General features: G+C 45.8%; 1 protein-coding gene across 1 annotated transcript; it reads left to right on the plus strand.

The window, feature by feature from the left end:
• The first annotated feature begins 25054 nt into the window (after positions 1–25054).
• On the plus strand, positions 25055–26433 carry LOC124647224. Its single transcript, XM_047187193.1, has 3 exons — positions 25055–25352; positions 25471–25709; positions 25876–26433. The coding sequence occupies exons 1-3, from the start codon at positions 25055–25057 to the stop codon at positions 26431–26433; spliced, it is 1095 nt and encodes a 364-aa protein (XP_047043149.1).
• The last annotated feature ends 34014 nt before the right edge of the window (positions 26434–60447 follow it).

Below are 60447 nucleotides of genomic sequence, written 5' to 3' on the forward strand. Positions count from 1 at the left end.
TATTTTTAGCTCATAATTTATCAACCTCTATGTTCGTTATTTAGCAATGGCAAATGTGAAGAGTTATCAACCCGAAAAGCTAATTTTATTTATAATATTTTAGAAACATTTTTTGCTCTCAAATTTATCAACCCCTCCGCTCGTTATTTATCAACGGTAAATATGAAAAGTTATCGATCCGAAAAGTTAACGTAATTTAGAATATATTGCGAACATTTTTGACTTACAATTTATCAACCTCTGGTTATATTATTTATCAAAGGTAAATGTGAAAACTTATCGACCGGAAAAATTAAATTTATTTAGAATAGTTTTGGGAATATTTTTAGCTCCTAATTTATCAACCCCTATGTTCGTTATTTAGCAATGGCGAATGTGAAGAGTTATCGACCCGAAAAGTTAATTTTATTTAGAATATTTTAGAAATATTTTAGCTTAAAATTTATCAACCCATCCGCCCATTATTTATCAACGCTAAATGTGAAGCTTACCTACCCCAAAATCTAATTAAGTTGAAAGTGATATTTACTTGCAAGTGTACTTATTTGAGTTGCAAGTGGTAGTTCATTTGAGTTGCAAGTAGTTCTCCCACCCGTTATTTTTTCCCTCTTAAAACCACAAGCCCAACAAAGGGAATTGAAAAAATAGTCCAAATAACATGATTTTTTTATACAAAAGTAACAACAATATAAAAAAGAAAAATGATATTGAATTTCTAAAAGGGAATTGTACAAAGGGAATTGAAAAAAATTGCATAGCTAGGTTAAATTCGGAATAAGTTCACGCAATCAAAAATAACTGATACAAATGAAAATATCACAAAAAGGAATTCGCGAAAAAAGAAGTTCATATTTTTACGTTTATAACATGTACATTCGATAGTACAAAAACTATCTGTCTCTCTGTTGAACGAAAAAGACTAGTGGCTCTGATGGTTAGCCCATCAGCTGCGCGTGGGGGTGGGGAAAAGAGGTCGCAGGTTCGAAACCTCGCGGAGCACTTAATTTTTTCTGGCGCGGGCTCCCGTTAGAGTGGGTGAGAGTGAGTCGAATACGACAAACCAGATATGCGTGGACGGTTTCGCGGAAAGAAAGTGATCGCTCAGGCGGGCGATCGCGATAAAGGGAATTCGCATAGTAGTTACATTAGATTTGTCACTAGCTGCAGCTGTATATCACCGTGATTTTTCCAGAGTAAATGTGTAGTAAACGATGCCCATATCCCTAGACTAATGGTACAAATAATGGTCTTGTTTATAAACAATATCTTCCGATTATTTTTAATTAACAATAACTCTCTGATAACGAAATGGTCCATATACCAATTTACAATGATCACGATTCGATGTTTTTCTTCTTCTTCATAAAGAAGAGAATGCAAAATGTATTATTGGTGCAGGTATAATTATTTTAGGTGTTCATTCCAATTACTTTATCCAACTATGTTTAATCATCCAAAAACGGAGCATATAAATTTCAATAGTTGGATTTTGCAGTTGCTAAAGTAGAGTCTCTTACCTGAATTGTTGTGCTCCTCCGTGCGTACATTTTAGGTCAGGAAATTGGTGATGAATTCGAATGCAGTATGGTGGAGTTCACGCTGCTTTTGTTCCAATGAGGTATATTTCTTCTCTCTCTTGACATGTTGTTTTTGATAATTAAAAATCGCGTCGACTCTTGCTCTCCTTATTCCAAATAATCCTGCTATAAAGTCTGAGCGGGCATGAAGTTCCATATCAGTAAGTTGGACTGGTAGTACGTGTGCTTGTTCCAAAGGATGTTAGACGCCTACGTCCATTCGTGCTCAGATATTAAGGTTGATCCATCTTGTGAGATTTGGTTCGTCTGCAAGGAGGAATTAAATGGATGCAGAGTTACAAAAAAAATCTGGCTCAGTTTTTCCCTTATGAATTTTACGTCGGCAAACTGGCTCAGTTTTTCTATCTTCTAGCTGTAGCATCAGGTGTGACCATAGGGTGTACTTAGAGGAGAGATTGGGAAATTGAATACATGCTCATGACAGCTGTTATCAGGGGCGGAGACGAGGGCGACCCCCCCCCCCCCCCAATGTTTGGCCCCCCCCTCAATAAATCTACGTAGTTCTAAGCCTGGTATGAAGCGATAATTGGGGATATTCTTCAGCAATTAGGCAAGAAAATAGGAGCGTAACTCTATGCACTACGTTAGAGGAAGCCCAATACACCGACATCAGCCCATATCGATTACTATTTAGCCCATATCTGTAACTGTAGTATAGTGAGGCCTCAATGGACGCACTACAAACAACCACACTTGCAACATATTTGTGTGTCATCTATTGAGTAAAATTATCATTGACCCCATTTACATATATAATTGTGCGGCTTGTGAATTTTTTTCTTCGCCCCCCTATGTTCAAATCTGGCTCCGCCCCTGGCTGTTATGTCTTAACAAGTATCACTTCATTATAAAGCTTGCTGCCATTGATGACCCACAAGTATAGGGGATCGCAACAGTCTTCGAGGGAAGTAAAACCCAATTTATTGATTCGACACAAGGGGAGACAAAGAACACTTGGAAGTCTTAACAACGGAGTTGTCAATTCAGTTGCACTGGAAACGAGACTTGCTCGCAAGGGTTTATCGATAGTAACAGGTTTATAGCGATAGCAGTAGTGAAATAACAGCAGCAGAGTAACGAGAGACAGCGGTAGTGATTTTAGTAAACAGCAGGATTAAAATACTGTAGGCACGGGGACGGATGACGGGCGTTGCATGGATGAGAGAAACTCATGTAACAATCATAGCGGGGCATTTGCGGATAATAATAAAACGGTGTCCAAGTACAAAGCAATCAATAGGTATGTGTTCCATATATAGTCGTGCGCGCTCGCAATGAGAAACTTGCACAACATCTTTTGTCCTACCAGCCCGGTGGCAGCCGGGCCTCAAGGGAAACTACTCGGATATTAAGGTACTCCTTTTAATAGAGTACCGGAGCAAAGCATTAACACTCCGTGAACACATGTGATCCTCACATCGCTACCATTCCCTCCGGTTGTCCCAATTCTTGTCACTTCGGGGCCATTGGTTCCGGACAGCGACATGTGTATACAACTTATAGGTAAGACCATAAACAATGAATATCATGATGAAACAATAACATGTTCAGATCTGAGATCATGGCACTCGGGCCCTAGTGACAAGCATTAAGCATAACAAGTTGCAACAATATCATCAAAGTACCAACTACGGACACTAGGCACTATGCCCTAACAATCTTATGCTATTACATGACCAATCTCATCCAATCCCTACCATCCCCTTCGGCCTACAGCGGGGGAATTACTCACACATGGATGGGGGAAACATGGCTGGTTGATGTAGAGGCGTTGGCGGTGATGGCGGCGATGATCTCCTCCAATTCCCCGTCCCGGCGGAGTGCCGGAACGGAGACTTCGGCTCCCGCGACGGAGTTTCGCGATGTGGCGGCGTTCTGGAGGGTTTCTGGCGACTTCGACTTCTCCCCGTGCGTTTTTAGGTCGAGGCCGATAAATAGTCCGAAGGAGGGCGTTGGAGGCCGGCCGAGGGGGCCACACCACAGGGCCGCGCGGGCCCCCCCTGGGCCGCGCCGCCCTATGGTGTGGGGCCCTCGGGCCTCCACTTCAATTGCCCTTCTGGCTCCATTAGTTTCCTGGGAAAATAGGGCCTTCTGCATAAATTCCGAGGTTTTTCCCGAAAGTTGGATTTCCGCACAAAAACGAGACACCGTAGCAGTTCTGCTCGAAAACAGCGTTAGTCCGTGTTAGTTGCATCCAAAACACACAAATTAGAGGCAAAACAATAGCAAAAGTGTTCGGGAAAGTAGATACGTTTTGGACGTATCAACTCCCCCCAAGCTTAGCTTATTGCTTGTGCTCAAGCAATTCAGTTAACAACTGAGCGATAAAAGAACTTTAACGAACACACTTGCTCATATGATGTATATATTCTCATGCTATGGCTAATACTCGAGTAGTTCATAATGAGATATATGCAAATAAGATCATCTAACAGCTATGTCAATCATGGAGAGGTACCAACAATTAATAAGAAGCATCATGAATCATGTGTATAAGCAAGATTGCAATGTTCATAAGAGAGTATGATAAAGTGGTATCTCGCTGGCCTGTATTTGGTTGGCAAAACATAAATGCCCGGGCACCTCTGGAGTTCATAGAAAGACTAGAAGTAGTGATTGTCAAAAGATAAATGCATCAAAGTTATACCACAATCAATCATATTTTGAGACAAGCATATTGTACTAAGAATGACAGTTGTGCTCTCAAGATAGTGCTCAAAGAAATAATGGAGACACAACATAAAAGTAAAAGATTGACCCTTCGCAGAGGGAAGCAAGGATTAACATGCGCTAGAGCTTTTCATTTTTATAAAGACAGGAGTAAAATTATTTTGAGAGGTGTTTGTTGTTGTCAACGAATGGTAATGGGTACACTAACTACCTCGCCAACCGGACTTTCAAGAGCGGCTCCCATGAATTATTGCATATTTATTTGGCACTCCTTCCAACCTTTCTTTCACAAACCATGGCTAACCGAATCCTCGGGTGCCCGCCAACAATCTCATACCATGAAGGAGTGCCTTTTTTATTTTGGTTTTATTATGATGATGACACTCCCCCCAACCTTTGCTTACACAAGCCATGGCTAACCGAATCCTTCGGGTGCCGTCCAACAATCACAAACCATGGAGGAGTGTCTAATTAAGTTAATTAATTCGGGACCGGGAATCCCATTGCCAGCTCTTTTTGCAAAATTATTGGATAAGCGGATGTGCCACTAGTCCATATGAGAGTCCGTCAAAAGTAAATGACAAGGTTGAAAGCTAAACACCACATACTTCCTCATGAGCTATGAAACATAAACACAAATTGAGAAGCATTTTGAAGGTTTTAAAGGTAGCGCATGAGAATTTACTTGGAATGGTTTGAAATGCCATGCATAGGTATTTATGGTGGACACTCGGAATAACTTGGTTTTCATGTGTTCGGAAGTACGAGCAGCGTTCCCGCTCAGTACAAGTGAAGGCTAGCAATAGACTAGGGAGCGACAAATCAAGAGAGCAATGAATCGTCATAATCATGCTTGCGGCAAAATAAATTAACGGAGGCATAAAAGTGATACAAGAACTCGAAGCGATATAAATCATCGAGGCTTAATTGACTTTTTGTTCAGTCATATGCATGCGTGAGCATGTGCCAAGTCGATATAAATGAATTATTCGAGAGGAGGATACCACAATGCCATACTTACTTATGAATAAAACAATGCAAACAAACATACATGACATGCTACTCATATTAATAAATTGGAGCTAAACATGAGAGATCATGAACTACTAGACTTTCTCAAATAACATATACCTCACATGAACCAACTAAGCATGCTCACATGGATGAGTATATGTACAAAAATGAAAACAAATAGAGTTCATACCAGCCTCTCACCACAATCGGATTGTCGTAGATCGTCATTATTGCCTTTTCACTTGTGCAGCTTGGATAATATGAAATGAAAACCACGCTCCAGCCACCGAAGACCATTGAACTCATAAAGAACTTTACAAACCAGAGAAGAACAGCAAATATTTTTGGTGTTTTCAAATTGCAAATAAGAACAAGAGGAAACAAACAAACAAAGCAAAATCTTTTTGGATTTTCTTATAGCAAACTAGCAATAGCAAATAAAGTGAAACAAATGCAAGAAACTAAAGCAAACAAATGGTGAAGAGAAATAACAGAAATATTTTTGGTCTTTTTGTGTTTTGGGAAGGAAACAAAGCGAAATCAAGAAATAGCAAACTAAAAGAAACACAGAAAAGCGAAATGGCAGAAATCTGCCAAAACCCGACAGCAGTACAGAAATCGATTTTAACAAAATCTTACGTTGCTCAGATCGAAAAGTGTTCAACTAATGAAAGTTAGATAACAACCTGGGGAACCTACACAAAAATTTGCAGCTCAAAATGACGCTCTGGCTATTTTTGACGATTTTTACAGTAACATTCCAGAATCTGTTTTCAGGCAGCATTTCCCCAAATATCATCTTCCTCTCATTAGAAAGCCACTCAATCGAACAAAACAAGTATGTACAAGTATCCAGCAACCATAATATGCAAAGAATGAGTGATGCTGGTATACCTCCCCCCAAGCTTAGGCTTTTGGCCTAAGTGGAGTTCAATCCCATCGATCCCATGAAGTAGTGTCTCCGTAATATGAAGATGGGTCGTATTCCGGGTATGTGCTAGAAGAAGCACCCGGATATGTGACGGTGTGGTCGTAGGAGGTCCCGACGTCCTCGGAGTCATGTTGCTGGTGGAAGTCTCTTATCTTCAAATGTTCATCCACCTCCTCCTTAGTGCACGACCATGACTGCCTGTCAATACTCAACAAACTAGGTTGGGGAAGAGGGATTTCCTTCTCCTCCCCGTCAGAAAACAACATTCTATACACAATACTATCTAAAGTAGAGTCAGTAGTAATAAAATGATGACTCTTCATAGCAGTAATATCAAGTCTCCTAGGGGCCAATGGCACATCATTAGGATCAATAGGAAGATTAAGATATGTTAAAACGCGCAGTGCAATGGTTCCTCCAAAAATAGGCCCCCTGGTAGTCGGGCGGCGAGCAATAAGAGCACCAAGGTGATAGGAGGTTTGACCAGTAAGTGCAATATTCAGGAAAGCAAGATGGTAGCTAGAGATATTACTAGTGTTCTCCCTACCAAGAATGCTAGTAGCAATGTAGTATGCAAAATATTTAATGGCGGGGAGTTGAATGTTCCTTATCTTGCCCCGCTGAATGGTGCGACAATCATCATCGGTGATCCCACGGTAGAGCTCCAGCAAGTCCCGGGGGTTGTCATCAATCCTACTTGCTGTACCTACAGGGGCAATATCCAAGGCACAACAAAAATCCTTCAATGGCATAGTTACAGTATTACCATAAATCCTGAACGCATATCGTTGGCTCATAGTGTTTGTTGTTGAACTGGAAACGCTCGACGAAGATTTTGGTGAGCAAGTAGTATTGCGCCCTTTCATCGCCCATATAAGTGGTTAACCCTGCCCTGTTGACAAGGGTTAAGAAATCCTCCAGTATCCCTGCATTCCTTAGAAAATCATAACATGGAAAAGTAGCAGCATTTGGAGGACCGTTGTCCTCTTCAGGCGCGAAGCTAGGCGCGAGGATATCTTCATTATATGATTGCCTAATCCGGGTGGCGGCCCTAGAAGGCCTCCCGGTGCTGGTTGTCCCCTTCTTGAACAACTCTCCAAAGCTAAACTTCTTCATAGCTTCTCTGAAATTTTCAACAAATGACATAAAAAAAATTGATTTGGTGACATATAATTGAGGGAAACTACCATAGGAACTTGCTAGAGTACTAATCATGCATCAAAACTAGTTTCTACCACTTAGAACAAGCATGCAAGCTCACTAAACATGTTACCTACAGCAGCAAAATATTCAAGATGTACTCAACCAAACGAAATTCTACTTGGATGGGTGGAGCAAGTCACATACCGAAGAGCAAATGTGCCAAATTTCGGACGAAATCGGGCTGAGCAAAGAGATCGAAAAATCTGGAGTTCGAAGCAAAAACGCGAGAGAGAGGAACTTGGTACGAGTTTTTTCGGGAGAGAGACTGTTCTGGGCGAAAGAGATGACAAAGTGGGGCAGAGGGGGACCCACACCACATGGTGGCGCGGCCACCTCCTTGGCCACGCCGGCCTGTGGTCTGGCCCCCTCTGGTGCCCCACAGGTCATCCTCTGGTGCTCCTAGGTGCCTCGTCGAAAAATAGGACCAACGGTATAATTTTTGTGAATTTTTGAAAACTTTGAAAAACGCACATTTCTGGGTATTTAGTTTATTATTACTGGCCAGAAAAATTTTGAAATCTTCAAATAACTAAAGAACTTTGCAAATTAAAAGTGCTACAGCAACTAGAGCAAGTGGAGGAAGAAAGATATGTTGTTTACCTCCTCTATGAATATAAAAAGTATCCGTTAACAAGGTTGATCAAGTCTTGTCACCAAATAAATTTTACATAGCATAAGAAGAAATAAACCTCAAATCAATCATGTTACCTTGAATTGTATTGATATGGATCCAATCACGAGAATTTGATATTCTTCCTTAGGCTCATATATAGGACAATCAATAGTTCCCACTTTGATAGTTCTCACATTAGAAATAGTATTAACTCCACACGCTTTCTCAATCTTCTTAGGAAAATAAACGGTATGCTCCCTATCATCAACATTGAAAGTAACCTTTCCTTTATTGCAATCAATAACAGCCCCTGCGGTGTTAAGAAAAGGTCTCCCAAGAATAATAGACATATTATCATCTTCGGGCATTTCCAACACAACAAAATCGGTTAATATCAAGCAGTTAGTAGTAACTTGAACAGGAACATTCTCACATATACCAACAGGAATAGCAGTAGATTTATCAGCCATTTGCAAAGATATATCCAGTAGGTATCAGCTTATCTAAGTAAAGTCTCTTATAAAGAGAAAAAGGCATAACACTAACACCAGCTCCCAAATCACATAGAGCAGTTTTAACATAATTATTCTTAATAGAACAAGGAATAGTAGGTATACTGGGTCGCCCAACTTCTTTGGAATTTTGTCATTGAAAGAGTAATTAGCAAGCATAGTGGAAATTTCCTCATTGGGGATTTTCCTTTTGTTAGTAACAATATCTTTCATATACTTTGAATAAGGTGGCAATTTAATAGCATCGATCAAAGGGATTTGCAAGAATAAAGGTTTCATCCAATCGCAAAATTTATTATAGTGTTCTTCTTCCTTTGATTTTAATTTCTTAGCAGGAAAAGGCATTTGCTTTTGCACCCAAGGTTCTCTTTCATTACCATGTTTCTCGAGCAATAAAATCTTCTTTAGTGTACTTTTTATTTTTAGCATGCTTTTCGAGTTCTTCTTCAACCTCTTCTTTATCGGGAGTATCATTCTTATCATTATCATTATCATTATCATGTTCATTACCACTTTCGGTTTCAGCATCGAAATAGAAATACTATTAGGATCATTAACGGGTTCGAGAGGATTCTACAATATTTTTATGTTTCTTCTTCTTTTTCTTCCTAGAATGAGCACTAGGTTCAATGCGTTGAGAATCTTGTTCAACTCTTTTGGGATGCCCTTCGGGATATAGAGGATCCTGGGTAGAGACACCACCTCTAGTTGTTACTTCATAAGCATGTTTCTCTTTAGAATTATTCCCTAACAAGTCATTTTGCACTTTAGTGAGTTGATCAATTTGAGTTTGAATCATTTGAAAATGTTTAACAAGCATCTTAACATCATTGGAGGTTCTCTCCACAATATCATGCAATTCACTAATAGCTTGAGAATTTTCCATTAAATGATTCTCTACTCTCATATTAAAATTTTCTTGCTTAACAATATAATTATCAAACTCATCTAAGCATTGTGCAGGAAGTTTCAAATACGGAATATCTTCCCTAGTAAAGCGTTGAAGGGAGTTTACCTCAATCATGGATGAAGGGGGAATTATCTCACATATATCTTCAATAGGAGGTAGATTCTTCACATCTTCAGATTTAATACCTTTCTCCTTGAGAGACTTCTTGGCTTCCCTCATATCTTCATCATTCAATTTAATTAAACCCCGCTTCTTCAATATTGGAGTTGGAGTCGGTTCAGGCGTAGTCCAATCATCATGATTCCGGCTTATTTTAGCCAATAATTCTTCGACGTCGTCTGGAGTTCTTTTCCTGAAAACACAACCAGCACAACTATCCAGGTATGCCCTAGACTCAATGGTTAGTCCACTATAAAATATATCAAGTAAATCATGCTTTTCCAAATCATGCTCAGGTCGAGCTCTAATAAGAGAGCAGAATCTCGACCAAGCCTCAGGCAATTTCTCTTCATCTCCCTGATTAAAATTATAAATTCTCTGCAAAGCAATATGTTGAGCACTAGCAGGAAAGTATTTGCGGAAGAAAACATCAAGCAATTCTTTCGGACTTTTAATAGAATTAGGTGGCAAATTATTATACCAAGTTTTAGCGTCATCCTTTAATGAGAATGGAAATATTTTAGCAACAAAGTAAGTACGCATCTTAACATCATCAGAAAACAAGCTACTAAGAGTAGATAGCTCAGTCATGTGTTCAACAGCACTTTCTTTTTCAGTACCACAAAAGGGTGTTTTCTCAACAATAGCTATATGAGATAGATCAAGAGAAAAATCATAATCTTTATCCCTAATGTTTATAGGAGATGTGGCAAACTTAGGATCGGGAGACGAGTTTATATCTAACGAAGCATGTTCGCAAGCAACTTTTTAATTTTTCTTGCATCAGTAGTAGCATTGCATTTTTCAATAAAATCATCATTAAGCTCCACATAATCTTCCTCAGGATCATCACTAAAATAACCAAGTTCGAGTGAACTAACAGGTGTAGTAGCATTAGGAGTTTCAGTATTTTCAATTTGTCTAGACCTAGCAATTGTAGCATCTAGAAAAAATCCCAATGAACCACTATCATCAAGCACAGCAGAAACATTATCAATATTATGAGAGTGTTCAGATTCAGCGAGATGTACCCGCATGCGAAGCATGTGGCGGTGAAACAAGTTTATCAATCACGAGATGGTGAATCAAGAGCAGCAGAGGTATTCAGAATTGTACCTTTTCTTGTAGTGGATGGTAATATGGCGATCTTAGTATCGCGAGGTTTACCCATGATGGAGAATTTGCAGCGAACAATATTAATCCAAGTGAACTTCCAAATAAAGCTATGCTCCCAGGCAACGGCGCCGAGAAAATAGTCTTGATGACCCACAAGTATAGGGGATCGCAACGAGTCTTCGAGGGAAGTAAAACCCAATTTATTGATTCGACACAAGGGGAGACAAAGAACACTTGGAAGCCTTAACAACGGAGTTGTCAATTCAGATTGCACTGGAAACGAGACTTGCTCGCAAGGGTTTATCGGTAGTAACGGGTTTATAGCGAGTAGCGATAGTGAAATAACGACGACAGAGTAACAGAGACAGCAGTAGTGATTTTAGTAAACAGCAGGATTAAAATACTGTAGGCACGGGGACGGATGACGGGCGTTGCATGGATGAGAGAAACTCATGTAACAATCATAGTAGGGCATTTGCAGATAATAATAAAACGGTGTCCAAGTACAAAGCAATCAATAGGCATGTGTTCCATATATAGTCGTGCGCGCTCGCAATGAGAAACTTGCACAACATCTTTTGTCCTACCAGCCGGTGGCAGCCGGGCCTCAAGGGAAACTACTGGATATTAAGGTACTCCTTTTAATAGAGTACCGGAGCAAAGCATTAACACTCCGTGAACACATGTGATCCTCACATCGCTACCATTCCCTCCGGTTGTCCCAATTCTTGTCACTTCGGGGCCATTGGTTCCGGACGGCGACATGTGTATACAACTTATAGGTAAGACCATAAACAATGAATATCATGATGAAACAATAACATGTTCAGATCTGAGATCATGGCACTCGGGCCCTAGTGACAAGCATTAAGCATAACAAGTTGCAACAATATCATCAAAGTACCAACTACGGACACTAGGCACTATGCCCTAACAATCTTATGCTATTACATGACCAATCTCATCCAATCCCTACCATCCCCTTCGGCCTACAGCGGGGGAATTACTCACACATGGATGGGGGAAACATGGCTGGTTGATGTAGAGGCGTTGGCGGTGATGGCGGCGATGATCTCCTCCAATTCCCCGTCCGGCGGAGTGCCGAACGGAGACTTCGGCTCCCGCGACGGAGTTTCGCGATGTGGCGGCGTTACGGAGGGTTTACGGCGACTTCGACTTCTCCCCGTGCGTTTTTAGGTCGAGGCCGATAAATAGTCCGAAGGAGGGCGTCGGAGGCCGGCCGAGGGGGCCACACCACAGGGTCGCGCGGGCCCCCCCTGGGCCGCGCCGCCCTATGGTGTGGGGCCCTCGGGCCTCCACTTCAATTGCCCTTCTGGCTCCGTTAGTTTCCTGGGAAAATAGGGCCTTCTGCATAAATTCCGAGGTTTTTCCCGAAAGTTGGATTTCTGCACAAAAACGAGACACCAGAGCAGTTCTGCTGAAAACAGCGTTAGTCCGTGTTAGTTGCATCCAAAACACACAAATTAGAGGCAAAACAATAGCAAAAGTGTTCGGGAAAGTAGATACGTTTTGGACGTATCAGCCATCACATGGTTATGATTATTTGAATTCTAAACCTTATGCAATAGCGTTTGTCTGATGTACTTAGTTTCTCGGTTCATACCTGGATGCAACATCAGTGAGTTTCTCTTGCCCGTTTGCTGCCGACTGTTTGTCTCTTCCATGGGCTGCAACACCGGTGTCCTCATCAATTCGCGAGCACATGCCCTGACCTCTGCTGCCGTGCAGTCGGGTGGATCACCTGACAATAAATGGAAACATGTTGACATTCTTATGCCAAGTTGACCTTTGCTAGATGCCATACATGGCTATTTCTGATTTTTTATTCACTTTTGGTGGTTTCTAAAACAACCATTTAAGTAACCTTTTTTGTACTGTTTTGTTATTCTTCAGGTAAGAATGGTTAGAGTCAATCAAGCTAAATGATGCTCTCAAGGGCATGTACAATGGCTGTGAAACATGGGAGGTGGCAGGTCTGTTCAGGCCCTCTTCCACGGTCATCGTCAAGTTCCTTATAGTGCACTTGCTTTATTGGCTTGGCACATCATACTATAGAACATTGATTGCTTAGATCAAATTCTTTTGTTTGCATATAATGTTCGTTGTAAATGTGTAGTTGCCGCCAATTGAATGTATGAACCCTAAATTTGATTACTACAATAGTTTCTGCTTTGTTTGTATCAAAATTTTGACTACTTGATTTGCTGCAAGCACGATGCAGTATGTGGATTTTTATCTCAGGTACATCTTCCTTTGTCATAAAGTTAAGTCTAATCAATAGAACTCAGAAGCAAAAAAAAGAAATTAGCTGCTCCTCTGGATTATGAATCTCTGTTTTCTCGTTATTGCTTACACATTACCTGTATTATTTGCAGAGAATAAAAATATTATGTATCAGTTAATCGACAAGAAATCCGTTGTTTACAATATATGTTTGCCGGTCTATTGGAAGGACAGTTTCACTTTTCATATGTTTACCACTTGCATGCTTGTGTGAATAGCTATGCTGAGTTAATATTGCTGAACAAGCGCACAAGTAAGTACGAAATTTATTTTTCAGTGATATGAGAGGTAGCATCCACTTTGATGTTAGGAAAATTAAGGTAAACTTTGAGAAGAAAACCTGAATACCTCCAGCTTCCTGTAGGTGAAACCTCTTTGTATGGTTCTATGAGCACAAACTGTTTTTTTTTACTTTGTAAAAACTGAAAAGCCAATCCATCTATTTGTGCTTGTACAGAAATTTGTGGTATCCACTTTTTTTTTCTTTCTCATGCCCTGTGTATCCAGGAGTTTCTTGACATATAAAAAAGGAGTTTCTTGACTGTGGGTAAAGTTTGTAGTAATAATGTGAAAAAACATTGGTTTAGTTTTCCAAATCTGCATTTTTGCCCATGTTGCATAGACAAAGAAAACATATAATCATCAAAATTTAGTAAAACTGAAAATACTGGAAATGTACATGGATTTTTACGAATTAGTGATCTTAGATAGAAACTACTTTTAGGGGTGCACTTTAAGTATATAAATATGCACGGATGGTCTCACTTCATTTGTTTTCCTTTCATGATTGATCTATCTTTATTATGACCCGATGCGTGCAAGAAATTAAACGGTTCCTTGTAAGAATTTGTGGTTCTGGGCTTCCAGTGGGGTTACTCAATGGAGAACCCAAACTCACTGGTTCTATGGGAAACATTAGGATTTTATTTTCCCACATGACTTAAACAACCATATATTTTCGGCTATATATTTATCGAATTATACTAGCAGTCACTGAACTTGAGAATGAAATAACTAGATGTGTCGCTACTTTCTATGCATATGATACCGGATTATACATTGTTATCAAATAATATATTTTTTAAAGTAGAATTTAATTGTTTTTGAAATACTATGCTACTATCTCTATCTATAAGCGAATATTTAGGTGTATTACATGTTTACATGTGTAGCACAAAGAAATTAAGGGACCGTAGCAAGGCACGGGCATTCAACTACGCGTTACTGAAAAAATTAGCATCTGCACCACCGACTTGCCGACTGAGTTTTTTTAGCAAAGCCATTATTCAAGATTTGCTAAGCCATTTTTGTATGTTTGACACAGAAGGCTACGATTCAATGTTGTCTCCTGATATTTATGAATTTCGAAGTATTGTTTGGACTAATAAAAAAGAAAAGAAGTATTGTTTCAGTTATACCTGTATTTGCAGCGCCCACGTTTTGAGACCCAATAATACATTCAAAAGGAGAGGTTGTTAAGTTGATAGTTATGATGGACTTAACAAGACCTAGAACTTGAAAGCACGCACATGCATAACAATGCAGTTTTGGTATTGTGTTTGGTATTATCATGATGTAGTATATTATGATATCCCTAATTTGTTTTGATTTTTTATAGTAAGTTCTAAATTATATATGTGTATTGAGAAATAAAATTTGATGACCCGTGGCAACGCACGGGCACTTGCACTAGTTTTTAAAAAAGGGAAACACTGTGTATCCCCCGGGTGATCACGTCGCGCCATCGTCCGCCTTGCTGGCATGCAACAAGGGAGACAGCGGTGATTGAGGGACCCACCCTCAACCTTATCCCCACCCGGACTCTCGCAAATCCCCCACCCCCTTCCACGAGTAATTTCTCAACTCCTCAGTCCTCACCAACAACTCTCCGGCGCGCCGCTTTGCTCCTCCCCGGCGCGCCGCCTTGCTCCCCCCTGGCGAGCCGCCTGTTCTCCCACCCGCCACCGCACCTCCCCTGCTTCTTCCCCTACGAGCGCCACCTATCCTCCATGCTCACAACGCGAGATCAAGGATTCAAGGTCGACGCCACCATGTTGGATGGCGATGGTGTGTGCGCGGCCCGTTGTCTGCGGCGGTGTTTGCTGTGAGCAACGTCGGCGTCTGCTACGAGGTGCGTCAACGTCTGCTACAAAGGACATCGCGGTCTGCTGCGTATGGCGGCGGCTGCTACAACTCTACAAGGTAGCGGCGTCGACAGCTACAAGGGCGGCAGCGTTTGCTACAAAGGGCAGCGCCAGCTGCTACGTATGTCGTCGGCGGCTGCTAGAAAGGGCGGCGCCGGCTGCTACAAGGGGTGGCAGGTTCTGCTACGTATGTGGCAGGTGTCTGCTACGTATGTCGCCGGCGGCCGCTACAAAGAGGCGGAGGCGCGGCTTCAATGGTCCGGCGGCGCTACAAAGAGGCGGAGGCGCGGCTTCAATGGTCTGGCGCCGCTACAAAGAGGCGGAGGCTGGTGCCACCGCCGGAGGCGCGGCTTTAATGGTCCGGCGCCGCTGCTACAACCCATCGACGCTGCTGCTACAAGCCGCCACTGCCGCTGCTACAACCGCCTGGTGCCTCCGGCGGCAGCGCTGCTTCAATGGCTCGGTGCTGCTGCTACAACCACCGGGCACCGCTGCTACAAGTCGTCGCCAGCACTGCTACAATGGCATGGTTCTGCTGCTACAAGCCAGGGGTGGAGCTACTACAATCCCCCGGCTTCACTGCTACATGCCGCTGACGCCACTGCTGCATGTTGTCCATCGGTGTCACAAAGGGAGGCGGCGCTGCTGCAAGGCCAAATCATCGGAGCGTCGCCGGCGTTTTTTCTGCAAGAGAGGCCAAATATGGGTGGGGATTGCAGAGATGAAAGCAACAACAAATATGAGGAGGGAGGACGCGAAAGCGACCTGAAGTGGGTCCACCCACGTGGGGAGGAGGGGAAAGCAAAGTCGACCGGTTTGTTTAAGATCAGACGGGTTTTATCGCATCAATCGGATGGTGGAACACCCGGGGGATCGGGGATTTGATCCCCCGGGGGACGCTCAGCTCTTCCCAAAAAAAGGAAGTATAAACTTGTTAACCTAGCCCTAATTGTGGCAGTTTCTTTCTAATTTACTCACATTACAACGAATTTAGCAGTTATAGGATGGGAGAGGAGGAGACGGTGTTGGGATTAAGGCCGGCAACAACTGCTAAAGTTTGCCATGGTGATGCCGGTCATAGGATCGGGGCAGTGTGGGTGGGTGCTACTCACCCTTTGGCACGACAACCACCATGGATGGGTGTTGATTGGGAGGTCGATGCAGGAGTGGGGTTGGAGGACGACTAGGGCAAGGCAGTGGCAACGGTGTGACCGTCGCAGGCCATACGACCGCACGCCATCGATGAGGGACTTGATGCAGGATGATGACGTTCTACCTGGCTGGAATCACAGTGTATTAGTCCATGATAGTAGATGGCATGGAAAAGTTCCAACTACAACCTTCATATTAATACTTTTTGAGGAAAAATGTCTATGGAATTTACAACAAGTGGTCTACCTAAAATACCCCTAGTGACTAAATATACTTCACGATTTCTGCCCGTGCTTCGCTACGGGTGAATATTTTGTAGGTCATGAAAAAAGTCATGTGCCAAAGTCACTACCATGTTGATTTTCCGCACCGCAATGCACTGAGTGTTTAAAATTTATGGACTGTTGTACATGGAAGACTTGAAGTTGCATTCATCTATCATTGTTGAGCCCTTTGCATATTGAAATATAAACATTCTATGTTACCAGTGCATGTTTTTTTTCTTGTTTTGGACGAGTCTCCGATGGTTAAAATCATCGATGAGTCTGGAATAATTAAGTTTAAATCGAGAGTACAGGTAATATTTCGATAAAATCACAATTAACTTTTGTATTTCCTAAAAGTAAAGAATGGATTAAAACTAACAGAGTACATCACCAAGGCAACATTACGATGTACAATTAGAATAATACTACAGAATGCAGGCAGACGTACATGCTAGTAGCATAGCATGGAGATGATTCAAATGCTCACCGACCATTCCCTCTAACGATTGGTCACCAATTAATTTCTTTGTTAACTAAATAATACTGCTAAATACTGTTCCTCAAGTGATCACGTGTAGCAGTTTAACTTTTCCTTTTCTAATATTTCTGCTCAAAATCACAATAACAGAGTATAGTGTACAGAGTGGTACCACTGCCACCAGGAGGAGATGCCGATGCCATGCTTGGCAAGCATGTCAGTTCACCAAAACCAAAGTCTGAATATTTGGACAGACCTATCTACTTGTTCTTCAGAGAAACTGTGTTTCAGTTTCAGGAACAACAAGGGCACATGCACAGGAAGCTTGCTGTATGCCGCAGCAGTTTGTATGCCGCAGCAGTTTGTATGAATCTAAACCTTGCTGGCTTTATTAATTTAAAGTCGGGCCCGCTATGGCCTTTTATCTAAAAAAAAGGGATTTCTATTTTCGTGCCCTCGGGTCCTTAGTTGTACTCAGTTTTCCCCAGCTCCTTAGTTTTTCCTCAGTTTTCCCCAAGCCCTTGTCTGAACCGCAGAAGGAGCTCGGACGGAAGGAATCCGTTAAGTTGACCGTTCCGTGCTCGACGAGTGGGGTCGTGTCGTTTGTGGGGTCGCGTCGTGTGGGACCGCGTCGTGTGGGGCTGGTAGGAAGGGACCGCGTGGGACGGGACGAGGCCGTGTTTGTGTGGCCGTAGCGTGTGGGGCCGTAGCGTGTGGGTCCGGGACGGGGGCACGAGTGGTTTCTGTCTCTTTCGCCCAGATTAGCAGTTTTCAATGTACCTTTTTCCTCTCTATCGCTCGATCTCATTCATATTTGATAGCCCAAATTGGTAGCAAATCTAGAGCAGCTTCTCCTTCTGTTTTTTAACGCCATTCATTTCTTTATGCCTTCGTTTTTACCCAATCGGGTAGGAAATCTAGGGCACAAATCCGGAAGAAAAAATATAGGATAAGGCTGCATACGGCAACCAACATAGCATAGATATATTCAGGACAGATCCAAAAGTAGTACCGATAGATCCAACATAAGCTACATTTTACATGAAATTAAGCTGCTCTACGGATAGAGCGAGTCACATACGAAGAGTGCGGTAGGCACGTTCAACGCCTCCGGGTAGCGCGTGTGACTCGCTTGGAGGTTGCGCGAGTGAATCCCAAGTGCTTTGTGTTTGGCCATGTACGCATGCACGTTCACGGTCCTTCCAACTCTAGCGCCACATCTGCCAATGGATTCAGCATGGTTCACCGGGGAGTTGAAGTCGGTGGCGCGGAGCTTCCTGTTGCGAAGGGGCACTTGTAAATGCCTCGAGCAAAAGGGCCATCGTAATGGCCGGACTGCAGCCTCCGAGGACGTGACGAGTCTTGGTGTGGAAGGACTCGTCGTCGCTCGTCGACGTCGCTGCTCTGCACCTGTCACGTAGCACCAAAGATCGTGCAAAAAACACGGAGTCAATTGCAACGATGATGGAACAGAGAGTGAACAAAAAATCATGCATGATAATATGGGCTCGAAAAAAAGAGGTAGCCTCGGTTACATTGGACACACTTATATCCAGGATTTGAGTCGAGCAAACCAAAGATCATGCACAACAAATTTGTACACACCAATTGTTTACTGACCAAACCACTGAATCAATTTATGCCCAAATATTCATCATCATCGGCACAAATCTTAAACAAAAGCAAATCACAAACACTAATAACGCAAGATCTAACACAAAAGGATCGAACTAGGAACGAGACGAACAGTAATAACGCAAGATCTAACAAAAAAGGATTGAACTAGGAACGGACGAACCGTAATAACGGTAGATCTAACACAAAATGATTGAAATGAGATAAGAACAAGGGAACAAAGGGTTACCTCCGGCTCGTTGTCGACGATGGTGGTGTCGTAGGGGTTCTCCGGCGCGTCGTACTCGCACTGGTTCGTACGGGTCCCAATCGACGGGGGCTCGGACGGGGCGGCGGCCGATGCGCCGGCTGCTACGATGGAAGCAGCGACGGGGGCACTGGACGGGGGCGGCGGCTGATGTGCCGACAATGGGCATCTCATTCTTCTCCATCGCCGGCGGTTTTCTTCGGGGTTTTTTCTTCGGTTGTGGAGAAGATGATGGGACAGGGAGAGGCGGTTGCGGTGAGCCGGTGAGAACGTGCGTCGAGGGAGAGAAAGAGGGGCTTTATAAAGACGAAGGTGGCGTGTACCGCAACACGCGTCCGCTATGCACGGCAACACGCGTCCGCTATGCACGGCTGCGGCGTGCACCGCTACCCGAGTCTAACCCTGGGACGTTTGGTGTACTCGGTTATAACCTCGGGCCTTATACAGAAATTTTATCCGTACTCAGTTTTCCCCTCGAGGACTTAGACCGGCAAGTGCAATATACTCAGTTTTACCCTCGAGTAGCTGGTCAACAGAGAGTCAACAAATGAGATTAACATAGCTAATTGAGTCATTTCATGCGCAAAAAAATCCAAAAAAATAAAAACATAGTGGCAACTACTCATGGAGTCTTCGTACGCAACCTGCCACCTAGAAAACCTTAACAAACATATATAAATCAAGTTTTACCACAAATTGCCACTTCTCGGAATCACTAGTGTAGCTATGAAGATGCATGGTTTTCCACCCAAACCCCTTTGCAAAACATCTTTCCCAAAACATAGTTTGTCTAAATGATGCCATAATTGTCACACTCATGTATATTTGAATTGCAAATAATTTGATGTAGCCCAATATGAATTATATTGTACAAAACACACATTTTTCATTTTGTAATTCTTTTGTTTGAATCCCTTAGTCTATTTACTATTTATGTGCCCTTGGATTCTTAGTACTACTCAGTTTTGCCCTCAAGTACTTGTCACAAATGCTACGAGAAGCCCAAACTTATCCTGATTGGTTGAGCCGTTGTCACACGGATCGACTCCACGAACCGTTGATCCACTGATCTAACGGGCAGTATACCCATATCCGTCTCTTCGTGGCAACCTCTCTCTCTCTCTCTCTCTTCGTGGCCACCCATCTCTCTCTCTCTGTCGGTGGAGAATGCAATGACGAGTTTGCCACTTAATATAGTTTGGGATATAGTATTGGTATAAACATGAGGCATACATATTTGCGGATTTCGGTGATTGCATTATTTGTCAGCCCTCTAACAATTATCAACTATCTTGAGCTGTCCTTTTCTTTTAGGGAATATAGTTTGGGATATAGTATTGGTATTTTGAAAAGGCCTAAAAGTGGTATAATTTTGTTATAAACATGAGGCATACATTTTTGCGGATTTCGGCGATTGCATTATTTGTCACCCCTCTAACAATTATCAACTATCTTTAGCTGTCCTTTTCTTTTAGGGAATATAGTTTGGGATATGGTATTGGTATTTTGGAAAGGCCTAAAAGTGGTATAATTTTGGTATAAACATGAGGCATACATATTTGCGGATTTCGGGGATTGCATTATTTGTCACCCCTCTAACAATTATCAACTATCTTGAGCTGTCCTTTTCTTTTAGGGAATATAGTTTGGGTTATAGTATTGGTATTTTGAAACGGCCTAAAAGTGGTATAATTTTGTTATAAACATGAGGCATACATTTTTGCGAATTTCGGCGATTGCATTATTTGTCACCCCTCTAACAATTATCAACTATCTTTAGCTGTCCTTTTCTTTTAGGGAATATAGTTTGGGATATGGTATTGGTATTTTGGAAAGGCCTAAAAGTGGTATAATTTTGGTATAAACATGAGGCATACATATTTGCGGATTTCGGTGATTGCATTATTTGTCACCCCTCTAACAATTATCAACGATCTTTAGCTTTCCTTTTCTTTTAGGGAATATAGTTGGTAATTTCGGTGAATGCACACACTAACTTTGAAAACAACTACAAGTACATGTAATCGAATAATGGATTTGTAACAAGGTATCCCTTGTAACAACTTCTAGCGCCTGGTGAGCAATGATAAGAATCCGATCGTAATTATACAACAAAAAAACAACCAGCCATCAGATTAGCTTGCTTCTTCAACTCGATCAGCTGCCTTAATTGCTTGTTCATTTTCTTCGGTTCTCCCTTCACTTCCACCGGTTCCGCATTGGGAGCATTAGGCATAATCGGAAGGTCCCTAATCGGAACGGCTCCTCTCTCCGCCGCATTCTCTACAGCAAGTCCCCCCCTCCCAAATTGCGCCCCCAATAGCGCCAATTGATTCCCGCAACCGAAGCCTCCGAACGTACACATCGATCCACTCGAAATGCCGCATTTCTTCAAGATCTGAAAACAACAACGTGAACCCTAAATCCCAAATTCGAGGGAATAACAAGAAAATCGAGAGAAAACAGAGAAATTGGAGCGAGATCTAACCTTATCCCCCTCTCTATATGGCAAGCTCTCGCATGCAACGAACTCACGTCCACGGTTGCCGTTCTCGTCCGTCTTACGGATCGACCGCTTCGGAGGCTCTGGCGTGGGCGGTCGGGGCATCTTGTCAAAGGCACGGGTCCATACTTGCGGCCATGAAGAACGGGAGGTCGAAGAGAAACTAGACATCACCCGCCTACCGGAGAAGGGCTGCCGGCGGCGGAGAAGAAGAACAATGGGGCGCGGAGAAAGAAAGGCGAAGCAATGGCACGGGCACGGGCGCGGGGCTGGCTCGGGCTCCCATTTTGCAACGGTCACCCGGGTAAGCTGTGGGTCCGGCGCACTTAACGTGGACAAGTTGTGGGTCCCACGATGATCTGGATAAGTGAAGACGTGTCCACTGCGGGGCACCAACAGCGGCCCCACTTGCCAGCACCAACCAACGTCAACTAACGGGATTCCTTCCGTCCGACCTCCTTCTGCGGGTTTCAGACAAGGTTTTGGAAAAAACTGAGGAAAAACTAAGGGGCTGGGGAAAACTGAGCACAACTAAGGAACCGAGGGCACGAAAATAGAAATCCCAAAAAAAAAACATGCACAGGAAGCTTCCATGCACTGGAGGCTGCGTGTACCCCGTTTCAACCCGTGGGCAGTAGTTGAGCTCCAGGATCGCCACGGATAAAAGCTGGTGGTCAGCTTGAAGAGGTCGGCTTCACCAAGCACCTGGACGGGCGCGGTCGGACGTCACAGAGACCGGTGATCATGCACACCCGTGTAGCCGCAACTCTTGTATAGTTCGAGCTACCACCCATGCTCAGAGTCCTCCGATCCGCCACGAGGGTGCGAGCTGCATCAGTTCCTTGTCGGTTTTAGACTCACATGTGGGGAAACAGTACAAACTGAAGACATGCATGTACATGTTCGAGGCCAGGAAATCCTAATCGAGCCCGACTCGCTCATTGTTTAGCCAAGTTGAACTTCGCGCCTCTCGTCGGGCTGGCGCCCAAGGCGATGGCAACCGTGATGCGCCAACACAAAGGCGACGACAACCATGAGGCCGACGATTGCAGGTGCCGCGATGCTGCAGGACACGCTTGGCCGGGATGACGACGACGAAGAGACCACCGAATCCAATCGTGAACGCACGTAGTACATGACCCGATCGGCACTTTCCTTTGTTGCCTGACAACAAAACGGAAGAATCAACAACCATCTCGCACTATAAACAAACCGAGCATGCCTGGATCAGTAGCGCGGTTTCGGCGCGTCGGAGCCGAAGGTCGCCGTTTAGAGAGGATCCACCATAGAGCCGATTGAGAAGAAGGAAGGTCTGGCTTCACACATTGATGCGTTTCCATAGTTGGAGGCGGCACCACATTAAGGATCAGAGGAACACGGAACTCGTCTTCATGGCGTCCATGAAGAGATTCATAGCGGATCCGCTGCTCGGTTTGGAGGGACCGGTGGGTGGGGATTGGTGCTTTATAAAGGCTGGGCTCGTCAAGCGCCTCACCGCAGGACTCCGATCTGGTTACGTCCCGCAAGACTCCAATCTGGTTACGTCCGGTTTCAATTAGGCAAACCACACATACGAACAGTATTTTTAAACTAAGCGGTGGCAGGGTTGTAATTTGAACGAAAATTTAGGGTAAAAACAGACGGACCGACACGTGCGAGATACAACCAGCTGTTTCCATCGCGAGAGGAGAACGTGCGAGATACAATCAGATGTTTCCGTCGCTCGCGTAGAATTTCCGTCTTGTACGTCACTTGTTTCCGTCGCCCTTGTTTCCGTCGCCCAGAGATCCCATCTTGTACGTGTTTGATTCAATGGACGAAAATACCAGCCCGTTCGGGCGACGCGGCATCAACTGCTCCGGCCCACACGACAGCCCATATTCTGATCCACGCGAGCATGTTCGTTTGGCAGCCCATATTCTGATCCACACGAGCGGGTTCGTTTGCTAGATGGGAAACATAAGGAACGAATCGGTATTGGCAAAAGTACGTAATATGTGGTTTGGTGGGAGGGCAAAACGGTCCCAAAAAAGCGTTGACGAAACTTTTTGGCAGAAACCTTAGCTCCTTTATTATTAGGTATAGATATAGATATAGATTACCGATCTGGGCCACTGGATGAACGAAAGTGAACAGCCAAAATCAATTTGATGTACCGTTAAATGTCTCTTAAAGTAGCTTATGCTCCTACCTCGTCTTCAGACAAACAGTGTTACGAAGTAAAGATTATGGAAGGAACGATTTCTTGCATCATACAATTAATGTTAATCCTACCAACATTGTTAATTTTTGTTTTCAAAGAGTTAGATTTGATTTATATGTTTTATTGTTCAATGTTACAATGTCTCTTGTAAGCCATTTCACATGTGAATAAAAATATTAACTAGTCTTAAGTTTAGCTCTATATATGGTTATAGTGTATTATCTTATTTTCCACTTTTTAAAACTTTTTTTATGCCACACATTTCTGTTGTTTCTAAATGACCCATCGATTTTATCCGTCGCCGTCTACCATAGTGCCTCTATACGCGTCAAAACCTATGTTTGGGCTTTTGATTTATTATTTGCATTTGAATTTCACATATTAATTTTCTGAATTTTTTTAATGAGTGTTGACTGTTGAGACATCCTTAACGATTTTAAGTTAAAATCCCTCAAATTCGTTTTCTAAACCTTTTAATTCAAAATTTTGAAAAAAATCGACCTTTTTTATTAGGGGGGGGGGGGAGGGGGTGAAAACAAGGATAGATGCGGCCTTCCAACTAGCCCTAGAGAGGCCCAAACCCAAATAAGCGAGATACAGTAGATCGATCACTTCGGTCCTTTCCTCGGCGATCCCTATTCCCCGCTCACTGCGGGAGCGAATCGCTCCCGCCTGAAGCGGCCGATGGAGTGGGCCGGCCCATTAGCGGCGGCAGTATTTTTTCCCCAGGATTTCTTCCGGTTTTAGGCGATTTTCTCTTGTTTGTTTGGTTTTTTTGGTTTTCGGTTTTTCGTGGTTTTACGATTTTTGTTACTAGTTTTTCAACATTTTTCAAATCTTGAATTTCAACTTTTTCGAATTTCTAAATCCGATTTTTTTTTCATTTTTGAGCTTTTTCGAATTTTGAACAATTTTCAACTCAGAACAATTTTTGGATCTGAACATTTTTTAAATTTGAACATTTTTAGATTTAAATATTTATAAAGTTCACACATTTTTTTGATTTGAACATTTTTTAATTCGAACATTTTTAGATTTGAGCAATTTTTAAATTAGAACATTTTTTAGATTTGAATAATTTTTAAATTTAAACATTTTAAATCCAATTTTTTTCCAAATATGAACTTTTTTGGATTTAAATTTTTTAAAAATCAAACTGAAACAAAAAAGAGAGAAATAAACAGTACCTTTATTGGGCCGCATTACAAACGGCCCAGGCAGGATGGCTTGAGCGGAGCCGCGATCGCTCCCGCTAGAAGCGCTGTATAGGAGCTCCCCCTTTCCTCTCGCACAAAAAAAAAGACTTCGGTCCTTTCTCCTCTCTGTCGCTCTCGCCTCGAAAAAAAAAATTACACTAGATCTTAGGGTTTGTTTTCTCGGCCTCGGTGGCGTGCTCATGGCGGGCGGCGACCTAGGGCTGGAGGAGGAAGTCGACGAGAGCGGCTGCTTAGAACCCCTCTTCTACGACGAGGCAGAGGTGGTGGCCGAAGTGACGGCAAAGGCCGAGAGGCGGCGGCGGGAGGCCGAGGAGAAGGCGGCGGAGCATGCGCGGAACGTGGAGGAGTGGACGCAGAGAAATGCAGCGCATCAGGCCGTCCTCGACAGGATCAAAGAGTACGATCCCAAGACTGGGGAGGTCTGCTACACCCGATTCTACCACAAGGACTTCTCCAGATTCGACATCGACGAGGAATGTAAGTCTGAAGTCCAATTTCTCCATATTCCTCCATGTAATCGATGTTCTGTCTTAGAATGCTTGCCTGTTGGTCCAGTGCGATACACTCGCATAGATGATGTTGTTTTGATTTGCAGCGCCTCTGCCTCCGATGCGATACACTCACAGGACTCCAACCACACACGCCAACCCACGTGGAAAACAGGTTTACAGCCTATGGGAGTCGGCAAACATCTTCTCAGTGAAGATAGCCGCGTCAGATGTTCCCTTCCCGTTGGAAGTGTATGGCACTGTGATTGCCAGAGATTACGTTGATTTCAAGTGTGTCTATCTCTTCCGCCGCTCTTGCGATGATTGCCAAGTCATCAACTCAGAGGTAGAGCATCTTTTACTGAACTTGCTTCCAAGCAGAGTAGAACTAGAACCAAACATCACGTGTAATCAGATATCATTGTCAACCTATTAAGAACAGTTGCACACTTACGGCCATTGTATTATTTAGATGATTGGCTGTAAATTTGTTATTTGACCTTTTCTCGTAGGATGAATCATTGATCTTGACTGGCCCAACTCGGGGACTGGTGTTAATGGATAACTTATACTTGGAGGTAGATCTTAAGGTCAATGACAAAAGGCAGAAAGACCAAGAACTTAGCAAGGGACTGTGTGTGATTGATGGTGTAAGATTGGCAGGGTGGGACTATAGTCTTCTTGATTGTGTCGACCTCAAAAGCAGGCTGAGCACTGTGGAGGTGAAATTTGCAGTGGTTGTGTTTGCTGTGGAGGCTACCGTTGAAATCAAGGTTATCAATGGAAATTTGTGTGGAGAAATCACAGCTTACACCTCCAGCATTCAGGATTGTCTTGTGCTACATGATAGCAAAGCAGGTGGTGTAACCTGTGATGGTAGTGGAATAGTCCAGCTGTTGCGTCGTGTTGTATGTGTTGGCAAGAAGGAGAAGCTTCTATTGAGGATTGCTACTGCCTCTGCTACACAGACTGTTAGTTTTACTCCAGATGTCAATGGCGCAGCGCAAGTTGCTGTTACTTTTGGCGATGTTACGATGCTCGTCAAGGTCAACTGGTCATTGTTTCATTGAAAGTCTGGTGTGTCTATGCTTAACTGAGCCATGTAATTGTTGCTGAGCTTGCCATTGGAGTATAGAGAGTTCTGCGCATGTTTTGGGTAAGACCATAAGAGCATCACTAGCAGTGCCCTCAAACATATGTAACCCTCAAAAACAGTTTGAGGGTCGAGAATTGGTGATTTTGAAAACCCCAAAATAGCCAGCGCAGACCAGTGCCCTCAAACCAACCCTCAAACCCTCAAAACATTCAAAATTTGAGAAACATTTAAACTTCAACAAACATGATAGTTTACTAGGTAGATAGTTCATCGGTAGACACTGACACTAGGTAGATAGTTCGTCGGTAGACTGACACTGACACTAGGTAGATAGTTCATCGGATCATCGAAATCTAGGGTTTATCCCAGAAGTCCTCATCAAAATCAGAGCTGTCGCCATTCTCCTCGGCCTTCTTGGCGGCTTCCTCCACGGCATCCTCCGCCTCCAGCAACGCGACCATCTTGTCGCACCAATCGGGGTCCTCCACGGCCTTCTTGTCGGCTTCCTCCGTCTCCAGCTCCGCGACCATCTTGTCGATCCAATCGAGATCGTCGTTGTCAGAGCTATCGTCGACTACGATAGTGGGAGGCGGCGCCGATGATGAAGACGGACGAGCGGCAGCCGCCGCAGCTCGTTGCGCCGCCAGTTGCGCATAGAACTCGAGCTCCTCTTCGACGTGCTGCGGATGCGTCACACGGAAGGCGGCCATGTCCACCTCATCGCGGTTGCGGATGGACATCCGCATGTATTCCCGGTGGACGGCGCGGGTAACGACGTTGAACGCCAGCGTCATGAACACCGCCGCCGCGAAGTTGTCGATGTCGAAGAAGTTCCGCGGCCCGGCGGCGCCATCGTAGCGCCACACCATGACGTCGTCCGCGCGGGCGGCGAGTTCGGCCGACTCGAAAGTCTCGAGCCAAAACCGCTCGCCTCCGCACGTGATCTCGGCGGCCCACCGGCCGGAGGGGCGCAGCCGCACGCCGTGGTAGCCGGTGGACGAGCGCGGCAGGGCGCGGCGGCATCTCGACCGCAGGCGGAGGCGGGGCGGTGGGCGATTCGGCTCAGGCGGAGGCAGGGCGGCGGGGGTCGGCGGCGAGGCGGGGCGGCGGGGCGAGGCGGGATTGGGCGGGGGTCGGCGGAATCGGGCCGGTGGCGACGCGGGGGGAAGGAGGAAGGAGGAGCGGTTGGAGGGATATTTCTCTCCCGCATCGCGCGTTGACCAGATGAAGGGCCTGGGTAATTTTCCCTTCAACCTGGGTTTGTACAGGTTGGGATGAAAAATGAGGACCGGATCTTTAATTTTTTTTGAGGGCTTAAGGATTTAAGGACTCTGTTCGGCGCCAATTTTCTGTCTCGGTCTTCAAAAAAGCAGTTATTTTAGGGTTTGACCAGTTTGAGGGTTCTACTAGTAATGCTCTAAGAGGTGCTGGGTCCGTTTGTGTCACCGGCCGGTTTGGACCGGTGGTGCTCACTCATGGTCTCACCCCTACACAGCCAAATGCACGCTCGAACTGAACTCGTGGTGTTCTCTCACGCCTACTGCCCGAGCCCAGATGTAGCCGTGCGACCTGAACATTCTGGTTTGTTCGGTCATGTGGGATCTATCGATGCACCAGGAGGTGTTGTATTCGATGGGTTGCAGTCTTCCGTTGAGACAATCCTGTGGAGAGTTAGGGTAGAAGGTGAAGCATGGTACTGGGTCTTGCCTGCGTCTTCTTCCTCTCCGGTGGTTGGAGGGGAAAGGGATGCAGAGGACCGACACTCCTTCAAATAAAAGTGAGGCGGTGTATCTGCTGCAGAGAGGAAGCGGCGGGCAGCGACTTTTCCTGGCTGGCCTTGGAGGCGAGGGGGAAAGCGCTTGCACGCCGACGACCAACGCCGTGGAAGGGCTCCTAGCCGGCCATGGAGGCGAGGAAGAGCCCAGCCACGTCGTCGCCTCCGCTTCTGCCTGCTGCAGATCTTATCCTTGCTGCCTCTGGTGTCGGGGTAGCACACCAAAGCTGCTCCTCTCGGCCGGCCATGGCGGCGAGGGAGAGGACAGAGATGGTGTTGCTGCTCCCATACACTGGTGGTGGTGTCTCTTCTACTTGAGAGCTGCGGATGCTTCAACAACTCCGCCGTTGAGGCGGCGTTCAACCTAGGAAGCTATTCAATGGGGGACCTACGCCGGAGTCACCACCCCGCCCCTGCATCTATTGGCCGACTGGCGGCCCTTCTCCAGAAGTTCTTACTTCCCAGAGACCAAGAAGTCCGAGGGGAAGATCAATCGCTCCTGCCACGACGCTTGACGTGGGCACTACCCTTCGGGTAACCGATGATGCCCTATCCTGTACCGTCTAGTTGGAGGCCCAAGAAGACCCTCGGAAGCAAGGTGGGCCACTAGGACCGTGCACCAGAAGGTTCCTTGATGGGCAAGACAAGGAAGTAATCAAACAAGGGAAGATCGGATCTAAAACTACTGTAAACCTAGTCGTATTCGGTGAGACCTCTTGAGACCTGGCCACCTATATAAAGGCCAGGAGAGGGGCTGCCGAGGGACACGATCAATCTTAGCGATCTTAGTCATAAAAAGCTTAGAGCTAGGTCACCCTAGCGATTAGCCATCTCGACGAGATCTCAGCCGAACTATTCGGCACCCCATTGTAACCCATTATCATCATAATCAAGAACAGACAGGCAGGACGTAAGGGTTTTACCTCATCGAGGGCCCCGAACCTGGGTAACTTGCTCTCCCCGCTTGTCTGTGAACCGATGTCTCGTGTCAGATTGCAGGATTCCATCAACCCTAAGCCCCTATCGGAGGGCATTGGCGAGGAGTACCCTCGACAAATGGCGCCGTCTGTGGGAAGCCTGTCGGCACAAGGCAAGTCATCGGCAGTACCAGTCACGTCCGCGGCGTTCTTACTCGAATCACCAACGCCGGCAGAGTCAAGGGATCCAATCCGCTGCGGGTCCCTCGAGTTCGTGCCGCGCCGTGAAGCACTTCACCCAAACTCTATGGCACCATCTCACGACACGGAGGCTGTTTTCGATGGCGTCCACTTCGTCATCGATTCCGGAGGTTTCCTTCGCCTCCCTAGGGCCGGCGCGTCCGACTCAAAGGCCGTACCTTAGGAGGGTGTCCCTTCAGCGACAACCTTAAAAATTCGCCCAGGAGCATACAAGAGAGCAACCGAGGGGGTCTCGACACCGCGGCTGGACAAAGAAAGAGACGAAGAAGCTCACACCGTGAGGAGGAAGGCAGAGCAACAGTTCACCCTCGGCAATTCGAGCAAGGATGCCACGACACATCATCAATCAGGGGCCGCACCCGTTCTCCGTACCTTTCGGCTACATAGCAACTCGAGGCGCCATGTTACCTCCACTCCTACATTGATCCAAAAGATGGTCGGGAGAAGTCCAGTCATTTGTTGAGGAACTGTCGACACTTCCTAGAGATTCGGCAGTTCTGTGATGATCTTAGAGCCGAAGCTATGTCAAGAGTTCACATGATGGAGGAGAAGGCAAGGTCCTACGACCATCCGCCAGAACAGTATGTACCAGAACCATACGAACCAATGGAAAAAGACGAATATGTACCAGCCGAAGTATTCCCAGAGCTACGCGGACAAATCAACATGATCCATAAAACCAGCTTTTCAAAGAGAGAAATCAAGAAATTCTCTCGAGAAGTAAAATATGCGGAAGTCGCCATGGTTGATACACCGGATTTCATCGACTGGTCAGAACAAAGCATCTCCTTCAGCAGGGCGGATCACCCGAAAGCTGTCCCAAGGCCCGGTCACGCGGCCCTTGTCCTTGAAGCACAGATTGGAGGGTACAATATGGGCAAAGTATTCATGGATGGAGGAAGCGGCTTGAACCTGCTATTCGCCAGCACAATGAGAGCAATGGGTTTAATAGTCGACATGCTAAGAGAATCTGACACAGGGTTCCACGGCATTATACCGACTCGACCCGCTTATTCGCTAGGCAAAACATCATTGGACGTAGTCTTCGGCACGCCCAGTAATTTCAGGAAAGAAAAGATTGAGTTCGAAGTAGTCGACTGGGAATCTCAGTACCACGCCATCCTCGGCAGGCCTGCGTTTGCTAAATTCATGGCCGTGCCTCATTATGCATACCTGAAACTGAAGATGCCAGGCAACAACGGGACCCCCATAACCGTTCATGGCAGCTTTGCTCGATCAGACAACTGCGACAGGGAGTTCCAGAAGATCGCCTCGAAGTTTGGAGCCAAGGAAGAACTCAACGCGATCGACACCGTTACAGACCACACACAACCACCAGCCGACAATCGAAACGTAAGATCCGATGAGTTCAACGCTGCAAAGGAAACTAAGAAGCTGCAGGTGCACCCTACTGACCCGAAGAAGACGGTCAATACTTCGGCTGACCTCACTGACGCATAGGAAAGCACGCTCATCGAGTTCCTCTGTGAGCGCTGGGAGATATTTGCATGGGAACCATCCGACATGCCAGGTATCCCCAGGGAACTCGCTGAGCACGCCCTAAATGTTGACCTGACGGCCAAACCAGTACAGCAATCAATGCGACGATTTTCCGAACCGAAGAGAAGAGCAATCGGCGAAGAAGTTAATCGACTCCGCAAGGCAGGATTTATTCGAGAGCTTAAGGAATCTGAGTGGGTGGCCAATCCCGTCATGGTGCCGAAGAAGGACACGACCGCCCTCCGCATGTGCATCGATTACACCAGCCTTAACAAGCACTGCCCGAAAGATCATTTCCCGCTGCCTCGAATAGACCAAATAGTCGACTCCACGGCCGGATGCGACCGTCTCTCTTTCCTCGATGCATACTCCGGGTACAATCAGATTAAACTAAAGAAAGAAGACCATGAGCTAACCGCGTTCATCACACCGCACGACGTTTTCTGTTACAACGTCATGACCTTCGGGTTGAAAAATGCAGGAGCAACTTACCAACGCTGCATGCAAGCCTGCCTTGGGGAACAGATTGGAAGAAACATTGAAGTTTACATCGACGACATCGTGGTGAAAACAAAGCACGCAGCCACGCTCATCGATGATTTGCGGGAAACTTTCGACAATCTGGACAGATACAAAATCAAGTTGAATCCCAAAAAATGCTTCTTCGGAGTGCCAGGAGGACAAGTACTCGGGTACTTAATATCAGCCAGAGGAATCGAAGCCAACCCCTTGAAGATCAAAGCTATTCTTGATATGGAGCCGCCAAAGAATCTGCACCAAGTGCAGCAATTGGTAGGCCGACTAGCAACGCTTAGCAGGTTCATTGCAAAGCTAGGGGAGAAAGCTTTGCCCTTCTACAACTTGATGAAAAAGTCAGAAAAGTTCGAGTGGACGAAGGAGGCACTGGAATCCTTCGACAACTTGAAGAAAATCTTATCGACCTCCCCAGTGCTTGTGACTCCGCGCGAAAAGGAGACGTTGCTCATGTACATAGCCGCAACAGCACAAGTCTTCAGCAGTGTTTTAGTTGTCGAACGAGAGGAAGCAGGGAGAGTTCATGGTGTGCAGAGGCCCGTTTACTACCTCAGTGAAGTGCTCACTCCTGCAAGGCAGAGGTATCCCCATCATCAGAAGCTGGCGTATGCAGTATGGAGGTCAGCCCGCAAGTTGCGGCACTACTTCACGGAGCACCCGATTATCGTTGTAAGTGAAGCACCACTGAAGAGCATAATGACCAATCCGGAAGCCACAGGTCGAGTGTCTCAATGGGCTATCGAAATAGCGCCACATGACATAACTTACGTTAATCGAACGGCGATAAAATCCCAAATCCTCCCAGATTTCGTGGCAGATTGGATCCAATCACAGACGCCAGCAGCACCCGATATGTCGGGGTCATGGATAATGTACTTCGATGGGTCAAAACGGAGTACAGGTGCGGGTGCAGGAATGGTGCTGATATCACCGCAGGGAGACAAGATGAAGTATATACTACGTATGAATTTCTCTCTGCCGATGAACAACGAAGCAGAATACGAAGCGCTGTTGCACGGAATGAAAATGGCAAAGGCGTGTGGTGCTACTCGTCTAGAAATCTATGGAGACTCAAACCTGGTGGTGCAGCAGTCGATGAACCTGTGCGACGCAGTTAGCGACAACATGATCGCCTACCGGCAGCTGTATCAGAATATGGAAGCTAAATTCGAAGGATGCGAGCTCAAACATATCGGCAGAGCCAATAATGAGGAAGCCGACACTTTGGCAAACATCGGGTCTACGTGCTCCCCCATTCCAGACGGAGTGTTTTACGAAGTGATCACTCAACGATCAATAAAAGAAAAGACGTCGGCACCTCCAAAACCATCGGCTGATGAATTAGAGGCAAGCTCGCAGCAAACTCCTCCGGTCGAAGAATCTCCAACTCCTCCTGCCGAACAAGTCCTCCTCCTCGAGCCACTATGGACCAAGCCGTTCCTAGCGTATCTGGCAAAGCAAGAGCTGCCAGAGGACTCTGTGGAAGCAAGGCGAATCGTCAGACGTTCAAAGGCCTTCGCCGTGGTAAATGGTGAGCTTTACAAGCGTAGCATCTCAGGAATCTTCCAAAGGTGCATCGCCATTGACGATGGAAAAGCACTATTGCGCGAGATACACGAGGGAACCTGCAGGCATCACGCAGGGAGCAGGGCCCTTGTGGCAAAAGCCTTTAGGGCGGGATTTTACTGGCCAACGGCAGCGTCGGATGCTAGAGATCTAGTCATGAAGTGCGATCCCTGCCAACGTTTTTCACCAAAACCACACGCTCCTGCAACAGAACTAATGACAATACCCTTGGCATGGCCCTTCGCTCAATGGGGACTCGATCAAGTTGGACCGCTGCCAAGATCGTCACCCGGAGGACACACGTACTTATTGGTTGCAGTCGACAAATTCACCAAGTGGATCGAGGCAGTACCTGTGCGAAACCAAAAAGCCGAAACAGCGGTTCAATTCTTAAAGGGAATAACTTGTCGATTCGGTATGTCCCACAGCATCGTCACAGACAACGGCTCCAACTTTGATTCCGAGGAGTTCAGGAAATTTTGTGATGATGGAGGAATCAAATTGAAATTCGCATCAGTCTCTCACCCCCAGACCAACGGCCAGGTGGAAAGGATCAATGGTCTAATAGGAGATGGCCTCAAGAAACGCCTTACGAGGCGCAGCTGGAGCTCCGGGTCGAAGAGTTACCATCTGTACTCTGGAGTTTGCGTACCACACCCAACAGGTCGACTCAATATACTCCATTCTTCTTGGTGCACGGAGCCGAAGCAGTTCTACCGGCCGACGTCCGATTTGAAGCTCCTCGAGTGACAGCATACACAGAGTCCTCCTCCAACATCGCGCTACAGGATGCTGTCGATCTCCTTGACGAAGCACGAGATATCACCTTGGCAAGAACAACGGTATACCAGCAAGCGCTGAGAAACTACCACAGCCGACGAATACGCAGTCGAAGTTTCAATGTTGGGGATATGGTACTCCGGCTGAAGCAAAAAAGATCCTTGAAGCTAGAATCTCCATGGGAAGGACCATACATCATCACCGAAGTGATACCAGGAGGAGCATATCGGCTCAAAAATCCAGCTTCAGGAAAAGACGTCGAGAATCCATGGAACATTGCGCAGTTGCGACGATTCTATACATAGGACACGTTTGTTTTTAATCATTCAATAGCCTATAAGGTTGCTTTTACATTATGAATAAAGATCTAATCAGATTTTCTACCTTTTTCCTGCTCCAGGCTTTGGCACCCGAACATAACGTTTGGGGCCCTACCATCGGCTCTAACTCCCATCGGGAGCGTTGGCCCAAAAGAAATGTGCTCACACAATGTCATTAATTAAATACTCTCAGCGAGAGCTAAGATTAATGACACACAAGAACAACCAATCCAAGCCTCGAGAAAATACACGAGCGCTGCAGTCGATGGTTACATTATCACAAAATAAGGCTCAAACCGGTGCACCGCGTGACGAAGCCAAACTCTTGCAAAAATTACATATCGACTTCGCAATAACATTGCATAAAATTCAACGAAGTCATCGAGAAAGCAGGTTGAACTTATCACTCAGCCGCACTCGACAATGAAATATCAATCAAACTAACATAGCGTGCAGCGCACGCAGTAAACAATCTTTTGCAGATACAAGGTTATTACATTCATGATCGGGTTCCCCGGTCCCAGTGGGCCTTCAGTTCCTTTTCAAGGCATGACTCCATCCGAGAAACAACGGTGTAAGCAGGACCTCTAGCAGCATCATAATACTGGCCTAAATCCCTCTTAGTATTTGCTACGGCTCTCAAGTCTAAAGATGGATGGCACGCCAATATCGAGGCAAAGGCAAGCTCAGCACCAGCCAGAAGCTCTTTCCGCACCAACTGTCGAATCCTTTCAGGAGACTTGAATCGGGTAAACAGGCCAGACAAGGTTTCGGGTGCTTGATCCAGAGGAAACAGGGTGTTCCAAACCATCGTGAGATGAGCATAATACTTATCAAAATAGTAATGCGCCTTCATCACCCGGTACTTAAACTTCGCCATGATGACAGCCTTCGGACGATGCAGCCATAAACCATGTGTCGGGTGCGCAACATCGGTCATCGCCTCAACCTCTTCATGAATCTTCTTGTTCTCTTCAGCTGCATCCGAAGCTACGACTTGAAAAGGAACGAATGTCAGTTAAAAGAACATTCAAGCCATGCCAGAAATCAGAAGATGGGCTAATACTTACAGCCCAAACTTTCGGTAGCAACATGAAGACCATCGAGAGCGTATTGTTCGACAGCAGTCGCTATCTCTCCCTTTTTCTTCACCAAGGCTGCCATCGCGCGAAGCGAAGTGATGTCTTTATTTAGACAAGACACCTGATCACGTAAGCGATGAACAAGGCTTGACTCTTCATTACTCGAAGGGTTCGGAAAGAGCTCGGCACGGGAAGAAGATGAAGGAATCTGCAGTACATTCCCCAGTTCAGACCAAGCATTAACATAAAAACTCCCATCGGGAGCGCTAAGCATACATCATACAGACAAAAGGATGTTTGAATTGGCAACAGAGCCGAATTTTAATTGAGCTACGTCGAGTTACGGATGATCTTGTTTACAACAAGTCAAATAACAAGTTCAAGGGTTCGCTGACGATGAACCAGGGGTAGACTCAGGAACAGGCTTGGCTTGTGCTTCATCCACCAGCTTCAGCAGTTGGTTGGCGCAAGTTATTGCCGATCTTTTGAAAGGCTTAAGGTCGACCAGATGGTTGTCATCATCAACAGGCAGTGCCTTAGAAAGCTCCTCCAATTCTGACCCCATCCCATGGCCCATAAGCAATTGAAAAGTAAGAACCGCCCCAACCAAGCGGCTACGGCGTTTCAGTACCTCCACGGGCTCGGAAGGATCAACAAGGAAAGCATCCGCCATCTCGTCGAGAGTCTTGTCCAGCTTCATCTTTGGGAAAATCATCGAGTATAGCCTCGACAATGCTCCCTTGGTCTTTTGCAGTAGTCCAAGGACCTGGACATTAGACTCAGCGGCAAGTGACAAGGCATCGGCTGTGGAGTCCTCCCGAAGCTGATGACGTCGGCTGACAGTTATATTGGCGGCCTCTGAAAGAAAGACATATCAGTAATCAATGAAGAAACACCAAGGAAAAAGCGGAATACCATGGGTTTTTACCTAGTAAATCCTTGACGGATTCACGGAGGACGCCTTCCTTCTCATCGACTGCAGCCACCGCTGCACGCCTGGCATCTTGTTCATCCTTCATCTGCCGCTTCAGCCTCTTCACTTCCTCCTTCAACAAGGTGTTCTCATTATTGGCATCGGTAGCAAGCTTGTTGGCCTCAAGCACCTGGTCAGCCGAAGATTTGATGGCCTTCCGAAGTTGGGAGTTTTCAGCCTCGAGGCGAGTGAATTGCTCAGCAAACTCCGCCACAGCATCGACTGTAGCGTAAATCGGCTACAGCCAGAAAAATCAAGAGGAGTCAGTTGGCAGAAACTCGATAAAGCCAGATAGATTAAATACTTACATGATCGCGGCTAGTCGACGGAGTGGCGGCATCACCAGGAGGAATGACTTTGGATATTGGAATCTTCTCCACACCCGTTCGCGAGGGAGGTGTTGACTTGGCGGGAGAAGGATTTGACTCCTTAGCCGATGCTGCTCTCTCAGAGACTAACTTGGCCCTCTTCGCGAGAGGAACATCGTCATCATCAGAACTACTTAAGTACAGTGCACAGTTAGCATGCAGGATGACAAGAAATAAATCAAGAAAAAGAGTATAGATGCTCACAGTTCCAGATCATCTTCGCCCGCGAAGAAACTTGTTGAACTCTTCTTAACAGGAGGAGGCGAAGCAGCTTCATCGGCATCATTATCTCCTCCTCTAGGACTTGATTCAGCCGATGTGATAAAGTCATCGTGTACCTGCTTACGACGTCTGCTCCTGAGGAAGGTGTCCTCATCGGCAGCTTCCTCCTCTTGGACATCGCTGTCCTCAAGAACGTGCTGAGCGTCCTCGGTTCCCTCAGAATCATCATCATCCTCCAGTACCACGCCGCTCTCGGGTGAGGGAGGATAACACTGGGCAACGGTGGGAGCCTGTCGAAGGAGAGAAACTTGTAAGGCACAACAGAAAAAGAAGTAATAACAGCAAGCGAAGAGCGGTAAGATTACCTCGGACGGGAGGTGGTCGAAATCATAGGGAGGACGAGCCGATGTCAAGACGATGGTGTCCTTCGTACTGAGGGATGTTAGGCGACGAACCTCGTCCCGAAGCTCATCTGCCGATAGGTCGGCAGAGTTGATCCTTGACTTGTCGCCTTTGCCAGTATAAAGCCATAATTGGTGAGGGCGGGACATCAGCGGCTGCACTCGACGTTGTAGGAACACTGAAACTACTTCAGTGCCGCACATCGTCAGGCCTCCTGTATTATTCAAAAGGGATTTCTATTTTCGTGCCCCCGCTTCGTTAGTTGTACTCAGTTTTCCCCAGCCCCTTAGTTTTTCCTCAGTTTTTCCCAAGCCTATGACTGAAACCCGCAGAAGGAGCTCAGACGGAAGGAATCCGTCTATTTGGACGTTCTGTGCTGACGTGTTGCGCCGCATCGTCTGTGGGGCCGCGTCGTGTGGGGCCGCGTCGTGTGGGGCCACGCCGTGTGGGGCCGCGTCACGTGGGGCCGGTAGAAAGGGACCGTGTGGGACAGGACGAGAAGCGTTTGGTTGCACGTGAGCAGGAGCTGGGTTTTGTCTCTCTCGGCCCAAATTGGCATTTTTAAGATCACCTTTTCCCCTCTTTCTCTCTCTGTCTTTTTCACCAAATTAGTATCAAATCTAGAGAAGCTTCTATTTCTGTCTTTCTTCAATATGGCAGCAAATCTAGTAGCAAATCTCTGGGGTTATTTATGCCTTTTGGCCCTCGTTTTTTGCCCAATATGGCAGCAAATCTAGAAGCTAGTATATGATAAATTCACAACGAGCATAATCAGAAAACTAAGTATAATACATAAACTGCATACAGCAGCCAAAAGCAGCCAATAACGTTGTTAATGTTCACGACAAACTAAGCTGAAAAATATACAAGACGCACGCAATGTATGGACAACAAGAAGATTAGGATAGGGACCCCAGGATGAATGAATTTGTTCTTCATTCCTCCCCATATATTTCTTCCTCCCTCCATTCATGCATTACCACAAGGAAATATGCATTGAACTCCTTCCGTCTGCAGTGTGAGGCCAATACATCCTCCAAACGGTATGGCATGTGTTCATTTCTCAAACCGTAGAGTCCTATTCTATCCACACGTAGTGGCCACTCATCCCAGGCCTTTGTATCATGAGAGTACTCTCTGATATAACCCAAATCCGTGTAGTAGATGCTGCCAGGTTGAAGTGTCGGGTACACTCTGGTGTCGACGGAGATACACCGGATATAATTCACGAAGAAGGCATTACGCCAATGTTACCGACCGGATGGAGAGAGCGGCTCCGAGTGTCCACACGGTACACCAATGGTTTGCCCGCCAAAGCCTCGCCGACCAACAACACAAGCAGCGAGATCACCATCCGACTTCACAAGGTAGAACTTCGACGTCCAAGTTCTGGAAATGAAATTAGTGTCTCCATCTTGCAGTGCTCGCGCGCTGCTGCAATGCATACATTGGTGCACACTATTCTTCCGATCTCAAAATTGTCCGCAGACTACGCATACGGTTCACCATTGAACGGGGTAATGCAACGCAGACAATGGTTCTTGATCGAAAATCTTCCTTCTCCCCAATCTTCATTTATATCCTTAGTTGGAGTGCTCTCATCGACCCAACCAATTTCCGGCGGGTAATGTGCGGCAACGAAGACCATAGTCGGGGATTTGATAACGAGCGACCGATTTCAGAAAAACGAGATGGCATCCGCGCCTCAAACATAGTGTTCGATTTCTTTGTGAGTGGGTTCAGCAGCCGTATCTTGTGCGGCGGGTTCTTCTGGGCAAGCACGATGACGCCACGGCAAAAGCCGACGAAGTAGTATCTAAAATATATTGATGAAGATAACATTCAGCACTAAGATATTTAAGATTGAAAATAAAAAGGTAGATATGGAGGAATTTGAACCTTGTATGAACTTCCAATAGATCTATGGTGACGTAGCGTGATGTGCCGAGTTGGAGGAAGGTGAACTCAGCGACGCGTGGAAGGGCGTGGTCTAGCATGATCCATTCGCCCAGGTGCACGTTGGGCTCAGGCAAACCTGAGCGCCAATTTCTACAGACTTGCCTCATAGCAGAGTAGGTGTCGGCGTACTCCTCGTTCGCCAGTAAGCATTCGCCGATCTTGTGAAGTGGTCCATCAGCCGAGAGAGAGGCCCAGTTCATGGAGGCACCGCGCTTGGATGCGCCGCCCTCGGAGGCGACGCGCTCGGCAGCGACGGGCTCGGCGGCGACGGGCTCGGAGGCGACGGCCGCCGGCGCATTCTTCTTCTCCATCGTCGGCAGGGTAGCATGCGTACGGCGGTTGGGGGTTTTTCGATTTGGAGAAGTTGATGGGACGTGAGAGGGGTGGTTTCGTGCGTGAGAGAGAATGAGACGACTGTGTGCAGAGGGAGGGAGGGAGGGAGGGGCTTACGCGTCCTAAATGCGACCCGCGTCCTACGCGTCCACTATTTGCACGTCTGCACCGCGACACGCGTCAACAATGGTACGTCTTCCACTTCTGCATCGCAACACGCGTCCTCGAGTCTAACACTGGAAATTTAGATATACTCAGGTATACCCTCGAGTCATATACTAGCATTTTTTGTGTGCTCAGTTTTCCCCTTGAGTGCTAATACTGGCTAGTGCAATATACTCAGTTTTACCCTCAAGTGGCTGGTCAACAGAGAGTCAACAAATGAGATTAACTAGTTAAATGAGTTATTTAATGTGCAAAAAATTCCGAAAAAGAGTGGCACTTACTCATTGAGTCTTTACCACAAATTGCCACTTCTCAAATCATAGATAAATCATAGATAAATCAAGTTTCACCACAAATTGCCACTTCTCAAATCACCTAGTAGCTATGAAGGTGCATGGTTTTCCATAATAAGCCCTACCCAAAACAGCTTTCCCCAAAACATACTTTGTCCGAATGAGGCCATAATTTTCACACTCATGTAGATTTGTATTGCAAATAGTTTGAGGTAGGCCAAGATGGGTTTCATTGTACAAAACACGCATTTTCCATTTTTTAAATCTCATATTTGAATCCCTTAGTCTGTTTACTACTCACTTGCCCTTGGTTTCTTGATACTACTCAGTTTTGCCCTCTCCCTTCACAAACTCTCACAGACGCCCAACGTTGCCCTGATTGGTCTAGCCCATGTCACGCGGATCGTACCCGCCGACCGTTGATCGTATGATCTAACGGGCAGGATAACCCCTATCTCTCTCTCTGGTCTGGGCCACCACCCTCTCTCTCTGTCGTCGGTTAGCTTCACGCAAAGTTTGGTTTTCTGCATTATTTTTCACGAGCTAAATTATAAACTCTTTTTAGGCATTACGTTTCACGCAAAAAATGATAAACCATCACCGATTTGTTGTAGCCATTATTTTTCACGCAAAAACGATAAATCATCACCGATTTTGTTGTAGCCATTACTTTTCACGCAAAAAAGATACACCATCACCCATTTCTTGTAGCCATTACTTTTCACGCAAAAAACGATAAACCATCACCGATTTTGTTGTAGCCATTATTTTTCACGCAAAATGATACACCATCACCCATTTCTTGTAGCCATTACTTTTCACGCAAAAAAACGATAAACCATCACCGATTTTGTTGTAGACATTACTTTTCATGCAAAAAATGATACACCATCACCCATTTCTTGTAGCCATTACTTTTCACGCAAAAAACGATAAACCATCACCGATTTTGTTGTAGCCATTACTTTTCACGCAAAAAATGATACACCATCACCGATTTGTTGTAGCCATTACTTTTCACGCAAAAAACGATAAATCATCACCGATTTTGTTGTAGCCATTACTTTTCACGCAAAAAATGATACACCATCACCCATTTCTTGTAGCCATTACTTTTCACGCAAAAAACGATAAACCATCACCGATTTTGTTGTAGCCATTACTTTTCACGCAAAATGATACACCATCACCCATTTCTTGTAGCCATTACTTTTCACGCAAAAAACGATAAACCATCACCGATTTTGTTGTAGACATTACTTTTCACGCAAAAAATGATACACCATCACCCGTTTCTTGTAGCCATTACTTTTCACGCAAAAAACGATAAACCATCACCGATTTTGTTGTAGCCATTACTTTTCACGCAAAAAATGATACACCATCACCCATTTCTTGTAGCCATTACTTTTCACGCAAAAAATGATAAACGATCAACGATTTGTTGTAGCCATTACGGTAAATGATAAACTATCACGAATTACCATTTCTTTTAGGCATTACTTTTCACGGTAAAATGATAAACTATATCACGAAGTTCCATTTCCGTCAAGATAGTCCGCATTACTTTTTTGTTGAGATATATACCCCCACAACGGTCGTCTCCTCCTTAATTTATTGTGTAAACCCCCACAGCGGTCATCCCCTCCTTAATTTATTGTGTAAACCCCCACCAACGTTCACCTCCTCCTTATTTTATTGTGTAAACCCCTACAACGGTCATCTCTCCCTTATAAACACCCACACGGCCATCCCTTGTGTCAATAGGTTCTGCCTCTCTCTTCTTCGTTCACATACACTTGATCCATTGCCATGGCTTCCACGTCTCGGACGCGGACCGGAAGGGGAAGGGGAAGGGGAAGGGGAAGGGGAAGAGGAAGTGGATCATCATCATTGCCACCACCACCGTCAACACTGCCATTGATCATAGAGGAGTTCTTCATCGTCGTCTATGAAGACCCTTTGGTCAAGAAGGTACGTACGCGTTCCCACATATATGATGCATGTGATTAATTATGGGCATGTTCTAAAAAACCTTTAATTTCAAACGATCGGCGCTCGATCTCTTTGCAGTGCTCTCCCAAAAAGTTTGCGGACTATCTTGATGGCCGGGAGCCGGCTAAGGTGTATCTCGCGAGCAGCCGACCGTGGTCCTCGTCTCCGGACCGTGGAGGTCCTATTTGACGGTCAAGGCCGGATGTACCTCGACAAGGGCTGGGAGAATTTCGCCATCGCGCATGGTGTGGATTTCGGCTGCTTCGTACACTTCAAATATGAAGGCGATGATGTGCTCACAGTGAAGGTGTTCGACGGAACAATGTGCGGGAAGTACTACTACTCGGACGACGAAGATACTGACGATGAAAGCGACGACGACGTGAAGCCATGCATCCATCCCCTTTAGATAAGGGGATTATGACCAAGAATATATATGTAGCTTCATATGCATCGATTTAGAGATCTAACTATTTTCTATATATTATGCATGTAAAAGATAATATCGCATTTCCACTATTATTCAAGCACCACATCCTTCCTGACGACGAAGCCAACGCCACCGACAACGGGGGGGGGGGGGGGCATTACTGTCGTTGTGACGCTTCACATAGAAGATCTTCCTCCAAAGACCCCAGTGAGGCTCAATGCCGAGGAAGGCCTCGCAGACGGTAATAAAAATGGAAAGGTGGAGGATGGAATTTGGGGTCAGCTGCCAGAGCTGAATTCCATAGAAGAAAAGGAGGGAGCGAAGGAACTCGTGGGACGGAAGAGAGAGGCCACGGAACAGGAAGGCAGCAAACATGACAGTAAAGTCCTTCGGGGGCTTTGGGCGAGAAACCGAACCTGGAAGACGAATGTCTTCCTCAGATGCGGAGATGAAGCCGAGAGCGCGAAGCTTGCTGATGTCGCGGTTGGAAATGGCGGAGGCGCTCCAATCACGGCTAACTTTGGCCGCCTTCGAGGTACTGCCGCCCTTCTTCTTGCCCATGGTGAACAGAGCTCCTGATGAAGAGGCAGAGGAACAGGAAGGTTTGAGAGAGAAGATGAGCAGTAAACGGGGTAAAAGATAAAAAAAGAGGAGGCCCCCTATTTATGCTGTAAAAATTTGTGCCAAATCGTGGCCATAACTCCACAAAGCGTCGTGGGGGTGGAGCAGATCTGACTGTACACGTGGCGCTTGAAGAAGGAGTGGAACCGGCGGCCCATTATTCCCACGTTGTGCGAAAATCGAGGGGACGCCTCGATCGCCACGCGTGCACTGGTCAAGCCCTAAAAACTACCCGCGCAGAGCTAGGGTGGGCCCGTCAGGTCAAGTCCTGTCAATCAGCCCACAGCAGTTACACGTCAACAGTGACGTCATAAAAAAAAACCTCGAGGCACTCGAAGGAAAAATGAAAAGTTAACGGATGAAGGACTTGAGTCTACGCCCGGCTGCAAACATCCGTACCTAGACTCAGGGGCTACTCAGCGCTCCCGATAAAATGAAGACTCGAAGGAAAAATGTTTTGAAGGAAGAGATAATTACTCGACTTAAGTCTGCACCCGGCTGCAAGCACCCGCGCCCAGACTCGGGGGGCTACTCCCATCGGGAGTGCGTGACGCGCACCCGATGAAAGTTTTTTGCACTCCAGGATCATGCCCAGGGACTCGATTCTGTGTAGGGTAACGTTGTTTTGCCATCGGCAGTTAACCAACAAAAATTGGGCACGTTATTCATTATCCCTTGCATAAAGAAAATATATCGGATGACCTATGAAGATTTGCAGAAAAACTTCGGCAGAACGAAATATTCGAGTGGTACAACTTGAGTCTACGCACGGATTGCAAGCATCCGTACCTAGACTCGGGGGCTACTCCCATCGGGAGCGCTGACGCGCACCCGACAGAAGAAGGTGAAGCAGATTCAAGATGAACAAGGACAATGAAGGAGAAGAACATCAGGAGGAGACGTGTTTTAGTCTCTACCCGAACTATCTTCGGCTAGACACTCGGGGGCTACTGACGTGGGCACTACCCTTCAGGTAACCGATGTTGCCCTATCCTGTACCGTCTAGTTGGAGGCCCAAGAAGACCCTCGGAAGCAAGGTGGGCCACTAGGACGGTGCACCAAAAGGTTCCTTGACGGGCAATACAAGGAAGTAATCAAACAAGGGAAGATCGGATCTAAAACTACTGTAAACCTAGTCGTATTCGGTGAGACCTCTTGAGACCTGGCCACCTATATAAAGGCCAGGAGAGGGGCTGCCGAGGGACACGATCAATCTTAGCGATCTTAGTCATAAAAAGCTTAGAGCTAGGTCACCCTAGCGATTAGCCATCTCGACGAGATCTCAGCCGAACTATTCGGCACCCCATTGTAACCCATTATCATCATAATCAAGAACAGACAGACAGGACGTAAGGGTTTTACCTCATCGAGGGCTCCGAACCTGGGTAAATTGCTCCCCCCGCTTGTCTGTGAACCGATGTCTCGTGTCAGCTTGCAGGATTCCATCAACCATAAGCCCCTATCGGAGGGCATTGGCGAGGAGTACCCTCGACAACGCTAGACCAAGGGATTCGTCCCCGGCGCCGGTGTCAGTTCTGTGGCGGAGCAACTCGACGGCGTGCTCCAGATACGGTGCAGAGCTACGAGGACCTGATTGCTTTTTCCATTTTTCTTCTAGGGTCTTCTCTATAAAAGCTCGGGCCTTATCCAGAATTCCCCTGAACTATAGGGGCTTTTCTGCAATTTGTAACCACCGCTTTATTTTTCAATGCAGCTTCTAGGGTCTTCGGACCCTACCCCTGTTCAAAAAAAAGAGAGATGAACCTGATTCGTGATTGCAGAGAGGCGTTCATGGCAACTGTTGGCAATGTTGTAATGGGGACTCTTTGCCATTCCTAGTACGTAGGGTTAATTTTGGTTCACCTGATCCGGGGCACAAGTAGCTAGCTCTGCCGGCGCGTCTCGGTCGGCCACCATGCATGGCACCATCGGGTTCACTCTAATTGAGCCCTAAATCAAACTAGTACTTTAAATTAGGTCAAGTGTATAATATAAAAACATCCACGACATCAATTCACTATAAATATTTTTGTACTGTATAATAATGTATAATTTGATTGTAGATGCAAACACATTTTTTCTTCAAACATGGTCGAACTAGAAGAAATTTGATTTATAAAAGGAATAAAAAACTTCAATTAATTTAGAACCGAGGGAGTAAAAAGCTTCACCGTCCGACATGCCGCCGAGTTGGATAATCCGTGTCCCCTTGTTGTTCATACTCCGAATCATTTTCTCCTACCACTAGTGCACACAAACTTACTAGTGGTGTGCTATTTGTGGCACACGGGTTAGCACGTAAGTAATATAGCATCACTCATAAATGTCAAATGGTGTGACACGCGGGCACTAGTAAACCATTTACTAGTGAAATGTGCTAGATTGATCACCCACTAGTATATTGTCAAGATATTTTTTAAAAAAAATGCTGACAAACACAGCTCGTCGACAACAATGCCTCAAGTTGCCACCGCTAATCCTCTTTAGAGTTCGAAGGTTCTGTCGTCTGCCGTTCTGCCCGTTGCCACCGACGAGCATGAACAGGATGGCGCACTTCTCACCTTTGTATGAGTCACCGCTGTCATTTGAAGGTTTGTAATATAGAAAAAATATTCTACCACAAGAACGAACAAAATCAAGATCTAATCTATTAGATGGAAGCAATGAGATAGATCTAGAGTGTTACCCTCGAAGATCTAAAGCGTTAACGAGATCTAATCTCGTGGATGATGTAGTCGGTCTCTTGTCGATCTCAAGATCGCGTAGACGCTCCTTTCGGTGCTGCAATCGAGCATCACCTCTGTACTCGGGTACACGTACAATGTTGATGACAACATCGTCTCCCCATTTTAGCGAGTCGGCGGATGTGGTAGATCCTCCGGGAATACCAGCAACATGACGATGTGGTGGTAGTGGTGGAGAGATTGAATTCCTATAGGTCTTCATCAAGCCTGCACAGGAGTAGAGAGGGAGGAGGAGAGGTGGTGGCTAGGGTTAGGATGAACGGGAGGCCAACGTCCTGCCCCACTTTATATAAGGGGACATGTGGCTAGGGTTGCCTTGGCCCCTCCTCCGCCCTCTAGGGTCCGCATGAGAAGGGGGGAGGGAAACTTGCCCCAAACGCCCTCGGCTCATGTGGCCCTCCCGGGAAGTGGGCCCAGTGATAGTCCCTCTAGAATCTTCTACAAGCCCTCCGATGCGACACTGAAAAATTCCTGAACTTTTCATTAACCCAGAAAGACACTTCCCATATATTACTAGTGAAATGTGCTAGATTGATCACCCACTAGTATATTGTCAAGATATTTTTTTTAAAATGTTGACAAACACAGCTCGTCAACAACAATGCCTCAAGTTGCCACCGCTAATCCTCTTTAGAGTTTGAAGGTCACGTCGTCACGCCGTTACGCCGTTGCCACCGACGAGCATGAACGGGATGGCGCACTTCTCACCTTTGTATGAGTCACCGCTGTCATTTGAAGGTTTGTAATATAGAAAAAATATTCTACCACAAGAACGAACAAAATCAAGATCTAATCTACTAGATGGAAGCAATGAGATAGATCTAGAGTGTTACCCTCGAAGATCTAAAGCGTTAACGAGATCTAATCTCATGGATGATGTAGTCGGTCTCTTGTCGATCTCAAGATCGCATAGACGCTCCTTTCGGTGCTGCAATCGAGCATCACCTCTGTACTCGGGTACACGTACAATGTTGATGACAACATCGTCTCCCCATTTTAGCGAGTCGGCGGATGTGGTAGATCCTCCGGGAATACCAGCAACATGATGATGTGGTGGTAGTGGTGGAGCGATTGAATTCCTATAGGTCTTCGTCAAGCCTGCACAAGAGTAGAGAGGGAGGAGGAGAGGTGGTGGCTAGGGTTAGGATGAACGGGAGGCCAACGTCCTGCCCCACTTTATATAAGGGGACATGTGGCTAGGGTTGCCTTGGAACCTCCTCCGCCCTCTAGGGTCCGCATGTGAAGGGGGGAGGGAAACTTGCCCCCAACGCCCTCGGCTCATGTGGCCCTCCCGGGAAGTGGGCCCACTGATAGTCCCTCTAGAATCTTCTACAAGCCCTCCGATGCGACACCGAAAAATTCCTGAACTTTTCATTAACCTAGAAAGACACTTCCCATATATTACTAGTGAAATGTGCTAGATTGATCACCCACTAGTATATTGTCAAGATATTTTTTTTAAAATGTTGACAAACATAGCTCGTCGACAACAATGCCTCAAGTTGCCACTGCTAATCCTCTTTAGAGTTCGAAGGTCCTGTCGTCTGTCGTTCTGCCCGTTGCCACCCACGAGCATGAACAGGATGGCGCACTTCTCACCTTTGTGTGAGTCACCGCTGTCATTTGAAGGTTTGTAATATAGAAAAAATATTCTACCACAAGAACGAACAAAATCAAGATCTAATCTATTAGATGGAAGCAATTAGATAGATCTAGAGTGTTACCCTCGAAGATCTAAAGTGTTAACGAGATCTAATCTCGTGGATGATGTAGTCGGTCTCTTGTCGATCTCAAGATTGCGTAGACGCTCCTTTCGGTGCTGCAATCGAGCATCACCTCTGTACTCGGGTACACGTACAATGTTGATGACAACATCATCTCCCCATTTTAACTAGTCGGCGGATGTGGTAGATCCTCCGGGAATACCATCAACATGATGATGTGGTGGTAGTGGTGGAGAGATTGAATTCCTATAGGTCTTCGTCAAGCCTGCACAAGAGTAGAGAGGGAGGAGGAGAGGTGGTGGCTAGGGTTAGGATGAACGGGAGGCCAACGTCCTGCCCCACTTTATATAAGGGGACATGTGGCTAGGGTTGCCTTGGCCCCTCCTCCGCCCTCTAGGGTCCGCATGTGAAGGGGGGGAGGGAAACTTGTCCCCAACGCCCTCGGCTCATGTGGCCCTCCCGGGAAGTGGGCCCACTGATAGTCCCTCTAGAATCTTCTTCAAGCCCTCCGATGCGACCCCGAAAAATTCCCGAACTTTTCATTAACCTAGAAAGACACTTCCCAGCCATATATTACTAGTGAAATGTGCTAGATTGATCACCCACTAGTATATTGTCAAGATATTTTTTAAAAAATGTTGACAAACACAGCTCGTCGACAACAATGCCTCAAGTTGCCACCGCTAATCCTCTTTAGAGTTCGAAGGTCATGTCGTCTGCCGTTCTGCCCGTTGCCACCGACGAGCATGAACAGGATGGCGCACTTCTCACCTTTGTATGAGTCACCGCTGTCATTTGAAGGTTTGTAATATAGAAAAAATATTCTACCACAAGAACGAACAAAATCAAGATCTAATCTATTAGATGGAAGCAATGAGATAGATCTAGAGTGTTACCCTCGAAGATCTAAAGCGTTAACAAGATCTAATCTTGTGGATGATGTAGTCGGTCTCTTGTCGATCTCAAGATCGAGTAGACGCTCCTTTCGGTGCTGCAATCGAGCATCACCTATGTACTCGGGTACACGTACAATGTTGATGAAAACATCGTCTCCCCATTTTAGCGAGTCGGAGGATGTGGTAGATCCTCCGGGAATACCAGCAACATGACGATGTGGTGGTATTGGTGGAGAGATTGAATTCCTATAGGTCTTCGTCAAGCATGCACAAGAGTAGAGAGGGAGGAGGAGAGGTGGTGGCTAGGGTTAGGATGAACGGGAGGCCAACGTCCTGCCCCACTTTATATAAGGGGACATGTGGCTAGGGTTGCCTTGGCCCCTCCTCCGCCCTCTAGGGTCCGCATGTGAAGGGGGAGGGAAACTTGCCCCCATCGCCCTCGGCTCATGTGGGCCTCCCGGGAAGTGGGCCCACTGACAGTCCCTCTAGAATCTTCTATAAGCCCTCCGACGCGACATCGAAAAATTCCCGAACTTTTCATTAACCTAGAAAGACACTTCCCATATATTACTAGTGAAATGTGCTAGATTGATCACCCACTAGTATATTGTCAAGATATTTTAAAAAAATGTTGACAAACACAGCTCGTCGACAACAATGCCTCAAGTTGCCACCGCTAATCCTCTTTAGAGTTCGAAGGTCCTGTCGTGTGCCGTTCTGCCCGTTGCCACCGACGAGCATGAACAGGATGGCGCACTTCTCACCTTTGTATGAGTCACCGCTGTCATTTGAAGGTTTGTAATATAGAAAAAATATTCTACCACAAGAACGAACAAAATCAAGATCTAATCTATTAGATGGAAGCAATGAGATAGATCTAGAGTGTTACCCTCGAAGATCTAAAGCATTAACGAGATCTAATCTCGTGGATGATGTAGTCGGTCTCTTGTCGATCTCAAGATCGCGTAGACGCTCCTTTCGGTGCTGCAATCGAGCATCACCTCTGTACTTGGGTACACGTACAATGTTGATGACAACATCGTCTCCCCATTTTAGCGAGTCGGCGGATGTGGTAGATCCTCCGGGAATACCAGCAACATGACGATGTGGTGGTAGTGGTGGAGAGATTGAATTCCTATAGGTCTTCGTCAAGCCTGCACAAGAGTAGAGAGGGAGGAGGAGAGGTGGTGGCTAGGGTTAGGATGAACGGGAGGCCAACGTCCTGCCCCACTTTATATAAGGGGACATGTGGCTAGGGTTGCCTTGGCCCCTCCTCCGCCCTCTAGGGTCCGCATGTGAAGGGGGGGAGGGAAACTTGCCCCCAACGCCCTCGGCTCATGTGGCCCTCCCTGGAAGTGGGCCCACTGATAGTCCCTCTAGAATCTTCTACAAGCCCTCCGATGCGACACCGAAAAATTCCTGAACTTTTCATTAACCCAGAAAGACACTTCCCATATATGAATCTTATTGCTCGGACTATTATGAACCTCCTTGTGATGTCGTGGATCCTATCGAAGACTCCGAATAACATTCAGTCTCCAACTCATATTCATGTATCTTTCCTAAGCATCAATGAGCCTTAATGTGTCATTCTACGGTTCGTGAATGATGCAGAAATGATAGAGACACGCCTATGATCAATAGCCAACATCGGGATCTAGAGATCCATGGTGGTTCCTACATATTCAACGATGATCTTGTGTTCAAATGAACCGTAAACGTTGTGACCAATTTCCTTTGTCCCGTGATACTTTAAACATGGTGCAAATGTCAAGCCAGGAGGAAGAGACTTCGGTGATCAATGGCGTCGATAGCATGTTGACGATGGTGTTCAGCTCACGATGGCAGCTCGACGCAAGTGGCCATCTGAAGCAACACACACATCAAAAAGATGCACCATGGTACACAGAAGCTAAAGGACATGCTAGTTTGCCCAGAGGCTCACCGAAACTATCAAAAACATCGCCGGAGTGCGGTCAGTGTTGGAGAAGATGATGTCGATCTCCTCGGTTACTGCGAGATCGAGCGGGAAACCATGTGAAAGTTCAGAGATGGTAAACCTAGAGGGGGGTGAATAGGTTTCTACAGATTTTAATTCTTTCTTTGCAATATTAGGCTTTGCGGAATATAAAGATGATCCTAATGCAAACTAGGTGAAACAACCTATATGAGGATACAAGTAACTCAAGCACGGAAGGCTCTAACTGAAAGTATAGAGATGGTAAACCTAGAGGGGGGTGAATAGGTTTCTATAGATTTTAATTCTTTTTTTGCAATATTAGGATTTGCGGAATATAAAGGTGAGCCTAATGCAAACTAGGTGAAGCAACCTATATGAGGATACAACTAACTCGAGCACGAAGGCTCTCACAGGCAGTTAAATCACAAGTAAGGAGTTCGGTTAGAGATAACCGATAGCACGCGGAGACGAGGATGTATTCCCGTGTTCCCTTCCTTTGCAAGAAGGTACGTCACGTTTGGAGGGGTGGAGGTCCCACAAAGGATTCCCCACGCCACGAAGGCTCACCCTATTCTCCGGAGCCTATCCCACGAAGGAATAGCTCACTCACTTGTGGTAGACTTTGAGGTAGCCTCCAAACCTTCACAATCTTGCCCGGAGCAAATCCACAGCCCGGATGCTTCGGACTCCTCTTGCCCACCTAGGGTTTCCAAGGAACCCTAGGAAGCAAGCTTCTCGATGAATACAAGGGGGAATGGGATTTGGCTTGGTAGAACAGTAGATCGGGTCCTCCTCTAACGATTCCCCGGAGGGATTTGAGTTTGGGTGGAGGAGGAGGGAGATCTGAGGCTTTTGGTGTTTCTAGCAATGGAGTAAGAGAGAGGGAGCTCAAGAACAGCTTGTAGTGTAGTGCCTAACTGTTCAGAGGTAGGAGAAGGGCTATTTATAGTGTTCTTCGAAATATGGCCATTGGTCACTTGCCACCTTAGCTTTTCTCCCGACAAACTCGGTCAACCGGACCACAGACCGGATTGCCCGGTGCAGAGGCCGGTCGGACCGGACCAGTGACCGGACCTAGACCGGAGACACTTTGCGACGTCCAGGATGCTCCTCCGGTTGGCGCCCGGTTGGCGCCCGGTCGACCGGACCGCACGCCGGGCCAGCCGGTCTATAGGCCGGCAGACCGGGCAGCAGACCGGATCTCTTAGGCGCATATTTGATGCCCGGTTGGCACCCGGTTGACCGGGTTGCTCGCCGGACTGGCCGGTTGTGAGGCCGGCTGACCGGGCGGCAAACCGGATTTCTGCTGTAGACCCCTTTTTGATTGTTGTTGAAGTGGGGGGTCTCCTTTAGCCTTCTTGTTCCTTTGATACACCATTTATGCCTCTTTGCCTAATACATGAGATAATCCTTATAAACGTATTAGGTCAAATACTCTAGCATGGTGTCATTGTTACCAAAATAATGGATAAGGGTAAAATACCCTTACAATCTCCCCCTTTTTGGTATACGATGACAAACCGAGCTAGAGTCACATATAGATATTATGATAAGCTCTAAACCTTGATTCCATATAAGATATTACGACAGCTCCCCCATAATGTGTGCACTTGGAGAATTTGCGTTTGAATGCAAAGTGCACCATTTGTGGAATATGAGAAGCTCCCCCAATATCTTTAGGAAACAATCATGGTATGGACAAGTATATCAAGATATACAAGCATAAAGCATGATTATCCTAATAGAGTGATTAAGCATACAAATAGTCGTCCATACACGTCCATACACAAATTATTCGAAGTAGCAAATGGTTCTTGAGAAATCAAAGCAAATAAGCACAAGCCATATATGATTCAAATAAAGCAACACCCATGGCTTGTGACAATCAAAGAACCCCGTGGTCCTAGACTCTACTCTCTTCTCCCCCTTTGGCATCGGAACACCAAAAAGGCGAAGAAAAGAGGAGAGATGCTATCGCACCCATCAATAGAAGTCATGCCCGGCGGAGTAGGAGCTCTCGCCATCATCACGCGCAGCCGCATCACCTTCATCCTCATCACCATCATCATCAGTAGGAGTAGGAGCACGAGCAGTCCGAGGAGGAGGGCCACCATGAGCATACATGGATAGGTCGAAGTTCTGGAGCATCTCATCAGTAATGGGAGGCATCTCCCAAGCAGGTGCAACCACAGGCTCCATCTCAGGGCCAGAAGGAGGAACAGGAGCATTCCGTGCAGCCATGAACTCACTCTGTCTCCTCCGTGTCTCCTGGTTCAAAGCAAGACTCTGATGTGCAACATCATTGGTATTCTTGCACATTTTCCACATGCTGGAGAAGAAGCAAGCGGCACCACGCTGAGGGCGCCGAGAGTAGCTGGAGCTTGCTGCAGGATCATGGTGTTCCTTGGAACGGCGCTCATTGGAGGGCATCATGGAAGGGACTTCCGGGCGACCGTCCTGAGTAGGGAACCTGAATGGTTCCATGATGACTCTTTCATCAAGAGTGTTGAGAGGAGCAGGAACAATGTAGTTGATGAGCCGCTGAACATACTGAGCATAGTTGGGAGTCATGCGGTCCATAACTGCACGCTTCAGTTCACAGTGAATAAGATCACAACCATCAATTTTCCTTATCCTGGCAGGGTGGCAATAGTACATCGGATTCGGGTGGTAGTTTCGACTTCACTAGTATCGCTCGACTTGCTGATGAGATTCTCACGGAACATCTTGGCAAGGACAAGATATGAGTAGTACATCCCAGAGATAGTGGGAGGCCCAGCTGTGGGGTTAGTGGGATAGCAAAAGGAGATGTCACCTCTAATGAGCTTTGGCCGAGAATGAATCTTGTACCCTTGAGCACGGCCACCACCAAAACCCATGGCCGCACAGAACTGAGTGTAGGTGCAGGAGTACTTCTCCCTGCCAGTCATCCAAGTCATGGTGCGGGCCTCATCATCATGGAAGAAGACGGTGCAATGGAATTGACGGACTAGAGGGGGACAATAGGTGGCATCTTCTTGTTCATCATATCGGGCTTCATGCACACAAGGTCATATAGTCCCATACCCTTCAAGGTTTCAACCACAAAGCGGTACTTTGTGGCTTCATGCAAGGCAAGGTCTTCAGGATTGATGGCCTTGGGCATCACAACAGCACCATTCTTCATACACTCTCGAGTATTATAGAAACCATCCCATAGGGCTGCTTGTAGGATAACGTTGCATAGAAAACAAAAAATTTCCTACGGCGAACACGCAATCCAAGCCAAGATGCAATCTAGAAGACGGTAGCAACGAGGGGATATCGAGTCTCACCCTTGAAGAGATTCCAAAGCCTACAAGAGGAGGCTCTTGTTGCTGCGGTAGACGTTCACTTGCCGCTTGCAAAAGCGCGTAGAAGATCTTGATCACGATCGGTTCCGGCGCCACGAACGGGCAGCACCTCCGTACTCGGTCACACGTTCGGTTGTTGATGAAGACGACGTCCACCTCCCCGTTCCGGCGGGCAGCGGAAGTAGTAGCTCCTCTTGAATCCGACAGCACGACGGCGTGGTGTCGGTGGCGGTGAAGAAGTCCGGCGGAGCTTCGCTAAGCTATGCGGGCAATATGGAGGAGAGGAGCTTGGCTAGGGTTTGGGAGGGGTGGCCGGCCACTCTATGGGGGGCGGCCAGCTTGTGGTGTTGGGGTTTGATGTAATCAAAGTACCTTTCCGGTATAAGTGATTTACATGATCTCATGGTCATAAGGACTAGGTAACTATGTATCGAAAGCTTATAGCAAATAACTTAATGACGAGATCTTATGCTACGCTTAATTGGGTGTGTCCATTACATCATTCACACAATGACATAACCTTGTTATTAATAACATCCAATGTTCATGATTATGAAACTAATCATCCATTAATCAACAAGCTAGTTTAAGAGGCATACTAGGGACTTCTTGTTTGTCTACATATCACACATGTACTAATGTTTCGGTTAATACAATTCTAGCATGATATATAAACATTTATCATAAACATAAAGATATAAATAATAACCACTTTATTATTGCCTCTAGGGCATATCTCCTTCGAGTCTCCCACTTGCACTAGAGTCAATAATCTAGATTACATTGTAATATACCTAACACCCATGGCATTCAGGTGTTGGTCATGCTTTGCCCTAGGGAGAGCTTTAGTCAACGGATCTGCTATATTCGGATCGGTGTGTACTTTGCAAATCTTTACTTCTCCATCTTCGATGTACTCGCGAATCGAGTGGTAACACAGCTTGATATGCTTCAGCCTCTTGTGTGACCTTGGCTCTTGTGCATTGGCGATGGCACCCATGTTATCACGATAAATGATTAATGAGTCCAATGCACTAGGAACCACACCGAGCTCTACAATGAACCTCTTCATCCATACCGCTTCGATGAAGCCTGCGGAAGCCGCTATGTACTCGATTCTGTTGAAGACTTCGCCACCGTGCACTTGCTTCGAGCTTGCCCGGCTTACTGCGGCACCATTCAATATAAACACGTACCCGGATTGTGACTTAGAGTCATCGGGATCGGTGTTCCAACTTGCATCGGTGTAACTCGTTTACAACGAGCTCTTGGTCACCTCCATAACAAAGAAACATATCCTTAGTTCTTTTCAAGTACTTCGGGATATTCTTGACCGCTGTCCGAGTGTTCCATTCTTGGATCACTTTGATATCTGCTAGTCAAACTAACAGCATGTGCTATATCCGGTCTAGTACATAGCATGGCATACATGATAGATCCTACTGCAGAGGCATAGGGGATATTACTCATCCTTTCTCTTTCTTCTGCCGTAGCCGGTCCTTGAGTTTTACTCAATACCTTGCTCGGTAACATAGGTAAGAACCCTTTCTTACTTTCGTCCATTCTAAACTTCTTTAGAATCTTGTCCGAGATATGTACTCTGTGATAGCCCTATTAGGCGTCTTGATCTATCTCTATAAATCTTGATGCCTAATATATATGATGCTTCACCAAGGTCTTTCATTGAAAAACTATTATTCAAATAACCTTTAACACTTGCTTAATAGTTCTATATCATTCCCGATCAATAATATGTCATCTACATATAATATCGGGAATGCTACGGAGCTCCCACTCACTTTCTTGTAAATACGAGGCCTCTCCATGACACTTGTATAAACCCGAAGTCTTTGATCACCTTATCAAAGCGTCGGTTCCAACTTCTTGATGCTTGCTTCGAGTCCATAGATTGAACGCTGAAGTTTGCATACTTTGTCAGCATTTTTAGGATCGACAAAACCTTTTGGTTGTACCATATACAACTCTTCCTTAATGTCTCCATTAAGGAACGCCGTTTTGACATCCATACGCCAAATCTCATAATCGAAAAATGCAGCTATTGCTAACAAAATCCTCACAGATTTTAGCTTCGCTACAGGTGAGAAAGTCTCATCGTAGTCAACTCCTTGAATTTGTCGGAAACCCTTTGCGACAAGTCGAGCTTTATAGACGATAATATTACCATCGGCATCTGTTTTTCTCTTGAAGATCCATTTATTCTCGACAGACCTTTCGGCTATCGGGTAAGTCTACCAAAGTCCATACTTTGTTATCATACATGGATCCCATTTCGGATTTCATGGCTTCTTGCCATTTGTTGGAATACGGGCTCATCATCGCTTCTTCATACGTCGCGGGGTCCTCATCATTGTTATCTACAATCATGACATTTAGACAAGGATCATACCAATCGGGAGTGGCACGTTCCCTTGTCGATCTGCGAGGTTCGGTAGTTTCCTCGTTCGAAGTTTCATGATCATTATCATTAGCTTCCTCTGTTGCCGGTGTAGGCGGTACGGGTACAACTTCGGTACTTGCGCTACTACGATCAACGAGTATAGATTCATCAATCTCATCGAGTTCTACTTTTCTTCCGAGTCACTTCTTTAGTGAGAAATTCTTTCTCAAGAAAGGTTCCGTTCTTAGCAACAAAGATTTTGCCTTCGGATCTGTGATAGAAAGTGTACCCTATAGTTTCCTTAGGGTATCCTATGAAGACGCATTTCTCCGCTTTGGGTTCTAGCTTGTCCGGTTGTAACTTCTTTACATAGGCTTCGCAACCCCAAACTTTCGGGAACGACGAGCTTAGGTTTCTTATTAAACCATAATTCATACGGTGTCGTTTCTACGGATTTTGATGGTGCTCTATTTAAAGTGAATGCGGCTGTCTCTAATGCATAACTCCAAAATGATAACGGCAAATCGGTAAGAGACATCATACTACGAACCATATCTAAGAGAGTTCGATTACGACGTTCGGACACACCGTTACGTTGAGGTGTTCCTGGCGGTGTCAATTGTGAAAGTATTCCGCATTTCTTTAAATGCATGCCAAACTCATAACTCAGATATTCACCTCCACGATCTGATCGTAGAAATTTGATCTTCTTGTTACGTTGATTTTCTACTTCACTTTGAAATTCCTTAAACTTCTCGAAAGTTTCGGATTTATGTTTCATGAAATAGATATACCCATATCTACTCGGATCATCTGTGAAGGTTAGAACATAACGATAACCACCGCGCGATGCTACGCTCATTGGTCCACATACATCGGTATGTATGATTTCCAATAAGTCGGTAGCTCGCTCCATCATACCGGAAAATGGAGTCTTTGTCATTTTTCCCATTATACATGCTTCGCATCTATCAAGTGACTCAAAGTCAAGTGATTCAAGTAATCCATCGGTATGGAGTTTCTTCATGCGTTTCACTCCAATATGACCAAGACGACGAGTGCCACATATAAGTAGAATTATCATTAAGTTTAATTCGCTTAGCATCAATGTTATGTATATGTGTATCACTACTATCGAGATCTAATAGAAATAAGCCATTCTTTTGTGGTGCTCGACCATAAAAGATATTATTCATAAAAATAGAACAACCATTATTCTCGAGACTTGAATGAATAACCGTCTTGCATTAAACAAGATCCAGATATAATGTTCATGCTCAACGCAGTACATAATAGCAATTATTTAGGCTTAAAACTAATCCCGAAGGTAGATGTAGAGGAAGTGTGCCGATTGCGATCACATTGACCTTGGATCCGTTTCCAACGCGCATCATCACTTCATCTTTCAGCGGTTGTCGTTTATTCTTTAGTTCCTGTTTCGAGTTACAAATATGAGCAACCGAACCGGTATCAAATACCCAGGTACTAGAACGAGAACCGAGTGAAATGAACATCTATAACATGTATATCAAATATACCTTCTTTCTTCTTCTTGACAAGGCCGCTCTTCGGATCGGCCGGATACTTGGAGCAATTACGCTTCCGGTGTCCCTTCTCCTTGCGGTAATAGCACTCGGCATCGGGCTTAGGGCCGTTCTTAGGTTTCATAGGAGGCGTGGCAGCTTTCTTGCCACCCTTCTTGAATTTTCCCTTAGACTTGCCTTGTTTCTTGAAGCTGGTGGTCTTGTTGACCATCAACACTTGGTGCTCTTTCTTGATCTCAATCTCGGCAGCTTTTAGCATGCCAAAGAGTTCGGGTAACTCCTTGTTCATGTTCACGCATATTGTAGTTCATCACAAAGTTCTTGTAACTTGGTGGCGGTGATTGAAGGACACGATTAATCCCCGATCTGTTAGGAATCACTATTCCCAAGTCACCGAGTTTCTTCGCATGCCCGGTCATGGCGAGCATGTGCTCACTAACGGAGCTGCCTTCTTCCATCATACGAGCTGAAGAAATGTTTCGATGCTTCATAGCATTCCACGGCCGCATGAGTCTCGAATATAGCTTTCGGCTCATTCATCAACTCATGAGGATCATGGTGCTCAAAACGTTTTTGAAGATCGGATTCCGGAGCGCACGGGATGGCACACCGAACTGAGAGTACCGAGTTTTCCGAGTCGCGTAAACAGCTTTTACTTCATCGGATTCATCTTACGCAGGAGGGTCACCTAGCGGTGCATCAAGCACAAATTGCAGATTTCCGCCGGAGAGGAAGATCCTCACATGACGGAACCGGTCGGTGAAGTTGCTACCGTTGCTCTTAAGTTTCTCTTTCTCTAGGAACTGATTAAAATTGATTGGGGACGCCATCTCTACAACATATATTTGCAATAGTTTAGACTAAGTTTATGACAAATTGAGTTCAAATTTTAATTCACATAATTAAAAACCTAAGTGAACTCCCACTCAAAACAATATCCCTCGCATTGTCATAGTGATCACACGAACCAAATCCACCGCACCTAAACCCGATCATCACGAGAAAAGGTGTGATTTCAATGGCGAACACTCAAAGTGTTCATCATATCAACCATATGATTCATGCTCTACCTTTCGGTATCACGTGTTCCGAGACCATGTACGTACATGCTAGGCTCGTCAAGGCCACCTTAGTTTCCGCATGTGCAAAGCTGTCTTGCACCCGTCATATGTACTTATTGAATCTATCACACCCGATCATCACGAGGTGCTTCGAAACGACAAGACTTGGTAACGGTGCTACTAAGGATGAACACTTTATTATCTTGAGATTTTAGTGAGGGATCATCTTATAATGCTACCGTCGCGATCTAAGCAAAATAAGATGCATAAAAAGGATTAACATCACATGCAGTTCATATGTGATATGATATGGCCCTTTTGTTCTTGCGCCTTTGATCTTCATCTCCAAAGCACGGATATGATCTCCATCATCTTCGGGCATGATCTCCATCATCGTCGGTGTAGCGTCAAGGTCAATGGCACCTTCTTCATGATTGTCCTCCATGTAGCAACTATTACAACTACTTTGAAATACTACTCAACATGAAATTTAAAGACAACCATAAGGCTCCTGCCGGTTGCCACAATACAATAATGATCATCTCATACATATTCATCATCATATTATGGCCATATCACATCACCAAACCCTGCAAAAACAAGTTAGACGTCTCTAATTTGGTTTGCATATTTTACGTGGTTTAGGGTTTTCGATAGAGATCTAATCTACCTACGAACATGAACCACAACGTTGATACTAATGTTTTCAATAGAAGAGTAAATTTGAATCTTCACTATAGTAGGAGAGACGAGACACCCGCAAAGCCTCTTATGCAATACAAGTTGCATGTCGAACGAGGAACAAGTCTCATGAACGCGGTCATGTAAAGTTAGTCCGAGCCGCTTCATCCCACTATGCCACAAAGATGCAAAGTACTCAAACTAAAGATAACAAGAGCATCAACGCCCACAAACCATTGTGTTCTACTCGTGCAACCATCTATGCATAGACACGGCTCTGATACCACTGTAGGATAACGTTGCATAGAAAACAAAAAATTTCCTACGGCGAACACGCAATCCAAGCCAAGATGCAATCTAGAAGACGGTAGCAACGAGGGGATATCGAGTCTCACCCTTGAAGAGATTCCAAAGCCTACAAGAGGAGGCTCTTGTTGCTGCGGTAGATGTTCACTTGCCGCTTGCAAAGCGCGTAGAAGATCTTGATCACGATCGGTTCCGGCGCCACGAACGGGCGGCACCTCCGTACTCGGTCACACGTTCGGTTGTTGATGAAGACGACGTCCACCTCCCCGTTCCGGCGGGCAGCGGAAGTAGTAGCTCCTCTTGAATCCGACGGCACGACGGCGTGGTGTCGGTGGCGGTGAAGAAGTCCGGCGGAGCTTCGCTAAGCTATGCGGGCAATATGGAGGAGAGGAGCTTGGCTAGGGTTTGGGAGGGTGGCCGGCCACTCTATGGGGGCGGCCAGCTTGTGGTGTTGGGGTTTGATGTAATCAAAGTACCTTTCCGGTATAAGTGATTTACATGATCTCATGGTCATAAGGACTAGGTAACTATGTATCGAAAGCTTATAGCAAATAACTTAATGACGAGATCTTATGCTACGCTTAATTGGGTGTGTCCATTACATCATTCACACAATGACATAACCTTGTTATTAATAACATCCAATGTTCATGATTATGAAACTAATCATCCATTAATCAACAAGCTAGTTTAAGAGGCATACTAGGGACTTCTTGTTTGTCTACATATCACACATGTACTAATGTTTCGGTTAATACAATTCTAGCATGATATATAAACATTTATCATAAACATAAAGATATAAATAATAACCACTTTATTATTGCCTCTAGGGCATATCTCCTTC

This window comes from Lolium rigidum, chromosome 4 (genome assembly GCF_022539505.1).
Source record: "Lolium rigidum isolate FL_2022 chromosome 4, APGP_CSIRO_Lrig_0.1, whole genome shotgun sequence".
NCBI lineage: Eukaryota > Viridiplantae > Streptophyta > Magnoliopsida > Poales > Poaceae > Lolium > Lolium rigidum.

What these genes read in the sequence shown, in the direction of transcription:
- LOC124647224 (XM_047187193.1), top strand. Translation starts at nt 25,055, where the DNA reads ATGGCGGGCGGCGACCTAGGGCTGGAGGAGGAAGTCGACGAGAGCGGC. An exon ending in ATTCGACATCGACGAGGAAT is followed by an intron (nt 25,353 to 25,470) that starts GTAAGTCTGAAG and finishes TTTGATTTGCAG; the next exon opens with CGCCTCTGCCTCCGATGCGA. An exon ending in GCCAAGTCATCAACTCAGAG is followed by an intron (nt 25,710 to 25,875) that starts GTAGAGCATCTT and finishes CTTTTCTCGTAG; the next exon opens with GATGAATCATTGATCTTGAC.